Source organism: Erythrolamprus reginae, unplaced genomic scaffold (assembly GCF_031021105.1).
Source record: "Erythrolamprus reginae isolate rEryReg1 unplaced genomic scaffold, rEryReg1.hap1 scaffold_154, whole genome shotgun sequence".
Taxonomy (NCBI): Eukaryota; Metazoa; Chordata; class Lepidosauria; order Squamata; family Dipsadidae; genus Erythrolamprus; species Erythrolamprus reginae.
In genome coordinates, this window is record NW_027248554.1 from 55,383 (window position 1) to 127,471 (window position 72,089).

The 72,089-nt window shown below is 44.4% G+C and overlaps 1 protein-coding gene across 1 annotated transcript; it reads right to left on the minus strand.

Annotated features, from left to right (window-relative positions):
• Positions 1-18,658: 18,658 nt before the first annotated feature.
• LOC139155953 (vomeronasal type-2 receptor 26-like) lies at positions 18,659-55,827 on the minus strand. The gene is made up of 6 exons (XM_070731336.1): positions 55,607-55,827; positions 54,844-55,132; positions 33,124-33,918; positions 22,111-22,323; positions 21,855-21,981; positions 18,659-19,569 (listed from the first exon to the last, which is right to left on the minus strand). Exons 1-6 carry the CDS (start codon positions 55,825-55,827, stop codon positions 18,659-18,661), a joined length of 2,556 nt encoding a protein of 851 aa, XP_070587437.1.
• Between the last annotated feature and the right edge of the window lie 16,262 nt (positions 55,828-72,089).

Below are 72,089 nucleotides of genomic sequence, written 5' to 3' on the forward strand. Positions count from 1 at the left end.
GAGGAGCAGAGGGGGCGGATCGGGCGGGGGGCAGTGACGAAAGGCCGAGGGGGCCGGAGGCACCGTGGGGAGGCAGGGGCAGCCCCGGCTCCCTTCCCTGCTGCTGCCGGCGCCTTCCTGCCCCCCCCGCGGGCTGGCAGGGGGATGGGGACTGCGTGCCCATGGAAAAGGATGCGCGGGGCGGTATTTTGGGGTGCGCGCGCGCTCATGTGCGCAGCCTACAAGGAACGGTGCAGGAGAGAATAATATCTTAAAAGGATGAGCTCTTTTAGAGCTGAGCCAGTGAAGCAGAGAAGTTCAGTCTCCCCTTCGTGGATTCTCTGAATGCGAAGATGGAGCAGCCGTCAGTCAGAGAAGCTTTAACTGGGATTGCTGCAGAGAGGAGGGGTTGGGCTAGATGGTCTCAGGGCCTCCTCCAAATTCATAAAGGTCAAATTCCACCATGATAATCACAAATCTATACAGCATTTTCAAATTAACAGTGTTTAATATCGAAATGCCCTGGTATCTAGTCTTTGGAACAGGGACGGGTTCCTACCGGTCCAGGCCAGGCCAGGCACAACGGTAGGAGCCTGCTGGTGACATCACTGGCCTCGTACTGGCCCCGAGGTACAAAATTTTTTTGAATGTCTTTTTGATTTTGGGATTTCTTTATTTTGCACAGAAGCCAGGTTTTCAGCACTGCACATGTTTTTCCTTCTGTTTTTCGGCCCACTCATGATGGTCACTGGCCTGGTACCAGTCCCTGGGGGCTGGCATTTTTTCCTCAATTTTTTTAAAAAAAATTTTTGTGGGATTTCTTTAAGTTTTTTCTTTTTCTGAGCATGGGCAGAAGGAGGGAAAGAAAGAAAGAGCGGGGAGAAATAGAGAAAGAAAGAAAGAAAGAAAGAAAGAAAGGGGAGGGAGAGAGTGGAGGGCGGAAGGACTGAGGAGAAAGTTTGGGTGGGTGGCAGTGAGGGAGGGAAAGAAAGAAAGAGGGGGAAGAGAAAGAGAAAGGAAGGAAGGAATGGAGGGAAAGAGAGAGGGAGGGAGGGGAAAGGAGGCAGGGAGGGAAGGAGGAAGGAAGAAGTTGAGTGTGTGGGTGGAAGGAATGGAGAGAAAGAAAGAGAGGGGGAGAAAAAGAAAGAAAGAGAGAGAGAGAAAGAAAGAAAGAAGGAAAGAAAGAAAGGGGGAGGGAGGGAATGGAGGAAGGACTGAGGAGGAAGTTTGGGTGGGTGGGAGTGAGGGAGGGAAAGTAAGAAAGGGGGAGAGAAAGAGAAAAAAGAAAGAAAGGAGGGAGAAAGAAAGAAAGAAAGAGAAGCAATGAAAGAAAGAAAGAGAAGTGAGGGAGGGTTGGACAAAAGAAGGAAGGAAGGAAGGAAGAAAGGAGGGAAGAAGTTGGATGGGAGGGAGGGAAAGTAAGAGAGAGGGAAACAGAAAAGAGGGAGGGAGGGAGGAAGAGGAAAGTTGGGTGGGTAGACGGGAGGGAGGGAAAGAAGAAAGAAAGAAAGAAAGAAAGAAGAGAGAGAGGAAGGAAGGAAGGAAGGATGGAGGAAGTTGGATGGGTGTGTGGGAGGGAGGAAAAGTAAGAAAGAGGGAAAGAGAAAGAGAGAAAGAAAGGAGGGAAGGAGGAAGTAAGGAATAAAGGAAGCTTGGATGGAGGAAGTTGGATAGGTGAGTGGGAGGGAAGGAGGGAAAGTAAGAAAGAGGAAAAGAGAAAGAGAGGGAAAGGAAGGTGGGAGGGAGGAAGGAAGGAAGGAAGGATGGATGGATGGAGGAAGTTGGATGGGTGGGTGGCATGGAGGAAAATTAAGAAAGAGGGAAAGAGAAATAGAGAGAAAGGAAGGAGGGAGGGAGGAATGAAGAAAGGAAGGAAGGAGTGAAGACGAAGGTTGGTTGTGTGGATAGGTAGGAGGTAGTGAGATAAAGAAGGAAAGGAAGGAGGAAGAAAAGAAGGAAGGAAACAAGGTAGAAATAGATGAGAAAGAAAGAAAAAGAGAGAAAGAGAAGAATCCTATTATTTTTAATTGTTCCATGACATGACCACCAAGCATCGCCTGCTGAATCCCATGACCATGAAGCCACCCCCACCTGGTCATATGGCTAGTAAGCCACACCCACCCAATAACATGACCATTAAGCCACAGCCACAAAATAAGCCATACTCACAGACACACTGCTTTGGAACCATTATTCCCTGAGTAATTAAATTGGGCAGATCTGTTGAGGTGGTTCCCCTCCTTCTCCTCGGGATTCCTCCTCCAAAGCATCGAAGATTCATGGATCCCTATCTGGACCCCCTACCTGCCACGGCTGCAGCCTTGTGGACCCCGACCCTGACCTCTCTTCTCCCTCCTTCCTTCTCCTCTTCGATCTGGAGAAATAGGCAGCATTCAAGACATGGGCCAGAGTCTTCATTAAGGTGTAATATGTATAGGGATTTGGGAGCCGTATTCTGTTCCTTTTCCTCTGGGTCTGCAGTGGGGCTTTCTGGGTGCATCTTCTGCGGCCTTTGACAGAAAAGACATTCTTTGAAAGAGAACAGAGAAAATAAAGATCTTGAAAGTTTTCTTCCACAAAGAACAGGGGTTCATAGGCTTCATCTTTTCGCCTTTCTTTGCCCAGATAACCAAACTGCAAAATACTGTGGATGTATTTGAGAAGTCTGCGCTTGTCTATTGTATACGCTGCAAAAGTTGTGAGGATCCAGACTTTCCCTTCAATTAGTCCCGGCAAGCGCAGAAATGTTAAATGGAAAGGAAGAATTCTGCCCCAAAGGGAATCAAGTTCTATGAAGTGAACAAAGACATTGACTTGTCTCCACTTAGAGAGGGCATCCCTGAGACAGGCTGTATATCCTGTTGTTGAGAATTGTTTTGATAGAACCACACAAATTCCATTCCTGACAAGCACAGGAGGGAAAGTCCTCATGAAATTCTCTCCCTTCTCTGTGTCGGAAGCAAAGAGGCCAATCAGGGTCCATCTGAAATGGAGGAGCAGTTGGACAATAGCTGGGTATTGGATCCCTTCTTTCTGGAGCATCTGGTGGAAAAAGGGGAATTTGCTTTTATCACTCAGAGCCTCTGAAGCAACTCCATATTTGATCTGAAAAAGCAATGAAAATGCAATGTCATATTTGGGGTCAGATCAAATCCAAAATATTAGATTTTAATAAATCCAGCCTGCCTCTCATGAATATATTGGAACAATTTGTAGTTAGACATTGTTTGAAATATTAAAGACAGAATATTAGCAAGATTGTACAATAAAAATGAAAAATAATAAATTTTAAAAACTATAAACATTGTGAATAATATTACTGTACCACATTTACAATTTACGACAATTAGATTAACATATTGGAATGCTGATTGAGGTATTATATTCCAATAAAGGGCCTGTCATAATTTTTGAGGATTGGTGCATCTCTTTCTGTTTCTGTATCCTAGATTTTTTCTTCTCCAATTATACAAGAAACAGGGAGACCTCAGTTCCTAATATGATTTGTGAGTTGTATAATCCAAGATTTCTCTTTAATTGAACTTCTGTCTGTTTTTGGCGTCCGTCAGTTTCCATAGATTAAATGTTATACTGATATCCACATATTCTGAATTTAGACAAAGCAGAAATTGTATAAATTCCTAATACAACTTTGAGGGCAGCAGTTGGAGTCCTTTAACCCATCCCAAAATACTCCTCAGAGGCCGTGATTGGGTTGGTTCTGCTAGTGATTTATCTCTGAAGCCGCAAACATCAGATGGATGTAAGAACATGGGGGAAACCTAGGCCTCTTATGCTTTGAAAGTTGGGGCTGAGGAAGCAGGAGGGCTATGAGATTTTTCATTTAAGCACCACTCTCACTCAGGCCCTTTCTCTGACTGAACTCCTTTGATGAAGAAGGTCCCAGCTTTAGTCTCAGAGAAAACAACCCCAGTTTCCGGTCACAATTCAAAGCGTTGGTTATGACCTTTAAAGCCCTACATGGCATTGGACTAGAATACCTCCGGAACCGCCTTCTACCGCACGAATCCCAGCGTCCGATAAGGTCCCACAGAGTTGGCCTTCTCCGGGTCCCGTTGATCAAACAATGTCGTTTGGCGGGCCCCAGGGGAAGAGCCTTCTCTGTGGCAGCCCTGGCCCTCTGGAATCAACTTCCCCGGAAATTAGAATGGCCCCCACCCTCCTTGTCTTTCGCAAGTTACTCAAGACCCACCTATATCACCAGGCATGTGGGAACTGAGACATCTCCCCTAGGCTTTTTATATTTTATGTTTGGTATGCATGTGTTGTATGGTTTTTAACTGCTGGGGTTTTTAATATATTTTTTATTTCATTATTAGAGTCAACTCTGGGGTGAGATACCTCACCCCATGCCCTTGGATGATCTCACCCAGCAGTTTCATGTAGATATTAAATAGCAGGGGGGAGAGGACCGACCCCTGAGGCACCCCACAAGGGAGAGACCTAGAGGTCGACCTCTGACCCCCCACTAACTCAGACCGACCGGAGAGGTAGGAGGAGAACCACTGAAGAACAGTGCCTCCCACTCCCAGCCCCTCCAGCTGGTATCGAAAGCCGCTGAGAGGTCAAGAAGCACCAGGATAGAGGACAAGCCCCTGTCCCGGGCCCACCAGAGATCATCCATCAACGCGACCAAAGCAGTTTCCATGCTGTAGCCGGGCCTGAATCCAGACTGCTGAGGGCCTAGATAATTGGCTTCTTCCAAGGACCGCTAGAGTTGGAGCGCCACCACCTCCGCAACAACCTTCCCCATAAAGGAAAGATTGGAGACTGGACAGTAGTTATTAAGCACAGCTGGGACCAGGGAAGGCTTCTTGAGGAGGGGGCGCACAAGTGCCTCCTTATAAGGAGCTGGGAAGGGCCCCCTCCCCAAGGAGGCGCTGACAATCTCCTGGACCCAGCTCTGTGTCACCTCTCGGCTGGCCGAGACCAACCAAGAGGGACACAGATCCAGCAAGCAGGTGGCGGAACTCACAGCTCCAATGGCCTTGTCCACTTCATTAGGTGTCACCAAGTCAAACTCCTCCCAGACGGATGGACAAAGACGTTTAGCCCCAGTCACCTCAACTGACTCTTGTCAGCCAATACTGCTATACAATTGGAGTCGAGGTCGCCCTGGATCCGAGCGACTTTATCAACAAAAAACGAGTTAAATTCCTTGGCACTGCCCTGCAAGGGCTCCCCAACTCCCCCCTTATTTAGAAGGGAGTGGGGCACCCTAAACAGAGCAGCCGGGTGGGATTCCGCTGATGCAATCAAGGTGGCATGGTACGCGCATCCTGCTGCCTTGAGCGCCACTTTGTAGGTCTTAGTAAAAGCTCTTACAAGTGTTCGATTGGATTCTTACTCTTTCTCCATTGCTTCTCTAGACGTCTCTTCTGGCGTTTCAACTCCCGGAGCTCCTCGTTGAAACATGGAGCTCTACAGGGTCTAGTGCCACAGAGACATTGCAGTGGCACAATGCGGCCAAAAGCCTCTGCTGCAGCCTTGTTCCAGGCCTCAGCAAGAGACTCCGCCGAGCTGTGCATGAGTGAATCTGGTAAAACCCCAAGCGCCCTCTGAAAGTCCTCTGGGTCCATTAGGCATCTGGGGCAGAACCTCCTAATCGGTTCCGCCTCCCTGCGGGGGACGATTGGAGCCAGGAAATCAAGCCGCAGTAGGAAATGGTTTGACCATGACAAAGGCAATGTTTCTAAGCCCCTTAGTCTCAGACCATTACTCAGTTGCTCTGAGAGGAATACCATGTCAGGTGTGTGTCCCCCCTTGTGAGTCAGACCCTGCACTACTTGGGTCAGGTCCATGGTTGTCATGGTGGCCATGAACTCCTGTGCTAGTCCAGAGGAACTGCCGAGTGACGGCAAATTGAAGTCCCCCAGGACAATAAGTCCAGGGAACTCCACCGTCAACCCGGCCACCTCCTCGAGCAGCACAGTCAGGGCTGTTGACACACATCTGGGAGGCAGGTACATGAGTAATAAGCCCACCTGAACCCCTAAGTCCAACTTCACAAGGAGGGACTCACAACCCGCAATCTCAGGAGCAACGACTCTACGCAGGCGAAGGTTCTCCTTGGCTACAATAGCCACTCCTCCCCCCCCTTCCCTGGGGTCGAGGCTGATGCCATACCTGAAACTCAGCTGGGCATATTTCTGAGAGAGGAACTCCTCCCTCTGGGCCCAGCCAGGATTCAGTCACACATGTCAGATCGGCCTCCTCATCCAGGATCAAATCCCGGATGAGGAGAGCTTTGTTTACGACCGATCTCTGTTCATTCAGTCAAATGTTGCACTAACATCTAGAAAGCCTGCAAACCTTGTTTTTCCTCACTGATATAGATTAGATATTTCACAACTAATTTGAGCCAATAAATGATTATTAACTTATGCATTATTTCTATAAAATCTACATAGCTTTTAACTCTACTTAAAATGTTCTGGTTCTTCTGCAAGGAATGCATTTTTCTCAAGTTTAACTAAGAGGATCATGGCATAAATTTTAGACACAATATCTGTTAGTCCATTTGGTCTATAATTGCTAGAGTCCTTTTTATTCCATATTTTAGTTACATAAAATGCAACTATTGCCAACTTCAATCCTAGTGAATAGGGCAGGTCTTGTCTTCTAAAATGAAGATGGCACCTGGGGCCCCAACAACTAGAGATATTTTTGGATCAATTAACTAGTTGGTACAATGTCTTCTCCAGGGAAGCTATTGCTTGCATTTCAGGCCTTTTATGATTAATCTCCACATGAACATAATGGGGTAGTACATTGACATTTTTGCTAATATGGAGGAAATCAGTTCCTGAATTCCATGCAGAAAACATGATTGCATCTATTGCTCATCTACTATCACCCACCACTTACTTTTACCAGATGGAGAAAAGCACAAACAAACCTGTGGGACTTTGTAGGTGCCTCCTAATGTTGCCATCTGCATAGAGATTTCCCTGTCAGCTGCATCAAGAAGAGCCAGAAGGTTGTCCTTCCTTCCACAGCCGCAGTTGGGGACATTGGCTTCTCCAGTGGAGAGAATGTCCAGCAAGGCATCTGAAGTGCGGAAAGTGTTCATATAGTCATCATGGATATTGTAGCCCAGTGTGAGGTTGTGCATGAATTGGGAATTCTTGTTGATCAGTTGAACGTTGAAAATGAATATTAAGACATATACAAAACTATAAATATCCCTATTGTAAGGAAAAAATGTTATTATAATGAACAGCAACAACAAATACTTATTTTAATATATACTATTCAAAAAAATAAAGGGAACACTCAAAGAACCCATCCTAGATCTGAATGAATGAAATATCCTCATTGAACACTTTGTTCTTTACAAAGTTGAATGTGCTGACAACAGCATGTGAAAAGCAACACAATCAGTGTTGCTTCCTAAGTGGACAGTTTGATTTCACAGAAGTGTGATTGACTTGGAGTTATATTCTGTTGTTTAAGTGTTCCCTTTATTTTTTTTTAGCACTGTATAATCCTCCACGTGACTATTGAACCAAAAGCAATGATCAGTTACAGAAATATGGAAATCGGTTGAGGTACGGCAACTACAACTGATTCCCCAATTACTTCAAATAAAATTCATTATTCAAATGATAAATTAAGGATTGAACAGAGAGAGGAAAATAATCTGCTTTTTCAGCTTTTTCTCAGACCCCTTTTTGAGTCTCTTTCACAAAATCAGACAAAAACGAGAAGCCGTGGAAATCAAAATCATTCAGGAAATTAGACATATTCACAATATAGGAATAAATGAGGAAAAAACATAAAATAAGGAGAGTGTTAGAATGGTGGGAGTGAAACTCCATCACCCTGAATGACTTACGGATCATGGAAAACAAACTGAAGAGAAGGAGCCACATTGAAAATCAACTTTGTATGCAACGTTTCATCTCCACTGTGGACTATGCCAATGAGATGGTCTCCTGGGCTGTAAAAGCTCTGTGGTTGTTTTCCATCCTGGTGCTCCAAACTCAGTGGGCATTTCCTTCTCATCTTCCCAGAGACTGAATGGGACAAAAGCAGCATCAGAAGCTGAAGCAGGAGGTCCATAATTCATAGGATGACTCAGTCAATCTCCTTCCTATTCCTAAAGAAGAATTAGAAGAATTCAGAGGATTCTCAGAAGGTGGAATATGATCCTGCTGCTTTCCCGATTGAAAAACAGCTTCATATGGAAAGGAGAGAGACGTACATGCAATAGCAGAGGCTCTGCCTGTGCCAAAACTCCATATTTCTCTGCCCAAAGTCTCCCCTGGAGGATTCAGCCAAAGAGCAGAGCTAAAACTTTGATCATAATTCTCCCTCTCAGGAGAGATCCCTGGATAATTCAACCTTGGGGGATTTTCTGGAGAGAAATGAAAGGGAAATAATCCCAATATGGCTCATAATGGCAGAGGCAGAGATGGAATTAAATCAGTCATTTGAATTGAGAGGTTTGGGAGCTCCATGCTTGAAACTGACTCTGGAGAGAATACATCTGAAATCTGTTGGCATAAAGACAAAATCCCAGGGGGCAGATAATGCCAGAACATCTCACAGATTTGAAATAGCTGCCTGCTGAGTTAAAGTCAACATGTATTTAACTTTATTTTCAAAGTTAAAGCTCAAGGGCCCCACACAAAAGGGCTGATGCAACTTTAGTGTAAAACTAGTTACTAGAACTTTGTAGAGTTTAGAAAAAACAATATTTCTTTCTCTCTTTCCCACAAACATACAGACAAACACAGACAGAGAAAAGTTGGGGGGGGGACACCAGATGAAAATAGGTGTAGAAATCCTGGCTGCCTCTCCCCCCATGTGAGGAAGGGAGGGGAGAAAGGGAGCTCAAGAGCATTTTGGTGGAGATGAAAAGCTGATCTTATGTTGCAGGGCTCCTTCTTTCCAGGCATGGGGCAGACAGGGGAAAGCCAAGCCCAGACCCATAGAGAAGGCCCAGGAGGACCAGGAAGGAGGAGGGAATCCAGGGCATTCCTGGGAAAAGTCTAACCTGGTTTATGGGTCCCAGGGTTGAGTGTTGGGGGAACGCAGAAATTGGGGTTTCTCCCGCTTCCTTTGGGCTCTGTGTCTTTCCAGGAGAGGCTCCTGTCAGGGAGAAGCCATGCAGGGCTGGGTCTTCTGAGGGGGATCCGAGGTTGCCCTCGAGGAAAAGGCAACCAGCCTCACCCTGGAGGGGACCCTCCATGACCCTGAGAAGGATGGGGTTCCTCGTGGCCCCTCCAGAGCCCCCGGCTGAGGAGACCCTCTTCACTGCAGCCTTTTCTGGGGAAGGGGCTTAAACCCCTGGACCTCCCTCTGCAATTCTGGGAGCTTTTGCCTCTTTCTCATCACCCCCAAAGCTCTGGATTTTGCCCTTTATTTGATACTGCCCCCCTTTAACATGGCTCCTTCAGCCTCTTCTCCATCAGGCTGGAGGATTTGAGTGCAAAATCTGATTTTATTAGGAAACCCTACTCAGATGCAGCCCAGAATGAGAAAAGGATCCGAGAAAATGAAGGAATAGTTAAAAATATATTTTAAGAAACCAGAAAATTTAGACTTTGCCAGAAGAAAAATAAAAAGCAAACGCCACCCCACATATATGTTTTTTTTCCTGTCGAAAATATCACCCTGGTATTTCCAAGTATGGAAGGAACTTAATGTTTCCTTTTCCCTCTCAGTCCAACCCAGGGCCATTTCTAAGGCAGTTAATTATTATTATTTTCTTAGCCAACAAACTATATTCTGTATATGTAACATATTTTTGCTGAATTTGAAAATGAAGGGAGACTAGTATAGATCTATTTCAGCCTTGTTGTGCCCTCATCAGCTAGCCATACCCTCACTGGGATTTGAACTTGCAGAAAAATTCAACCTGGAAATGAGGAAGAACTTTCTGACGGTGAGGGCGACCAACCAGTGGAACAGCCTGCCAGCGGAGGTTGTGAACGTCCCAACACTCAACACATTCAAGAGGAGATTGGGTTGCCATATGGCTGGGGTGGTGTAGGGCCTCCTGCTTGAGTAGGGGGTTGGACTAGATGATCTGCAAGGCCCCTTTCAACTCAAAAAAATGTTTGCAATCCTTCTACTTTCCTTCTTTTCTTTTTATTTCATTCACTCCTATATTGAGGGAGAATTTCCTAAGTGGTCTGGATTAACAAAGCTTCTCCCTTTTTCTCTTATTTTGTGGAAGTCACTGAAATCCAAAGATGGGATGGAATAAAAACCGTAATAACTCCAGATTATTTTCCTCTCCATCCAACCTTGAGTTCATCGCTTGAATGCTAACTTTTCTAAAGTACTGGTTGAAATGGTTGTAGTGGTCCCTGCACAGCCCAGTTCATATGTTTTATAACTGTTGATTGATCCACAATTCCAGATCCTTATGGAAACAAATGAGGCTTTGAAAAAGAATTGGTAAATGTTTCTCATTAAAAAAAATCTTCTTCCTTTTATGATAGTTCTATTTTAATGATAGAATTATTTTGAAACCTCTTTAGCAGCCACTCACACACACCAACCAACCCCCCTCCCAAGTTAGCTTCAGCTGTCCTGCATGTAGGAAGAGACTGTGGACTGGCCTTTTAAGTCAAACGTGGGCTCTGCTGCAGGCAGTGAGACAGACAGCTAAAGCTTGCAAAGAACCTGCAGTATCCTCCATTTTGTTGCCCATGTCCCTTTTTGGAGAGGATTCTTTTACCCTCCATAAAGAGGGAAGCAATTAAAATAATGGGGAAATGGAGCTGGAAGATACTTCAATGATGATTCCTCCAACTGCCCAATGTGGGGTTTACTAGAGCATGTTTCCCAATCTTAGCAACCTGAAGATGAGTGGACTTCAACTCCCAGAAATCCACAGTCAGCATTCAGGGACCTTCCTCCCCTGGGCCTTTCCATGCTTTAGCTGTCTTTCTCATTGCCTGCAGTCTGTGCTCTGGCCTTTAAATCCTAACTGGCCTCCTCAGGCAGTAGGTTGGACAGCTAAAGATGGCAAAGACCCATGTGGGGGTTTCTTTAGGCCCCTTCCCACAAGGCCTTTTGAACACGAATCATTTCTGATCTTTTATGCATTTTTCCTTTCATCTCCCCTGGAGAGGAAAACCCGAATTCTCTGAATTTCTTGTACCAGATTCCATATCCAAGAGACAACATTCTAATTTCATCCCCAGAGAAGGAAGGGGCAGAATCTGGGGCTCCGCAGATTCTCCAGGTTACTGACGGTTCCCCCTTCAGAGGGAGCTGCTCTGGCTGAAGTGAATTGGGGGCTCATCCATGGATAATCCATGCCCCCCATGGGAAGGCAGCTGATTGGTAGATATTGTTCAAATATCTGGTCCAGGCCAATGAGAGCCTTTGCTTGTGACATCAGAGGCTCCTGCTGAGCTCATTGGCTGGAGCTCTCCATGGCAACCTCAGTGTCCAAGACTCCTTGGGGAGTCTGGACCACCTCATGGAGGCTGTGCTCAAAATCCCTGGAAACTGGTTGGATTGGATGGATGGCACTGGGGGCATCACAGGGTCTCCCTCACGTGGGCTTCTCAGGAGGGAGAGACCTCTTTAAGGTAGAGGAGAGGAGAGAAGAGGGTTCAACCATACACGACAGAGGTGCTGATATACCTGCTGTGTCCGCAGCCTCCATCCCTGAGACCAAAATCCTCATCCAACATGTTGAAGGTTAGAGATAGTCCACAGAGAGGGGCGGCATACAAATCCAATAAATGAATGAATGAATGAATGAATGAATGAATGAATGAATAAAAAATAAATAAATAAATAAATTAAAATATTGTCTCTAGAAAGGGGCTGGGGCTGGCTGGCTGGCAGTGAAGGGCACTAGGAAAAACCTGCAAGGTTTGGGGGCCAAAAAAATTGGTTTCAGGCTCTCCCAATTGGATAGATATACAGTAGTGACCCCAAACATAGAGATTGACCTGCTTAATGATTTGGGGAAATTCACCTAAACTGCGATTCCATTGGCCAGGTATGTTAGTTATTTCCCAAACACACTTGGCCTGGCAACTGGAGCATTCATTTATTTTCAATGTTTAATATTGGGATTTTTCACACCACCTTTATTATTTCTCTCAATAGCCCCAGGCAGTGAATGTATCTAAGATTCTTTTATTCCCACAAGAACAACCTTGTGAAGGCTGAGAGAGGGACTGGCTCGAAGTCACCCACCTGGCTTTCGTGGCTGAGATGGGACTTGTAAGTACTTGGGGGGGGGGGGGGTCCATCTTAATTTCAATTGATTGCCACCTTTTCCTGTTATCAGAAGCATCGAAGAAATGCAAAGGTGGCCACAATGAATGAGAGATGATGCCGACTCCTTTGGAGGTTTTTGAGTGATGATATGCCTTGAGTTGGACTCAGAATCAAATGGGAAGTCAGGATAGTTTGAAGTGAGATCAGTATGTGCAAAAGAAAAATGATCTCATGATAAAATGTCTGCTTATAATGGGCAATGTGTGTTTATATGTTTGTTAGTCAAATTTTGTTTGTTTTATTTTAATTCAAATATTTAATAAAGATTATTTAAAAGAAAAAGAAAAGAAAAATAATAATATTTCCTGGGTTTCAGTTGTACAGATAGCTGCTCTTTGGCCTCAACCCACTCCAGCCAGGACTGGTGGTACGGCAGTTGCAATTCAGAACACGACTCAAAGTTCCTATTCCATGGGAGCAGACTTTCAGTTGCCTGGTGATGATTTGAAATATTGTGTGTAGGCAGATGCTGATTGCCACCTGAATTTGCTTTCTTGACCAGAGATACAGGAACAACTGCTGTTTTCCAGCTCTGCCAAATTGCTAATAGCTCATAATCTTTCCCTAGTAAATCCCCCTTGGGGGCCTGTTTGTTTGTTAGGGATTGTTAGTGATGGATTTTGTCTGCACCTTACACAAATATTTGAATGGAGGTGAAGTACTTAGAGTTGGCGTAGTTCTAATGTAAAGGCACAATTTACTGCAAAATCGGTGAGTCTTCTTATCTCAAGTAGGTTATACCTTGTTCTTCTCTTCAAGTAAGTCTTCCATTTTAGTTAACTGAAACTTAGTTAATAATAGCTAGTAAACAATAGTGTTGTTTAACCCTTGCTTAACATTGCTTAACATTTTATAATAAGGGTTTTTAGTTGTTTTATTATTGGATTGTCACATACTGTTTTTATCATTGTTGTTAGCCGCCCCGAGTCTACGGAGAGGGGCGGCATACAAATTCAATAAATAATAATAATAATAATAATTATTATTATTATTATTATTAATTATTGCTAAATCTATGCCTGACTTCTCAAATTATCTCAGTACTGGTGTTTTCCACCTGATGCATAGATATTAGGGTTTTCAGGATATGTAAAACTTACCTGCTGTTAAATTATCCAAATTGTGGACTGTACTAATTGTACTATGACACACACAAATCCTTGTCAAAAAGTAGATCCAAATTGTTACCATAGCATCAACTTGTGGAAAGTGATGGATTTGGACTGGGGCTGGTTGAGTGGAGACTGGGTGAGTGGTACAGTGGCTTAGAGGTGGAACTCTCGCCTCCACAATCAGGAGGCTGTGAGTTCGATCCTGGGCAGAGGCAGATATTTCTCCTTCTGAGCATGATGAGAATATATCTGCTGAATATAACTCCACATTGGCGGCAGGAAAGGCATCCGGCCAGTAGACCCTCATCTCACCCCTCTGCTGCTTATTAAACCATTGCCTGGATTCTAAGACTTCCTCCCTAGCCTGGGAGGCCCTAAAGAAGATCTCCCTGCTAAAAATGTCCCATTCATGCAAATAATTATTAGCCTGTTGAGAAGAGATTTACCTATCTGAAATCTTACCTATGCTCTGAATTGTTGGTTGAGAGTTTTTCCACTGCTTCACAATAATCAAATCTATTCCCTGAGTGCCTTTTTCTTATGTATTGTTAAAAAAGTTTTTTCTTTCTTTTTTTAATTCTTCCTGCAGAACTCATCCTTGAGTTGTAGTGACTCTTGGTGGCCCGTTTCTTGGGATTTGGTAAAATTTGATGAAACCTGAATGCTGCTTCATGCAGATACAGTAAGTTGTGTGTGTGTGTTCGGTGTTCTGTAATTAATTGTGTGTGTGTATGTGTGTGTGTATGTGTGCAAGTGATTGGGCAGGTGGGTAAGAAAATTAATAAATTAAGACTTGCAACAATTTCAGTAGCAGGTTCTAAAACCCTTTACTTCCACTTCTGCACAGAAGCATCCCAAGCTTTTTAAAAAGTCCCTATACGGAGTTTAAATATGTTTTTATTCTTTAATTTAATCTATGTCCCTTGTAAGGTTAAATTCCAAAAGCGAAAGGAAGGAATTAAATGAAGAATCTGCTGGTTGTTATACCTCCTGCACCTGTTTAAAAGGAGTCAGAGATTTCATATTAACCTCAGTCATAGCATTGTAAAGGGTTGAATGTATGGGTTCAGCTGTACATTCGTTTAGAGTCCAATTTATATATGGTAGGTTTAGGTCACCAAGAAATATAAAAGGATGTGGGTAGGAGGCTGCCCAAGTTAGTAATGAGGTTAGCTTGTTTGCATGTGAGATGCCATAATCAGGGGCTCTATAACATAGAAGGAAGCGAACTGTGGTATCTAAGGTCAATTCAAAGATGATAGTTTCAGGAGGCTGAAGATCATGTTTAACTTGCTCTTTTTTTGGGTTCAGAGATTTCTTATAGAAGGTTTATTTATTCATTCATTCATTCATTCATTCATTCATTTATTTATTTATTGGATTTGTATTTCCTTCCTTCCTTCCTTCCTTCCTTCCTTCCTTCCTTCCTTCCTTCCTTCCTTCCTTCGGGTTCGGGTTCAGGTAGGGTGAAGGTTAGTGTTAGTCTAAGTGCTATTGCTGTAACTGATCATTTTTGTAATCTCCATGCAAATAGGAGAAGGATCGTAGATGAAGTGCGGTGAAGAGGTCAGTTACTTATTTTTGAAGGTCATTTAGACAAGATCATAAAGACAAAAGAGAGAGCAGATGAAAGATCTGGACCTGCTGCTTTCCATGGCTCCGAAGCAGGAAGACTCAGGTATTATCTTGGACCTCCTGGAGAAAATCTGGGAGTTTCCAGATCATGACTTGGAAAACACAGTCTGAGGGATTGAAGAGATAATTCCTGCCCCTCCCTCAGCCACCTTTAGCCTGATCTTAACCTCTTCATTATCTGGGGGTTGCAAATTCCCAGGCCTTACCTGCCAACCTGATCTGGAGCTGAGTATAAGGGGATTTTAAAATTTGCAATCCCAGGTCACCTGGACATGGAAGCTTCTTTGAGGAGAAACTTGCCCTGAAATATTTTTTTCAATTTAATGTTTATGTACATGCTCCTGTAATGAATATTATTTGCAAGGAGATGTTGCATAATTCATAGATGCCATGAGCTACTTATTTCGAATCACTTTACCAGCAACAACCACCAGGATTCCTCCTTGACCTTGGCAATTTTAGGGAGGTTCATGATACATATTTTTTTTTGCTTTTATTGGGGGAGAGAACATCTAAGTTTACAACAATGAAATCAATGTTACTGATAGCACAGTGATGGTGATCCTATGGCACAGGTAGCATGCGGAACCATATCTGAGGGTACACAAGCTGTTGCCCTAGCTCAGCTCCAGCATGCATGTACACACAGGGCAGATGATTTCCGGCTCACACAGAGGCTCTGGGAGGGCATTTTTGGCTTCCAGAAGGCCTCTGGGAGGATGTGGGAGGGTGTTTTTGCCCTCTCCAGGCTCCGGAAACCCTGTGAAGCCTGACGATGGTGAAAAACGGGCCTATCGGGCCCACCGGAAGTGGGGAAATAGGCTGTTTTTGGCCTCCAGGGGGCCTCTGAGGGGCAGGGGAGGCAATTTTCACCCTCCCCAGGTATTGAATTATGGGTGTGGACACTAGCGCAGGCGTGATTGTGTGTGTGCACATGCTTTCAGCACCCGAGGGAACAATGGTTCGCCATCACGGCTATAGCATCTCCAAACTGCAGTCTAACTCATTGCAATTAATCTGATGTTTTTCTTGAGGCCGGCTTTCCCTGCTACTGGGGTGCTCCGCGTCCCACTCTGTGTCTCCAGAGGGCATGCACACCTGCCTGATTTGAGATTTTGCTTCTGCGCATGCATAGGGAGCAAAACCTCACGAGTGGACGCTCGCTCATGTGAAGTAATTATTCCACTCTAAAGTACTTTGGTATGACCACAGAGTGGGCCTTCTCCGGGTCCCGTCAACAAAACAATGTCGTTTGGTGGGGCCCAGGGGAAGAGCCTTCTCTGTGGTGGCCCCGGCCCTCTGGAACCAACTCCCTCCAAAGATTAGAATTGCCCCCACCCTCCTCGCCTTTCGTAAGCTCCTTAAAACCCACCTCTGCCGTCAGGCATGGGGGAACTGAGATATTCTTTCCCCCTAGGCCTTTACAATTCATGCATGGTATGTTTGTGTATATGCATGGTATGTTTGGTTTCACAATAAGGGTTTTTAGTTGTTTTAGTATTGGATTCACATGCTGTTTTTATTACTGCGTCTACGGAGAGGGGCGGCATACAAATCCAATAAATACATAAATAAATAAAATAAATACTGTGTTCAGTTCTGGGGGCCCCAATTTAAAAAGGACATTGATAAACTAGAGCAAGTTCAGAGGAGAGTTACAAGGATGGTGAGTGGTCTGGAAACCATGTCCTATGAGGAGCGGTTAAAGGATCTGGGGATGTTTAGTCTCCAAAGGAGAAGAGCCGGGGTGGCGCAGCAGGTAGAGTGCTGTACTGCAGGCCACTGAAGCTGACTGTAGATCTGCAGGTCAGCGGTTCAAATCTCATCACCGGCTCAAGGTTGACTCAGCCTTCCATCCTTCCGAGGTGGGTAAAATGAGGACCCGGATTGTGGGGGCAACAGGCTGGCTCTGTTCAAAAGTGCTATTGCTAACATGTTGTAAAGCCGCCCTGAGTCTAAGGAGAAGGGCGGCATAAAAATCCAATAAATAAAAATAAATAAATAAGACTGAGAGGAGACTTGTTAACTGCCTACAAATATATGAAGTGCCGTCACAGAGCAGAGGGATCAGCATTGTTCTCATTAGCACGTGGAAGGACTAGAAACAATTGAATGAAACTGCAAGGGAGGAGATTTAGATATCAGAAAAACTTTCTAACAGTAAGGGTGATAAACCAGTGGAACAGTTTGCCACAGGAGGTGGTGGCATTGCCTTCACTTGAGGTCTTCAAACAGAGACTGGACAGTCATCTTTCTTGGATGGTTTAATGAATCCTACATTGAGCAGGGCTTGGACCCGAGGACTCTAGAGGTCCCTTCCAACTCTATGATTATAAAATATGATGTTCCGAGTAGCCCAGTTTTTTGCAGTTCTGCTGGTGTTATTGCAGGAAGATGCAATTTCTTGATGTCTTTTGTGAAATTTCAAGTGGTATCAATTTCCACGATGACAATAGGTATCATTGTTACATGTTTCATCCATAGCTGTGTAGTTTTGATGTCCGGGTCGCGATATTTTGTAATTTTTTTCCAGTTTTTTTTCTTCAACTCTGGCATCTCCTGCTACAGCGATATCAATAATCTGTATGCTTTGCTCCTTGACAACCATGATATCTGGTGTATTGTGTTCCAAAGGACAATACGTCTGTATTCGAAAGTCCCACAAGATCTTCACCATCTCATTTTCAGTAACATTTTCCACTTTGTGCTCACATGGATTTTTAGATATAGGTATCTCGTACAGGTTGTTAAATTACTTGAATCCCACCACTGGTTCCCGCCCCTATTCATCCCCTTCTTGGACTTGGATGAATATTATGCAGCATTGAACTTTTGTGACCTGCCTTTAGACAGGATCCCTTCAATCTCCTTCTCAAGGTCCTTTTTCTGGACATCTTCTCCAACCCTTCACACAAAAGACAAGCTTGGAAGAGGAACAGAGAAAATGGTTTAGGCAGAAATTGTAGAGTGGAAAATTAAAGAACCTGAGAACTGCTATTTTATTTCTCTGCTTGAAAGAAAAAAAAGTGGAAATTCCATAAGAAACTTTATTTTTTTAAATTTACTTTATTTTTTTATTTTGGTGCAAAGTATAGAAACAAACAATAATAATCTCAAACTGAAATTCCAAACAGCTGTTCTGCAGAGGATTCATCAGGAAATCAAGAAAGAATTACATATAAATTTAAAACAAAACTTTTTAAAGAAGAAAGAATTATATAAGAGGAATCAAGATTTTCCTTCCAAGCTGAGAACTGATCAAACATGGCATTTCACATCATTCTGCCATTCTCACGGAGAGGATCAGGCAACCAGGGTGGTACTTGGTCCCAACAGCTTTCTCCTGAACTCTTTTCCTACTCGTTCTCTCTCACAAACACTTTTAGCTGCTGTCAAGAGGAACAAGTGCCCATATTATTTTGTATAAGCTTTCACATTCAGTAACTGTTGCTGAACAGCTGAATTCCTCTGAATTTTACAAAGATCTCTTTAGCACGATTTACTGAAAGGGGACGGAGATTCAAGAATACCGCCATCATTCAACAATTTCCCATTTTGAAACATGTACATATCATTTTCTTCGATACTATCTAAATGAAAATCAAATAAAAGTCATGTTAACAATTCTTCCAATATCACAATGGTGTTATATATCATGTTTTTACATTTGTTCTGGCTGTGAGATGCTCCTTTGTGTTCAGGTCTGGCCTCAGAAGGATAATGTAGCACTTGGGGATGAAAATGCAGACCAACAGACCAGCACTGGAGACCAGGATGGAAAAGACCTGAACAACCACCATGTATTTCCCTTTGGTGCTCAGGTAGGTGGGCACAAAAGTCACCCAGACACTGCAGAAGACCAGCATGCTGAAGGTGATCAGCTTGGCTTCATTGAAGGCCCCAGGAAGATTCCTGGCCAGGAAAGCCACCGTGAAGCAGATGGCAGCCAGGAAGCCCATGTAGCTGAGGGTGATGTAGAACATGACAACAGCCCCTTCATTGCATTGCAGGATGATCTCTCCATGCTGGGAGTGGAGGTCAGAGTCAGGGAAGGGGGGAGAAACTCCCAGCCAGATGGAGCAGATGACAATTTGGACAGCAGAAGAAGAAAGGATGATGGAGTTGGCCAAGCTCTTCCCCAACCATCTCTTCACTCGGTTTCCTGGTTTCGTGGCCAGAAAAGCTAGCACCACCATGATGGTTTTGGCCAAGAGAGAAGAAATGGCAACTGAGAAGATGAGGCTGAAAACTGTTTGTCGGAGAAGGCAGGTGGCTTTCCTTGGTTGACCAATGAAGAGAGAAGAAGAAAAGAAGCAAAGCAGCAGGGAGACCAGGAGGATGTAGGAGAGGTCTCGGTTGTTGGCTTTGACAATGGGAGTTTGTAGGTATTTAATGAAGATGGTTAAAACAAGACCTGTGCTTAGGAAGAAAAGTAGGGCAAAAGAGATCAGGATGATGCCCAGATCTTCTTCATAAGACAGAAAGGTTATAACTTTGGGGATACATTGGATTCTGTCCTCATTAGGATATTGATCATCCAGACACTTGGTGCATTTTTTAGTATCTGAAAAATAAAAAGTAATATTTCTTTAATATTTTGGTTTTTTTAAATTACAAGAAATAACATTTTTGGACAACACCTAATTCCAGGAACATTTTCCACGACGTATATCTAAACAATTCCATTAAAGAGAGGTGAGAAGGATATTTTTAAAAATGTAGCTAGGTATGTAAAGATGAGGGGAATCATAGGATGTTAATTATTTTCTGTGTAATGTGTAAAATCTTAGAAACATAGAAACATAGAAGTCTGACGGCAGAAAAAGACCTCATGGTCCATCTAGTCTGCCCTTATACTATTTTCTGTATTTTATCTTAGGATGGATATATGTTTATCCCAGGCATGTTTAAATTCAGTTACTGTGGATTTATCTACCACGTCTGCCGGAAGTTTGTTCCAAGGATCTACTACTCTTTCAGTAAAATAATATTTTCTCATGTTGCTTTTGATCTTTCCCCCAACTAACCTCAGATTGTGTCCCCTTGTTCTTGTGTTCACTTTCCTATTAAAAATACTTCCCTCCTGGACCTTATTTAACCCTTTAATATATTTAAATGTTTCGATCATGTCCCCCCTTTTCCTTCTGTCCTCCAGACTATACAGATTGAGTTCATTAAGTCTTTCCTGATACGTTTTATGCTTAAGACCTTCCACCATTCTTGTAGCCCGTCTTTGGACCTGTTCAATTTTGTCAATATCTTTTTGTAGGTGAGGTCTCCAGAACTGAACACAGTACAGTATTCCAAATGCGGTCTCACCAGCATTCTATATAGCGGGATCATAATCTCCCTCTTCCTGCTTGTTATACCTCTAGCTATGCAGCCAAGCATCCTACTTGCTTTCCCTACTGCCTGACTGCACTGTTCACCCATTTTGAGACTGTCAGAAATCACTACCCCTAAATCCTTTTCTTCTGAAGTATTTGCTAACACAGAACTGCCAATACAATACTCAGATTGAGGATTCCTTTTCCCCAAGTGCATTATTTTACATTTGGAAACATTAAACTGCAGTTTCCATTGCTTTGACCATTTATCTATTAAAGCTAAATAATTTACCATATTACAGACGCCTCCAGGAATATCAACCCTATTGCACACTTTCAACTCTATTGCACACTTAATCTGGATCTTCATAGGAACCTACATTAATAGAGGTTAATAATGAATCATAACATCTTTTTAGGCAAATATTTTGAGTCCTGCTCCATGGCAGTTAAAGGGACTTGGAAGATGCCTGCAGTATCCTGTAACATCTAGAAGCAATATGGAATTAAGGAGAAACTTCCTAACAGTGAGAGTAATTAACCAGTGGAACAGCTGGCCTCCAGCGGATTTGTGTTCTTCAAGATTGGTGGTTTTTAAGAAGAGACTGGGCAATCACTTGTCTGAAATGGTATAGGTCTGTGATGGTAAACTATGGCATGGGTGGCAGAGGTGGCATGCAGAGCCCTCACTGTGGGCACATGTGCCATTGCCAGCTGATGTTCTGATTTCCAGTGAAAGCACTGAAGCACTGGGAAAAAGCCTGAAAACAGCCTGAAAAATGGCCCAGGAAACAGCCAAAAGAAAGTCAGTTTTCAGGCCATTTTTGGACCAAAATGACCTGAAAAACAGCCTGGAAATGGCCTGGAAAATGGCCAAAACAGGCATGTGCACACTGCCCATCTGGTCTTTGAGTTTCTGACGCTCCAGCATGTGTATCTGCATATTCTGGTTTGGGCACTCGGTGCCAAAAAGGTTCACCATCACTGGTATAGGTTCTCCTATTTGAGCAGGGGAGTTGACTAGAAGACCTCCAAGGTCTCTCCCAGCTCTATTGTGATTGATAAATTCATTGATATGACTGGCAGCATATTTGTGAAATGAGTTCTCCCCCAAAACTATCCACAACACCACATTATGGACCTTCTCAGTGATCCTCAAGGGGAGGCCAATATATAGTGAATTGCCAGGTCTTTCAGAAGGTGGATCTGAAACAATTCATCAAGTTTCAAAGATCTCAGATGTTCCTGGAAAGGTAAACATAACAGCACTTATCCAAATTAAAATATATAAGTGATATTTCCTGTGTTGTTAGTAAAGCTTGCCCAGTCTGCCATCCCTCCTCCCATCTCTTCACAACCCTCCTTCAAAGTATTTGTGATTTACTTCCTTTTAGATAAGAAATTGTGCAGGTAAAAAAAAAAACAGGTTTGCTCCAATCTGCCTTTTAATTTGCACTTTTATTTAAATGTTCTGGGTGGATCCAGCTCCACAAAGCCTCCCATTTTCCTCAGTGTCACCCACCTTCCTGAGTGGAGAAGGTCCCCTCCGGACAAGGAACGCAGTCGTAGCAGCAAAATGGTTCTCCTTCTCGAGCCGTCTTGACAAATCCAGGATGACAACTTTCCACACATTTGGACTCAGGCAGGGACTAAGCAGAAAAAATTCATTCAGTTTTTGGCATGGAAGGCCAACCACCCTGGAGACTCTAGGCTTTCCCCACTTGAAATGGGACCTCAGGCTTTGGAAAACAGAGAAAAGACAGCAACATTTATCCCACCTTATTAAGCAACTTTAGCCCTGAAAGAGCATCTTGGGTGATAGAAAGTCTCTGTCTTTCAAAATACGCCAGAGTCTCTTCATTGGCATCCTTTTTGGGGAGAACCAAGAACCTGTTAATGCGTAGATCTGCTTTTCTCTCTCCATTTTGGTCCAAGTACAGTTCTACGTCTGAAATATTCCAATATTGATTCTTCTCCAGAAAGGGATGAAACTAGAATGGGAACATCCAGGAATTTAAAATACAGAAAACATTGTTTCTTATCCCGCATCCAGTCTTTCTTCTACAATTGTCTAATCTCCAAATATGGTTAAATAATACTGCCACAATCTTCAAAAATGAATGAAAAAGTTTGAAAAAAAATAGTTAATCATATACTGATAAAATATACAGAAAATGTAATAAACACAATTGGTCAATTATAAAGAACATTCCAGAGTGTTGTCAGGTGGTGGGTGCGCGCACACACACACACACACACACAGAGAGACACACACACACACACACATATCTGAAGGTTTTGGCATATTCATGTTTCTTCCCATGTAGGATTCAGATATTTCTGGCGACGTTTCGACGAGGTCCCACTTGCCATCTTCAGGCTGGTGCTTCTGTCCTTGTTCTAGGGTGAACACAGCGAGACCTGAGCTGCCTTCCCTCTATAAATACTGGTGGGTGGATGTGGTGTGCTGGCTCAGCAGCTGTAAGCTGTTTTGAAACTTCCTGGTGAGTCAGTGGGGTAACACCTGGGGTCGTTGATGTAATTGATGTATGCTGATTGTTGTACATATTCCTGGTCAGTTGGAGGATGATGAAGAAATTGAGGACTTTGATACAGATAGTGTTTATGAATTACTGGTGGGCCCGGGATTACAGGTAGTAGAACAGGTGGGAGGCCAGCCACAGGATGTGGCTATGAGTCCAGAATCTAGCAAGGAGAAACCAGACGTTCGCTGGGTCAATCCTAAATTCAGAAGGGTCCAAAAACGTAAGGAACGGGTGTTTGGAAGAAGATATTAAGGGGAGGAATGGGTTAAATACTGTAGTGATGTATTTCTCCGGAGACTCGGGGCAGCTAACAACAGTAGTAAAACAATGTACAATAATAATCCAATAAATACTAAAAATGATTAAAAAACCCATTAATATAAAAAAACCAAACATACATACAGACATACCACACATGAAATTGTAAAGGCCCAGGGGGAAAGAGCATCTCAATTCCCCCATGCCTGGCAGCAGAGGTGGCTTTTAAGGAGCTTACGAAAGGCAAGGAGGGTGGGGGCAATTCTAATCTCTGGGGCGAGTTGGTTCCAGAGGGCCGGGGCTGCCACAGAGAAGGCTCTTCCCCTGGGTCCCACCAAGCGGCATTGTTTAGTTGACGGGACCCGGAGAAGACCCACTCTGTGGGGCCTAACCGGTTGCTGGGATTCGTGCAGCAGAAGGCAGTCCCTGAGATAATCTGGTCCGGTGCCATGAAGGGCTTTATAGGTCATAACCAACACTTTGAATTGTGACCGGAAACTGATCGGCAACCAATGCAGACCACGGAGTGTTGGTGTAACATGGGCATATTTGGGAAAGCCCATGATTGCTCTCGCAGCTGCATTCTGCACGATCTGAAGTTTCCAAACACTTTTCAAAGGTAGTTGATGTTTGTGGATTGGGGGTAATACCCTGTGTAGTTGGAGCTTGCAGGCTACTTAGCTGTTTTGTAATGTGTGTCTGGGGTGTAACAATTTTTGTTTGGCTGCGAGTTTGTGGTCTGGTCATGTGTTTATGATGTTTGTTGATTTGTTTTGTGTGCAAAGGGGGCTGCAATAGTTGGGAGCACTGCTGTAGTTTGGCTTCTGGGTGGTGGTTGTATTTGGTCTGCAGGTTGGGTGTGGGTTTGGGTCTGGTGGAGGTGATTAGTGGTAGTGTCCTGTATTGTTCTGAGTCTGGTTTCAGTTTGTATGGCTGGGATACGTTTGTTAATGAGGGCTGGTTTCCAGATGCCTGGTATGCGGGAGGTATCATCATGCTTGTTCATATTGTGGGGATATTTTTCTATCTCAATGGCTTCCATGATTATTCTTTTGTTGTAGTGTTCTGTTTTGGAAATTAATTTAGTTGTGTCAAAATCAATTTCATGTCCTGTAGTTTTGAAATGTTGGAAAAGGGAAGAAGTTTTTTCTTCTTTTCTTAATGCATTCTTATGTTCTGCAACACGTGCATTTACTTTCGTGTTAGTTTGCCCAATATTATTTATTATTATTATTATTTTTTGGATTTGTATGCCGCCCCTCTCTGCAGACTCGGGGCGGCTAACAACAACTATAAAAACAGAATGTACAATCCAATTAATAAAGCAACTAAAAACCCTTATTATAAAAACCAAACATACACACAAACATACCATGCATAACTTGTAATGGCCTAGGGGGAAGGAATATCTTAACTCCTGTATGCCTGGCGATAAAGGTGGGGCTTGAGTAATTTGCGAAAGACAAGGAGGGTGGGGGCCATTCTAATCTCTGGGGGGAGTTGATTCCAGAGGGCAGGGCCACCACAGAGAAGGCTCTTCCCTTGGGGCCTGCCAAATGACATTTTTTGGTTGATGGGACCCAGAGAAGGCCAACTATGTGGGACCTTATCGGCCGCTGGGATTCGTGCGGTAGAAGGCGGTTCTGGATGTATTCTGGCCCAATGCCGTGTAGGGCTTTAAAGGTCATTACCAACACTTTGAATTGTGACCGGAAACCGATCGGCAGCCAGTGCAGGCCACGGAGTGTTGCAGAAACGTGGGCGAATCTAGGGAGCCCCACGATTGCTCTCGCGGCCGCATTCTGCACGATCTGAAGTTTCCGAACACTTTTCAAAGGTAGCCCCATGTAGAGAGCATTGCAGTAATCAAACCTCAAGGTGATGAGGGCATGAGTGACTGTGAGCAATAACTCCCGGTCCAAATAGGGCCGCAACTGGTGCACCAGGCGAACCTGGGCAAACGCCCTCCTCGCCACAGCCGAAAGATGATGTTCTAATGTCAGCTGTGGATTGAGGAGGATGCCCAAGTTGCGAACCCTCTTTGAGGGGGTCAGTAGTTCCCCCCCCCCCAGGGTAATGGACAGACAGATGGAATTGTCTGGGGGAGGCAAGACCCACAGCCACTCCGTCTTTTAGGGGTTGAGTTTGAGTTTGTTGACACCCATCCAGGCCCCAACAGCCTCCAGGCACCGGCACATCACTTCCACTGCTTCATTGACTGGACATGGGGTGGAGATGTAGAGCTGGGTATCATCGGCGTATTGATGATACCTCACCCCATGCCCTTGAATGATCTCACCCAGCGGTTTCATGTAGATATTAAATAGCAGGGGGGAGAGGACCGACCCCTGAGGCACCCCACAAGGGAGAGACTGATAGGTCGACCTCTGACCCCCCCACTAACACCAACTGCGATGGACAGGAGAGGTAGGAGGAGAACCACTGTTCTTCAACCCCTCCAGCTGGCGCAGAAGGATACCATGGTCGATGGTATTGAAAGCCGCTGAGAGGTCAAGAAGCACCAGGACAGAGGACAAGCCTCTGTCCCAGGCCCGCCAGAGATCATCCATCAATGTGACCAAAGCAGTTTCCGTGCTGTAGCCGGGTCTGAATCCAGACTGCTGAGGACCTAGATAATCGGCTTCTTCCAAGGACCGCTGGAGTTGTAGCGCCACCATCTTCTCAACAACCTTCCCCATAAAGGAAAGGTTGGAGACTGGACGGTAGTTATTAAACACGGCTGGGTCCAGGGAAAGCTTCTTGAGGAGGGGGTGCACAAGTGCCTCCTTATAAAGGGCGAGAAAGGACCCCCTCCCCAAGGAGGCATTGACAATCTCCTGGGTTCAGCTCTGCGTCACTTTCGGCTGGCCGAAACCAACCAAGAGGGACACGGATCCAGTAGATAGGTGGCAGAACTCACCGCTTCAATGGCCTTGTCCACTTCATCAGGTGTCACCAAGTCAAACTCCGCCCAGACTGATGGACAAAGACGGTTAGCCCCAATCACCTCGACTGACTCATTGTCAGCCGATACTGCTATGCAATTGGAGTCGAGATCAGCCCAGATCCGAGCGACTTTATCAGCGAAAAACGAGTTAAATTCCTCGGCACTACAGTGTAAGGGCTCCCCAACTCCCCCCTGATTTACAAGGGAGCGGGTCACCCTAAACAGAGCGTCCGGGCAGGATTCTGCTGATGCAATCAAGGCGGCATGGTACACGCATCTTGCCGCCTTGAGCGCCACTTTGTAGGTCTTAATAAAAGCTCTTACAAGTGTTGGGTCAGATTCAGACTCACTCTTTCTCCATTGCTTCTCTTGATGTCTCTTCTGGCATTTCAACTCCCGGAGCTCCTCGTTGAACCATGAAGCTCTACTGGGTCTAGTGCCATAGAGAGGTCGCAAAGGCGCAATTCGGTTGAAAACCTCCGCTGCAGCCTTGTTCCAAGCGCCCTCTGAAAGTCCTCAGGGTCCATCAGGCGTCTGGGGCGGAACCTCCTAATCGGTTCCGCCTTCCTGCGGGGAGGATTGTAGCCAGAAAATCGAGCCAGAGTAGAAAATGGTCTGACCATGACAAAGGCAATGCTTCTAAGCCCCTTAGTCTCAGACCATTATTCAATTGCTCCGAGAGGAATATCATATCGGATGTGTGTCCACCCTCGTGAGTCGGACCCTGAACTATGTGAGTCACGTCCATGGCTGTCATGGTGGCCATGAACTCCTGTGCCAATCCAGAGGAACCGCTGAGTGACGGCAGATTGAAGTCCCCCAGGACAATAAGTCTGGGGAACTCCACCTCCAACCCGGCCATCTCCTTGAGCAGCACAGGCAGGGCTGTTGACACACAGCTAGGAGGCAGGTATGTGAGTAACAAGCCCACATGAACCCCTGAATCCAACTTCACAAGGAGTGACTCACAACCCGCAACCTCAGGGGCAACAAGTCTACGCAGGCGAAGGTTCTCCCTGGCTACAATAGCCACTCCCCCCCTTCCCTGGGGTTGAGGCTGATGCCATATCTGAAACCCGCTTGGGCATAATTCCGAGAGAGGAACTCTTACCTCGGGGCCCAGCCAGGTTTCAGTCACACATGCCACATCGGCCTCCTCATCCAGGATGAGATATAGGATTTGATCCTGGGGCTTCTGCCTTGTAAGGCAGAGAATTAACCTCTAGGCCACAGGATCTGATCCCTTCTGCTTTGTACCAGGGAGGGGCTATGCTGTATGCCGCCCCGGATCTACGGAGAGGGGCGGCATACAAATCCAATTAAAATAAAATAATAATAATAATAATAATAATAATAATAATAATAAATGTTTTTTCTGTCGGATCAAATCCCAGTAAAGGTATAGCTAACTGATGAGGCCAGAACATGGCTGAAATAGCGCTATCCTAGTCTCCCTTAATTTTAAAAATTCAGCAAAAACGTGTGATACATATAGAATATATTTTGTCAGCTATGAATAAATTAACTGCCTTGAAATGGAGGGAGAGCGGGGAGAAAGAAAGAAAGAAAAAGAAACAAATGAGAGGAAGAAAGCAGGGAGGGAGGTAAAGAAAGAAAAGGAAGGAAGGAAGATTGGGTGGGTGGGATGTGGAAAAAAGATAGGGGAGAAAGAAAGAAAGAAAAATAAGCAAAAGAGAGGAAGGAAGGAGGGAGGGAGGAAGGAGGGAAAGAAAGAAAGAATGAATGAAAGACAGACAGAGAGAAAGAAAAAGAGAGAGAAAGAGAAAGAGAAAGAAAGAGATGGGGAGAAAGGAAGAAAAAGAAAGAAAGTGATGGAGGAAGGGAGGAGATGGAAGGAAGGAAGGGTGGGAGGGAGGGAGGGAGGGAGGGAAAGAAAAAAAGAAACAAAGAAAGAAAGAAAAAAGGGGGGAGATAAAGAATGAAAAAGTAAGAAAGAAAGAGATGGAGGGAGAGGGGAAGAAAGGAAGGAAGGAGGGAGGGAGGAAGTTAGCAAGGAAAGAAGGGAGGTTGGGTCGGTAGGAGGGAAGGAGGGAAAGAAGGAAGGAAGGAAGGAAAGATGGGGAGATAAAATAAAAAGAAAGAAAAGAGAACGAAGGAAGGAAGGAAGGAAAGGAGGAAGGAGGGAGGGAGGGGAGGGAGGAAGGAACTTAGGGAGGAAAGAAGGAAGGTTGGGTCAGTAGGAGGGAAGGAGGGAAAGAAGGAAGGAAGGAGCAGGAAGGTTGGGTGAATGGGTGGGTAGGATGAAGGAAAGGAGGGAGAAAGGAAGAAAGGAAGGAGGGAGGAAAAAGAAGGAAGGGATAGGTGAGAAAGAGAAAGAAAAGAAGAGGGGAGAGAGAAACAGAAAAACTGCCATTATTTTTAATTTATCAATTGTTAATATTTTATATTATTTTACACATAGATTGATTTTACTGCCTTTCTCTTGCCCAGGGCTACCATATATTTTTCAGAGATTTACGTGCATTCAATGTTTATCGTCAGAAAATAAATATGGTTGTGTTTTTCCTGTACATCAGGTTGCATAAGTCCAGCTTAATATGCTATTCCATTCCATAATCAGCCACATCAGCCATAACACTAATTACTGTTTTGAACAATATGTAGGTTGTATTCCACGAATGGCAATTTTATCTGTGAAATTATGACTGAAATATTTCTGCACATCTATTGGTTCTCACTATCAGGAAATGTTTCCTTAGTTTTAAGTGGCTTTTCTCTTTCTTCAGTTTCCATCCATTGCTTCTTGTTTTAATTTCTGGAGCTTTGGAAAATACATTTCCCCCCCCTTCTTTCTGGCAGCCCCTTAAGAGCCTGTTGCCTCTCACACTCTTGGGCAAAGCATGGGGGCCATTTCCTCCTTTCGGGGGTCCATGAAAGGACATCTTGAGTATGAAAAGTTGGAAAAAAGGTGAACGACATTTTTGCAGAACTGTAGATTCATTGAGGCTGAGTGTGAGAAGGAATGGCTGGGAGGGAGGGGCCAGGCGAGGCACTCCTTGACGTGAGTGACATTGAGTTGGCCACATCCACCCAGTCACATGACCACCAAGCTTCACCTGCTGAATCACATGACCATGAAGCCACTCCCCCCCAGTCACCATTGCCAAGCCACCCCCAACCAGTCATATGCCTGGTAAGCCACTCACATCCAGTCACATGATCATCAAGCCACATCCACAAAATAAACCTTTTAACCAGGTTGAGATATTCTCCTGGGACCCTGAACACTGTTACAATCCAGAACTTCCAATTAAGAACTAATTAAGAATTTAACACTATCTTATTGCTGACTAATTTCTGATATTTTTATATATATATATATATATATATATATTATATTTATAGTTTTTTAAATTGATAAATTTAGATATTTTTTCTTATTGTATTTTAATAATCAAGTTAATCTATTTTAATTATTACTAATTTAATCTTAATATTATTGAGGGGTTTCTTAATGAATGGATGACTGGGGTGTATGTAATATTGTGCATGGGATGAATGATTGCTGTGAGTGTGATGGTTGGGGTGGGTGGGGTTATGGTATGCATGAGATGAATGAAAATAGCATGAATGACAGATTTGGCCCACTTGACGCTCGGGAGACAGGAGAGGAAGGGGCACCGCTCTCTGGGGTGGCAGAGGGTCGGAATATTCCAGTGTTGCTGGGGAGAGGCAGATATGGCGGGGGCCACAGAGTTAGCCATTCCAGGGGAACGAGGGATCGTTGCTTAATAACGATCCCTTGTTCTGGCTCTGTGAGCCCAATCTTGGGTACTGGTGATGAGTGTAACTCTGGCCCTGGGCTCAGTTTGCTGCTGCTCAATGCCAGGTCGGTGGTAAATAAAGCTCTCCTCATCCGGGATTTGATCCTGGATGAGGAGGCCGACCTGGCATGTATTACTGAAACCTGGCTGGGCCCAGAGGGAGGTGTTCCTCTCTCTGAAATATGCCCAGCCAGGTTTCAGATATGGCATCAACCTCGACCCCAGGGAAGGGGGGGAGGAATGGCTATTATAGCCAGGGACAGCCTTTGCCTACGTAGACTCATTGCTCCGGAAATTGCGGGTTGCGAGTCTCTCTTGATGAAGTTGGACTTAGGGGTTCAGGTGGGCTTATTTCTCAAGTACCTGCCTCCCAGCTGCGTGTCAAAAGCCCTGCCTGTGCTACTCGAGGAGGTAGCCGGGTTGGCGGTGGAGTTCCCCGGACTTATTGTCCTGAGGGACTTCAACCTGCCGTCACTCGGCGAAACCTCTGGGTTGGCACAGGAGTTCATGGCCACCATGACAGCCATGGACCTGACTCAAGTAGTACAGGGTCCGACTCACGAGGGAGGGCACGCATCTGACATGGTATTCCTTTCCGGGCAATTGAGTAATGGTCTGAGACTAAGGGGCTTAGAAGCATTGCCTTTGTCATGGTCAGACCATTTCCTACTACGGCTTGACTTCCTGGCTCCAATCCTTCCCCGCAGGGAGGCGGAACCAATTAAGATGTTCCGGCCCAGACGCCTGATGGACCCAGAGGGCTTTCAGACGGCGCTTGGGGTTATTCCAGAGGCACTCGTCCACAGTTCGGCGGAGTCTCTTGCGGAGGCCTGGAACAAGGCTGCAGCGGAGGCTCTTGACCGGATTGCGCCTTTGCGACCTCTCCGTGGCGCTAGACCCCGTAGAGCTCCATGGTTCAACGAGGAGCTCCGGGAGTTGAAACGCCAAAAGAGACATCTAGAGAAGCGATGGAGGAAGAGTAGGTCTGAATCTGATCGAACACTTGTAAGAGCTTTTATTAAGACTTACAAAGTGGCACTCAAGGTGGCAAGATGCGCGTACCATGCCGCCTTGATTGCATCAGCAGAATCCCGCCCGGCCGCTCTGTTTCGGGTGACCCGCTCCCTTTTTAACCAGGGGGGAGTTGGGGAGCCCCTACAGAGCAGTGCCGAGGATTTTAACACGTTTTTTGCTGATAAAGTCGCTCAGATCCGGGCTGATCTCGACTCCAATTGGAAAACAGAGTCGACTGACAACGAGTCAGTCGAGGTGACTGGGGCACGTACTTGTCCACCTGTCTGGGAAGAGTTTGATCTGGTGACACATGATGAAGTGGACAAGGCCATTGGAGCTGTGAGCTCCGCCACCTGTTTACTGGATCCGTGTCCCTCCTGGTTGGTTTCGGCCAGCAGGGAGGTGACACGGAGCTGGGTCCAGGAGATTACCAACGCTTCCTCGGGGAGGGGAGTTTTTCCAACACTCTATAAAGAAGCGCTCGTGCGCCCCCTCCTCAAGAAGCCTTCCCTGGACCCAGCCGTACTTAATAACTATCGTCCAGTCTCCAACCTTCCCTTTATGGGGAAGGTTGTTGAGAAGGTGGTGGCACTCCAGCTCCAATGGTCCTTGGAAGAAGCTGATTATCTAGGTCCCCAGCAGTCGGGTTTCAGGCCCAGTTACAGCACGGAAACTGCTTTGGCCGCGTTGATGGATGATCTCTGGCGGGCCCGGGACAGGGGTTTATCCTCTGTCCTGGTGCTCCTTGACCTCTCAGCGGCTTTCGATACTATCGACCATGGTATCCTTCTGCACCGGCTGGAGGGGTTGGGGGTGGGAGGCACTGTTCTTCAGTGGTTCTCCTCCTACCTCTCTGGCCGGTCGCAGTCGGTGTTAGTGGGGGGTCAGAGGTCGGCTCCGAGGTCTCTCCCTTGTGGGGTGCCTCAGGGGTCGGTCCTCTCCCCACTGCTATTTAATATCTACATGAAACCGCTGGGTGAGATCATCCAAGGACATGGGGTGAGGTATCATCAGTACGCTGATGATACCCAGCTTTACATCTCCACCCCATGCCCAGTCAACGAAGCAGTGGAAGTGATGTGCCGGTGCCTGGAGGCTGTTGGGGCCTGGATGGGTGTCAACAGACTCAAACTCAACCCGGATAAGACGGAGTGGCTGTGGGTTTTGCCTCCCAAGGACAATTTTATCTGTCCGTCCATTACCCTGGGGGGGGAATTATTGACCCCCTCGGAGAGGGTCCGCAACTTGGGCATCCTCCTCGATCCACAGCTCACATTAGAGAACCATCTTTCAGCTGTGGCGAGGGGGGCGTTTGCCCAGGTTCGCCTGGTGCACCAGTTGCGGCCCTATCTGGACCGGGACTCATTGCTCACAGTCACTCATGCCCTCATCACCTCGAGGTTGGACTACTGTAATGCTCTCTACATGGGGCTACCTTTGAAAAGTGTTCGGAAACTTCAGATCATGCAGAATGCAGCTGCGAGAGCAGTCATGGGCTTACCTAGGTATGCCCATGTTTCACCATCACTCCGCAGTCTGCATTGGCTGCCGATCAATTTCCGGTCACAATTCAAAGTGTTGGTTATGGCCTTTAAAGCCCTTCATGGCACTGGACCAGAATATCTCCGAGACCGCCTCCTGCTGCACGAATCCCAGAAACCAATTAGGTCCCACAGAGTGGGCCTTCTCCGGGTCCCGTCAACTAAACAATGTCGGTTGGCGGGCCCCAGGGGAAGAGCCTTCTCTGTGGCGGCACCGGCTCTCTGGAACCAACTCCCCCCAGAGATTAGAACTGCCCCTACTCTCCCTGCCTTCTGTAAACTCCTTAAAACACACCTCTGCCATCAGGCATGGGGGAATTGAAACACCTCCCCTGGGCATGTTTAATTTATGCATGGTATGTTTGTGTGTGCGTCTGTTAGTTTATGGGGTTCTTTTAAATCTTGTATAAATTTTAAAGTTTTCTGATTATTTATGATTTGTTCTATTTTGTTGTGAGCCGCCCCGAGTCTTCGGAGAGGGGCGGCATACAAATCTAAATAATAAATAAAATAATAAAATAAAATAAATAAACCACGACCAACAAGTGGTATTAAAAAAATTAGGAACCCCTCCCTGGCTTTGGAACCATTATTCCCTGAGTAATTAAATTGGGCAGATCTGTTGAGGTGGTTCCCCTCCTCATCTGGATTCCTTCTCCAAAGGATCTAAGATTCATGGATCCATATCAGGACCCCCTACCTGCCACGGTTGCAGCCTTGGAGACCCCAACCTCTTTTCTCCCTCCTTCCTTCTCCTCCTCAATCTGGGGGAATAGGCTGCATTCAAGACATGGGCCAGAGTCTTCGTGAGGCTGTAATAGTCATAGTCATTTCCGATCTCTATTCTGTTCCATTTCTCTTGGGTCTCCAGTGGGGCTTTCTGGGTGCATCTCCTGCGGCCTTTGACAGAAAAGACGTTCTTTGAAAGAGAACAGAGAAAATAATCATCTTGAAACTTTTCTTCCACAAAGAAATAGGGTTCAAAGGCTTCATCATTTGGCCTTTCTTTGAGCAAATAAGCAAACGTCAAAATGCTGTGCACGTATTTGAGAAGACTGTGCTTGTCTATCATATACACTGCAAAAGTTGTGAGGATCCAGACTTTCTCTTCAATGAGTCTCGGCAATCGCCTGAAAGTTAAATGGAAAGGAAGAATTCTGTCCCAAAGGGAATCATATTCCAAGAAGTGAACAAAGACATTGACTTGTCTCCACTTAGAGAGGGCATCCCTGAGGGAGGCTGCATGTTCAGTTGTTGAGAATTGTTGTGATAGAACCACACAAATTCCATTCCTGACAAGCACAGGAGAGAAAGTCCTCATGAAATTCTCTCCCTTCTCTGTGTCTGAAGCAAAGAGGCCAATCAAGGTCCATCTGAAATGGAGGAGAAGTTGGACAATGGCTGGGTACTGGAACCCTTCTTTGGGCTTCATCTGGTGGAAAAAGGGGAATTTGCTTTTATCACTCAGAGCCTCTGAAGCAGATTGATAAATGATCTGAAAAAGCAATGAAGAATTCTGTTTTATATTTGGGATCAGATCAAATCCAAAATATTAGATTTTAATAAATCCAACCTGCTTCTTATGCTTCTTTACCTATGTAGAATTACATAGGTAAAATTAATGGAAGATACATATAATAAATAAGGGGTTTATGATATGTACTGTATGGTTTTATGACTTTGCATTATGAATTTAAAATATACTAAAGTTAATAATAGTAAATGCTAAGTGCCTGAAAATTAATTGAGCTTGGAAATATTGAATGAAATTATAGAAAAGTATAATTCATGGAAATATATTAATTGATGCATTGGTGTTCAGATAGATTTTCATAGTGTTATTAGATTACTATAATACTATGATAAATATTTAAGAAATGAAGATTGTAAAGTATGGATTTATTAATAGTTGTCTTTTTGGTTTTGCTGGTTGTTTTAGTTTTAATAGTAATAGATTTTGGTTTTGTTTTATTATTAATTTCTTTTAATAAAAAAGAAGGGAATTTTTTTTCCTATTAGGAAAATTAGGAAAAAATCTGTAGAGAGTGTTGCAGTAGTCGAACCTCAAGGTGATAAGGGCATGAGCGACTGTGCGCAGTGACTCCCAGTCCAGATAGGGCTGCAACTGGTGCACCAGGCAAACCTGGGCAAACGCCCTCTTCAGCACAGCTGAAAGATGGTGTTCTAAATCAGCTGTGGGTCGAGGAGGATGCCCAAGTTGCAGACACTCTCTGAGGGGGTCAATAATTCCCCCCCCAGGGTAATGGATGGACAGATGGGATTGTCCTTGAGAGGCAAAACCCACAGCCACTCCATCTTGTCGGGGTTACGTTTGAGCCTGTTGGCACCCATCCAGACCCTTACAGCCAGGTCTCAGTTACACACGCCAGGTCTGCCTCCTCCCCCAGGAGTAAATCCTGGATGAGGGGAGCTATATTTATAGCAGACCTGGCATTAAGCAGCAACAGCCTAAGCCTAGGGTCCAGATTTTGCTTGTCACCAGTACTCCAGGTCTTGTCCATGGGGCCGGAACAAAGTACCGCTTTCAAGCAGCAGTCCCTTCTTCCCTGAGAACGGCCTACCCTATGTCTCCCACCATATCTGCTTCTCCCCAGCAAGACCGGAATATTTCGACCCTCTACCACCCCAGAGATGGGCTCCCCCACTCCTCCTGCCCTCAGGCCACCAGGTAAACTGGCCCTTCCATTCACCCTATACATTTCACTCATTCCATATGGTTCAAACATTCACACTTCCAATCATATCTATTAATCTAAGTTAAAAATGGTCTCATTAATTATTAAATTTAAATGAGTTAATTTACTTAAAAATACAGTAATAAAAATATATATTTAATATTACACTAACATCCATCCTATTCACCAATCTCATTCACACACCTTTCTTTCTAGTTAAAGTTAAAAATTCCTATAAAATTAATTAATACAATTACTATTCCCCAAAGATATTGACTTAAAAACACTTATATATATATTGCCCCTCTCCCTTCTTCTACCAAAGACTTCCTCTCTCCTTTAATAAGGAGGAATAATAAAGTGCTAGAATAGAAAGTGCATAATAGTCCAATGCTGGTGCAGTTCAAGTAATGATATTTGAAAAATAAAGTGCCAAGAGTGTGAAGACTAGAGAGTCTGATATAGCAGGCTGTTTCTATTAAAACCCCCCAAGGCAGTAAGTCTGGGGAATTCCACCGCAAGCCTGGCTACCTCTTTGAGCAGCGCAAGCAGGGCAATTGGCATGCAGCTGGGAGGAAGTTATGTGAGCCACAAGCCCACCTGAACCCCTAGATCCAGCTTCACAAAGAGGGACTCACAACCCGCAATCTCAGGAGCAGTGAGTCTGCCTAGACTGAAGGTTTTCTGGGCTATAACAGCCACTCCTCCCCCCCTTTCCTGGGGCCGTGGCTGATGCCATACCTGGAACCCAGCTGGGCACATTTCAGAGAGAGGAACTCCTCCCTCTGGGCCCAGCTAGCTCTCAGTCACACATACCAGGTACGTCCTGAATGAGGAGAGCTTTATATGAGCCAGGGTGGCGCAGCAGGTAGAGTGCTGTACTGCAGGCCACTGAAGCTGACTGTAGATCTGAAGGTCAGCAGTTCAAATCTCATCACTGGCTGAAGGTTGACTCAGCCTTCCATCCTTCTGAGGTGGGTAAAATGAGGACACGGATTGTGGGGGTAATAGTCTAGCTCTGTTAAAAAGTGCTATTGCTAACATGTTGTAAGCCGCCCTGAGTCTAAGGAGAAGGGCGGCATAAAAATCGAATGAATAAATAAATAAATAAATTTACAATTGACCTGGCATTGAGTAGCAACAGCCTGAGCTCATGGGGCCGGAACAAGGGATCGCTTTCAGACAGTGAGCTCCCGTTCCCTGGTAGTGGCCTATCTTCCTATCACTAATATATCTGAAGAAGGTTTTATCCCCCTTCTTTACTGATTTGGCAATTTCTTCCTCTTTTGAGGCTTTAACAGCATATATTATCTGTTTCGCCTCCTTCTGCCTCAGATATACTTCCAGACTCCTTATTTTTTATTTATTTATTTTATTTTGTCCAGTACACAATAATACACAATGAAGGTTATAGAGGATATAGTAGAGAAGAAATACGAGATATAGGAGTGACTATAGGACAGGGGATGGAAGGCACTCTAGTGCGCTTATATACGCCCCTTACTGATCTCTTAGGAATCTGGAGAGGTCAACCGTGGATAGTCTAAGGGTAAAATGTTGGGGGTTAGGGGATGATACTACAGAGTCTGGTAATGAGTTCCACGCTTCGACAACCCGATTACTAAAGTCATATTTTTACAGTCAAGTTTGGAGCCGTTAATATTAAGCTTGAATCTGTTGTGTGCTCTTGTGTTGTTGTGGTTGAAGCTGAAGTAGTCTTTGACAGGCAGGACATTGCAGCATATGATCTTGTGGGCAATACTTAGATCATGTTTAAGGTGTCGTAGTTTTAAGCTTTCAAGACCCAGGATTGTAAGTCTAATTTTGTAGGGTATTCTGTTTTGAGTGGAGGAATGAAGGGCTCTTCTTGTGAAGTATCTTTTGAACATTTTCAAGGGTGTTAATGTCTGAGATGCGATATGGGTTCCAAACAGATGAGCTGTATTCGAGGATGGGTCTGGTGAAAGTTTTGTAAGCTCTAGTAAGTAATGTGAGATTTCCAGAGCAGAAGCTATATAGGGTTAGATTAACAACTCTTGAGGCCTTCTTAGTGATGTTGTTGCAGTGGACTTTGGCACTTAGGTCTTTTGTAATTAGTACTCCGAGGTCCTTGACCGAGTGGGAATTATCTGAGATAATTTGTTTATTAAGTTTGTATTTAAAGTTCTGATTCTTTTTGCCGATATGTAGGACAGAGCATTTGCTGGTTGAGATTTGGAGTTGCCATGTGTTGGACCAGTCAGAAACCGAGTCTAAGTCTTTTTGTAGAGTGGTTGTGTTATCAGTGGTGTTGAAGAGTTTTATATCATCTGCAAAAAGAACACAGTTGCTTGTGATGAGATCACAAAGGTCTCATCACAATGTAGAGAATGAAGAGCGTAGGTCCCAGTATGCTACCCTGTGTTGTGGTTAGCTCTGGCCCAGCTCCTGCCACAAGTACTGTGGGGGTGGATGTGGGTGAAACATCCAAATGTCACAGGCCTGTTTTGCTGCCGACAGCTTCGGGCAGTGAATTATCCTCTGAAGAAGGAAGTGACTGTGAGAGGGGACCTTCAGAGTGGGGCCTGGCAGGCAGCTCAGGAAGAAATCAGTCATCATCTTCCTTATCTTCGATAGACTCTGATGAGGAAGCTGTGATAGACCCACATATGCGTAGAGCTATGCATAGAAGAGAACAGCTTCGGAGGTATTACAGGAGATAATAGAGTCCACCTGTGGTTGGATGGGGTTCAAGTAATTACGGCTGCTGTTAAATGGGCAGCGTGCCTGCCTCGCAGTGTGGAAGATTATCTGATCGTGCTTGTGGAGTTTGCATTGCCATTCTGGATTTTCCCAGGACCTTGTGTTTCCATTTCAGGACTCTAACCATAAATCACAGGGAGTTTAGAATGTCTGAAGAGGAGTAGCTGTGACAAATTCACAGCTACTGGTTAATGGACTTGAGTTTGTTGTTTTTAGTATTTCACTGCATTCAAGTTTGTTTGTTTTTACAAGTGAGCCCTTTGAATTCAAAAGAGGGTTTTTCTTCTGTTTCTCTTTGGATTTTTCTTTCTTGCCTTTTCTGGCGTGTGTGTCTGTTTTTGCTACTTTTACATTTAACTGAAGGCTCGTACTAGGAGCCGGCAGAACACCTTGGGGGACACCGCTTTTAACAGGGATGGGTGTGGATATAGAGCTTCCTATTTTGACCACTTGTTGCCTGTTAGACAGGAATGCAGTAATCCAGCTGTGGAGGGATCCTGAGATGCCATAGGATTTGAGTTTTTGAAGTAGTTTGTCATGGACCACTGAATCGAAGGCTTTGGAGAAGTCAATATAAATTGCATCTATAGATTTTCCTTGATCAAGATGAGTTGTCCATATGTTTTTGCAGTGAAGGAGCTGTAGATTGCAGGATAGTTTTTTTCTGAATCCAAATTGTTTGTTAGAGAGCAGATTATTAGTTTCTAGGTCGAGAGTAATTGATTGGTTTATTATTGATTCCATAACTTTACATGGGACACAGCATAGTGATATTGGTCTGTAGCTATTTATTTATTTTATTTATTTATTTATTCGATTTTTATGCTGCCCTTCTCCTTAGACTCAGGGCGGCTTACAACATGTTAGCAATAGCACTTTTTTAACAGAGCTAGGCCATTGCCCCCACAATCCGGGTCCTATATTTTACCCACCTTGGAAGGATAGAAGGCTGAGTCAACCTTGAGCCGGTGATGAGATTTGAACCACTGACCTTCAGATCTACAAGTCAGCTTCAGTGGCATGCAGTACAGCACTCTACCTGCTGCGCCACCCCGGCTCATGTTATCAAAAAGAGAGGGGTCTCCTTTTTTGAAGACGGGGATGACCATTGCTTTCAATGATATCTTAGGAAGTGTGCTGGTACTGAAGGATTTTTCAAAAATTATGCTTAGTGATCCAGCTATAGCAGAAGAGAGCTTTTTTAGGAAGTATGCACATAGATCATCTGGTCCAACTGATAGGGAAGGTTTAAGGTCATGTAATGCTTTTTCAACTCGGTCTTCAGTGAAGTCTATTTGGGTTAGGTCGTTGAGGGAGTTGGAGGTGTGAGTGATGAGCCATTGCTGTTGACAAAGACAGAGCCAAAGAATGAATTGAGAAGGTTAGCTTTGGATGAATCATCGTGGTATTCTTTGTTGTTGGGTCCTTTGAGAGGTGGGATAGGTCTAGAGTCCTTGAGTTTGTTGTTGACAAAGTTGTAGAAGGCACGATTGGATTTAGTGCGTAGAAGGTTTTCCTCTTGTGTGCTGTGGTAGTTGAGACATTCTGCTCTTATTTGTTTGCATATGCTTTTATAATGGCTTTTGAAGTTTACTACTTGTCTTTTTTGTTTTTACGCCAGAGAGATTTTTTTTTAAATTGTAATTTTCTTATTGAGATGGGGAGGTTATTTTTCTTGATTGAGGTAGATGCAAATGATACGTAAAGTCTGGTGATTATTTTCATCTCAAGCAAGAATGTGTTGTAGAGGTCATCCATAGAGTTGCAGTTAGAGAATAAAGTTTGCCAGTTTAATGTTCAAAAATGGGCATCAATGAGTTCGTAGTTCGCTTCTTTTTAGTTGAATTTCGGAGTTGCGTTATTTGGGTGGATCTTAGTGTGGCTTAGGTTGAGACTGAAGTTTATCATGCTGTGGACACTGTTGGAAAAAGGTTCTTTTATTTGTAAGCCATATATTGTACTGTTGCTGTTGCAGAAGATGAGATCCAGACAGTTATCTAATCTAGTATTGTCACTTACTAGTTGGTCAAGTCCCAGACTGGTGACTGTGTTATATATAGTAGAGTGGATAGGTTCCATGCTACATTCATTTAATGTCCAGTTGATGTGTCGTAGGTTAAGGTCACCAAGGAAGATGATGTGGTATGGGCAGTGGGTAGCCCATGTTAGTAGTGCTGATAATTTGTTTGCATGTGCGATGTCATAGTCAGGAGCTCTGTAGCAGAGTAAGAAGCAAATTGTGGTATTTAGGGATAGATCACAGACAATAGTTTCAGGGAGGAATAGATCCTGTGCAACTTTAATGTTTTTAATGTTTAGAGATTTTTTGTAAAATATAGCTACCCCGCCTCCTCTGCGGGATTCACGGTCATAACGAGAGACAAGATAGTTCCTTGTTGTAATAATGGAGTCTGGGTAGAATGCATTAAGCCATGTTTCACAGACAAAGATAATATCAAAGACTCAGGAGTCAAGAAGGAGGATGAATTCTGACATCTTATTGACTATACTTCTAGCATTTAATAATTTGCATTTGAGTTTGGTTTTGTGTTGGGAATAGTTTTGGGGTTAGCTAGAGGTAGTAAGGGGCACACTTTCCTAGTCTTTGTTTGTGGTGTTAGGGATGACATTTTGGTTTCGTTGTTGTGGTTCCGGTTGGTAGGGAGGGAGAGATAGAGGGAGAAAGGAAGAGGGAGAGATAGAAAGAGAGTGAGTGAGAGAGAAAGAAAGCAAGAGAGTGAGAGAGTGAGAGAGAGAGAAAGAAGGCAAGAGAGAGGGGGGACAGAGGGAAAGAAAGAAAGAGAGAGAATGAGAGAAAGAAAGAGGGAGAAATAGAGAGGGAGAGAGAAAGGAAGAGGGAGAGATAGAAAGAGAGTGAGAGAAAGAAAAAAGCAAGAGAGAGAGTGAGAGAGAGAGAGAGAAAGAAGGCAAGAGAGAGGGGGACAGAGGGAAAGAAAGAAAGAGAATGAGAGAAAGAAAGAGGGAGAGAGAAAGGAAGAGGGGGAGATAGAAAGAGAGTGAGAGAAAGAAAGAAAGAAAGAGAGAGAGAGAGAAAGAGAGAGGGACAGAGAGAAAGAAAGAAAGAGATAAAGAAAGAAAGAAAGAAAGAAAGAAAGAGGGAGAGATAGAAAGAGAGTGTGTGTGAGAGAGAAAGAAAGCAAGAGAGAGTGAAAGAAAGAGAGAGAGGAAGGGACAGAGAGAAGCAAAGAAAGAGAGAGAGAGAGAGAGAGAAAGAAAGAGGGAAAGATAGAAAAGGATAGAGTCCAGCCCTCCAACAGTCTGAGGGACAGTGAACTGGCCCCCTGTGTAAAAAGTTTGGGGACCCTGCCTTACATCATTACTAAAACATAACAGTTTCTCCTTTCTTTTACCTTTAGTTATTTGCCTTACATACAGTTCAGTGGCTTTTAAGATGGCTTTTTTCAATGCAGTCCTCTGGGCGTTTGCTCCTGCCATTCTCCGTACTGAAGGAGTGGGTCCAGCAGTCACGTGGGTTGCTCCTGTCCAATCCGATGGGACTGAGCCTAGTATTAAAAAAGCCTGCTGGATCCGCCCCTTCCCCAGAATTCGCTCAGTCCCCGCATCCAGCGGGTCGCGTGAACCCTCGTTCCTCTCAAAACACGTTCCCTTCGATCTTTTCTCTACAAAAACAGTAAGATTATTCTATTTCTAAAGCTTGCGGGTAAGTGGAATTTACTCAGCCGTACCGGGCTTCGAGTTTGGGGGAGAAGTGGGCGGCGCAGCCATTTGCGGCTTTTTTCCCCTCCGTGCTGTCGCTGCGGCCGGCCTGGAATTTTACTTTATTCCTCTCGGCCTGGAGGTCCTGCCGGGCAAGCCATTGTTTATATAAGAATTAAAGGGCTAATTACCTCCTGCGGTGTGGGACTCTTTTGTCTCCCGGACTTAGTTCACTCCGATTGCAAAAAAACCCGGAGCGGTTTTTTTGACGCGAAGGCCCTCGCGCCCAGTAACTTCGCACTTTCGGTTTGCCCTTATTGGTCATCCATCAGTGCTTCCAGTCCACCGCTTGACCCTGGAGTAGCTGTGAGTTTCCTCAGGTCCATTCTCCACGGAAGTGGCCTCCAACCAGTGTGCCTTGGTTTACTTAAGTTAAGTTTCGTGAGGCCTGCCACGCTGCATTTAGGGACACGAACTCTTGGTACCGTCCGGATTGCCCCTAAGTCGCAGCCGCTCCTGGGCCTAGGAGCAGGGTCACCTCTCCTCTTGGGAAAGTTCATTAAATTCTTCTCCCCCCTATTTTCTTTGGCTCAAGCCTTGTCTTCTGTAATTTGTTCAGACTATGGCTTCTTTTCCCAAGAGAGGCACTACCAAAGGTCCCAGAGAGGTTAGGCCTACTGGTGATGAATCTACTAATATCCCCCAGGCCTCTTCTTCCTCTTCTTCAGGAGCCCATTCCTTGGCCAAGTCCACCAGGGCTGAGAAGAGTAGGGACCTAGCCCTGCAAAAATTACATGATAAATCAGCCAAACGTTTAAAGGTGCAGGCCCAAGTACATATGAATCCAACCCCCCCAGAGGCCTCTAACCTGCCTCTCTCTGGGGTTCCTGTGCTATCTCTGGATGAGCCAAACCTAAATCCACCCCAACCTAACCTATGGGACTTAGGTCCAGAGGAGCCAGATATTACTGAAGATTCCTCCCAGCCAGAACCTTCTCAGGCCTTCAGGGATCCTTCTAACTTTCCGGCTGATATTTCTTCCTTGCCTCCGGAGTTTCAGTCTATCTTGTCTGTTTTGACTAAAACCATTGATGCTAAACTCTCGGCTATCAATGTTCCTTCTCTGTCTCATCCCCCTCCACGCTCCTCCCGTCCCGTGAGCTCTTCTCCTTCCTACAGAGCCCCAGTCATTGAGGACTCAGATTCTTCTCAGGAAGAGAATGAGGACGTGGATGCAGAAGAGGATGATGACCGCTTTCAGCGTCTGTCGGAAGATTAGGAATCTCAAATTAAGATTCCAGCCCCAGCTGCCAGCAAGAGTATCCATGGGGCTAGCCGGGCAAGAAAAGCAGGCTACTCCTTCCACAGACCCTCCGGAGGAAAATCTTCCTTATTTCATGGAAGAACAGGAAGACAATGAGGTAATTCCTATACCCAAATTGTTCAAGGACGCCTTGCTCAAACAGTGGGACCATCCAACCTCTGGCTTTACTCCCACTTCCAAGGACAGGAAGCTTTACAAGCTCTCTCCCTCTTATGAGGAGCTCCTAACCTGTCCCAGGCCAGATGAACCGGTGAAGACTCTCCACTCTGTCGCTGCCATGCCTGGCGAAGCGGAGGAGGTCCTCCGTCCAGAAGACAAGCGTCTTGAGCAAATGCTCAAAAGAGGTTTCTTCGCAGATTCATGGGCCATTAAAAGTGCTGCAGTAGCATCCTTCTTCTCCAGAGCTACGCTCTTGTGGCTTCGTCAGCTCAAACAACATCTACCTCCAGATGATCTACGAGGCCAACAAGATTTCAACAAAATCTTCGCAGCTGCCCAATATGTAGCGGATGCTACTCTACAATCTTCCAGATTGGCAGCCAGGTGAATAGCGGCCTCCACAACGGCCAGAAGACTCCTATGGCTCCGTCCTTGGCAGGCGGGTGTAAGGCAGAAGTGGCAGTTAGCCATGGGTCCTCTGAAACGCAATCTCCTCTTCGGAGACCTTCTGGACCCTCTTCTCACAGAGACCACGGACAAGAGAAAGGTCTTAGGACCTACCACCAAGAAGGCCTCTAAACCGCAGTCCTTTCGGTGCACAAGTCGTCAACAGGATCAAGGTTTTGCCTTTCAAAGGAATCCAGGTCAGTATTCCCCCCGGTTTCGATCCCAATCTAGAAACACCAGGGGCAGGGGTTCCCGCTACAGAGAGGAGCCTCCTCTACCAGGGCTTCCAAAAAACCCAGATGGTGAGTTTCCCTCCTTTCCCATAGGCGGTCGCCTGGCTTGGTTCTCCACCTCCTGGCACTGTTCTTGTAAGGACCCCTGGGTCATTGATACTGTGGAAAGGGGCCTCCGCTTAGAGTTTATTTCTCCTCCCCCTAAGCGTTTTATTCTTGTCCCTCTCCCAGCTCCTCTCCATCTTGTATCCGAATGGAGGAAGCTATCTCCCACTTGTTGGCTATTAAAGCTATCCAACCGGTCCCTTCTCTCCAGAGAGGCTTGGGCTTCTACTCCATCCTCTTCATGGTCCCTAAGACCTCTGGAGGCTGGAAAGCCATCTTAGACCTTAAGAATTTGAACCAATTCATTAAATATAGGAAATTTTAAATGCATCCCTTATCTTCCATCTTAGCCGCCCTGCATCCTGGGGATTTTATGGTTTCCCTGGACCTTACGGAAGCTTCCTCCATATCCCCATTGCCAAAGGCCATAGAAAATTTCTACATTTCGCCTACCAGGGCAGGCATTTTCAGTATAGGGCTATGCCATTTGGGCTCTCCTCGGCTCCCAGAGTCTTTACCAAGCTCTTGGAATCCCTGGCGGCACATATCCGGGCTACGCCCATTCATATTTTATGTTATTTAGATGACATTTTAATTCATGGAAATTCTAAAGATGGAGTGGCTGCAGATCTCTCTTCCACCATGTCGGTCCTACAGAACCATGGTTTCTCCATAAATTTCAAAAAGAGCCACCTTAAGCCATCTACTTCCATTCTACATCTGGGAACTATCATTAATTCTGAATTATCCCAGGTTTCCCTCTCTTCTGAGAGAAAACACAGCATGTTGGATCTTATTTCTCATATTCTATCCCAACAATCTGCCTCCATTGTCACCCTATCTTCCCTACTGGGAAAGATGGTGTCGTGTATTGGCATTGTCCCCTGGGCTCGTCTTCACGCCAGGGACCTACAGTGGCTTCTGTTACGATTCCAGAGATCGGGGCACAGCAACTCGACTCGTCGCATCGCCATTCCACCGGCAGTTCGCAGATCCCTCAACTGGTGGACTTCTCCAGCCCTAGACAAGGGATCTCCCTTCAGGTGCCCAGACCAGTTTGTTGTCACCACAGATGCCAGCCTATCGGGCTGGGGAGCCCATGCCCAGGGTCTAATAGCCCAAGGCACGTGGTCACCGGAGGAAGCCTCCAGGCCCATCAATTGGCTAGAATTAAGAGCTGTGTCCCTAGCCCTAAAACAGTTCAAACCTCACATCTCCAACCAGCATGTTCTGATCCTTACCGACAACATAGCCACAAAAAGCCATATTTGCAGACAGGGAGGCACAAGATCCAAGGCCCTCATGAGGGAGGCCCTAAAGTTAGGCCTCTGGGCGGAGAAACATCTCCAGGACCTCTGTCAGTTCCATCAGGACAAGGTGGTTCTGCGACTGGACCCCACCTTTCTACCCAAGGTCAGTTCCATGTTCCACAGATCCCAGGATATTGTCTTACCTTCTTTCTGTCTCCAACGGGAGCATCCCCTGGCAATTAGATGGCACACTCTGGATCTCACTAGAGCGCTAAAAATTTAATATTCAACGCACAGGACCCATTCGGAGGTCTGAGGCACTCTTCGTGGCCTATCATCCCAGATCCATGGGATCCAAAGTGTCCTCATCAGTAATAGGCCGTTGGATCAGAGGGACCATCTCTAAGGCCTATGAGACAGCCTCCCTCTCCATTCCAAAGAATATTACAGCGCACTCTACCAGAAGTGCTGCCACATCTGCCGCTTGGGCGACTCAAGCCCCGTTGGAAGAAGTCTGCAAAGCAGCCACTTGGGCCTCGCCAAATTCCTTCATAAGGCACTACAAAATCGATTCTTACGCCTCAGCGGACGCTGCCTTCGGCAGAAGGGTACTCCAATCCGTTATCTCTCACGATAGCAATCTAATCCCACCCTAGGGACCTATCTATTGGGTATGTCCCACGTGACTGCTGGACCCACTCCTTCAGTACGGAGAATAGGCGTTGATTGCTTACCTGAATGCCTCTTCTCGTACGGTGAGTGGGTACAGCAGTCACTTCCCTCCCTTTTATGTGGTCTTCTATGACTTCTATTACTACCTTTCTTCTAACACATGAGAGTTGAACATTATTGAGCTTCACATCTGAGTCTAGTCTACAGATTCGCGAATTCTGGGGAAGGGGCGGATCCAGCAGGCTTTTTTAATACTAGGCTCAGTCCCATCGGATTGGACAGGAGCAACCCACGTGACTGCTGTACCCACTCACCGTACGAGAAGAGGCGTTCAGGTAAGCAATCAACGCCTATTTTATCCCTCCCCTTTAATTCATTGTTTAAATATTCCCCCATTTCATTGAAATTTGTTTTTCTGAAATCCAATACTTTGGTTGCAGTATAGAGTTGCTCACAATCAGTTTTTACATCAAACCACAAACATAGGTGGTTACTGCAACCTAAATTTTCTCCCACTACCTCTGAAACCCGGTTCCCATTCGTAAAAACTAAACCTAGAATATTCTAGTCGGTGTCTTAACCAGCTGTGCCAGAGCTGCACCTGTAAGGGCCTGTACTATATTCTTACTTTTCCATTTAAGGGCACTAGGGATATTCCAGTCAACGTCAGGCATGTTGAAATCACCCATATCTCCCTTTACTGCAATTTGGGTAATTTCACCCACCATCCTCAGATTGCCTTGGAGGCCCATAGATCACCCCGATTCTAATGACAAAGTTTGCATGCAAACCCAGTCTCCAGCTCTTTACATGTATTTTTAATTAGTGTTGCTTTTAGACTTTCCTTAACATAAATGGCCACTCCACCTCCCCTTCTCTCTACTCTATCCTGCCTATATAATGTATATCCTGGTATGGATATTTCCCATTCATTTGAGTCAACCAACATGTCTCAGTTATGGCAACCAGATCCAAATTATCTCTAGGTATTATGGCCATTAACTCACAGAGCTTGTTGCTCAAGTTTCAAGCATTCGTGCACATTACACAAAGAACATTATTATCATTATTTGTTTGCCCCTTATACTCAACAACTAAATCTATTTCATTTATAGCTGCTAATAAGACTCTTACTCGGTAGCTATTTTGTAATCTTTATTTCTCAATAGTATTCTAGCTATACGCGGCTACAGTGACAGCTCGTATGCGAGTTAGAGAAGAGCATGTAATACAGTAGCTCTCCCTATTTATACATTTCAGCCCGGCAACAGGAGCTTCTGACAGCGATACAATTTTGGCGCCAAGCCGCGGGAGCCAATTGGAACAAGGTAAACAACTTCTATAGAATACAATGCATTCTGCTTAACAATTGCACCTTTTTCACATCTGCTTGACAACAGAACTTTCCAGACATAACACCCCTCCCTTTTCTGGATTAGTTTCAGGTTACTCAGAGAGGCAAGTAATAAAATCTTCCAATCGGGCAGGTTTTCGAGCTGCCCTCTCGGACCTGCGCGGTTCATTCAGCACCTGGACATCCACGGAGGATGAGGGTTCCTCCGGATCCGAGCTAGGAGTTACCCGCAGCGCTTGGGATGATCTTCCTTGTGATGGACCTGGCAGAACTTGGGCAGTTCCTTCAGCGCTGGAGCGGTCTTGGTGGTACGGTAATTCCGTCAATGTCCCCTTGTCTGGACTGCGTTTGGCCACGGCTGGGTCGGTTATAACTCCCTGTGGGGAATGAAGGTTCAGAGGCTCTGTTATATTGATTGGCCACCCCTTGTCAGAGGCTGGCTGTTTCCAGCCTCCTTCTTATGTGGTCAATATGTCTTTTCCACAGGCGGCCATCTCCCAGCTTGACATAGTATGTTTTAGGGCCAGTTTTCTCTGTAACTATCCCTTTTTCCCACTGGTTTCCTTTGTCAAAGTTCTTCACATAGACCGTTTGCCCCACACTGACCGACCTTTCAGGGGATTAAGAGCAAGTGGGTTTGACATTAATATATGAAGGATGTAGCCTGTTCAAAGGTGACCTTAAACTCCTACCCATTAAGAGTTCAGCCGGGCTTTTATTGGTGGCCATGCTAGGAGTAACATGTTGGGACAGCAGGAAAGTGTCCAAGCGTTCCTGGATGTTACCAGGCTCAGACCTTTTAATAGCCTCTTTGTCCACACGAACAAATCTCTCCGCCATCCCATTAACCCATGCTGCATGAGGAGAGACCAATGCATGCCTAATGCCCAACTGCCAGGAACAATTCCAGCTGCCTGGATGTGAACTGGGGCCCATTGTCAGAAACCAGCACATCTGGGCACCCATGTGTGGCGAACAACCTTCGTAAAACCTGTATAATGGCACATGATGTAGTAGAACTCAACAGAATAATATCTAGCCATTTGGAGTAGGCATCCACGATGACCAGGAACATGTGTGTCCCTACAGGCCCTGCCAAATCTACATGTATTCTAGACCAAGGTCCTTGAGGGGTTTCCCATGCCACAGGGGTTGTCTTAGGAGGACTGGGCCTTGATTCCTGACAGGGGCACAGGTTGCCACCCACTGTTCTATTTCATTATCCAACCCTGGCCACCACAGGTGACCCCTAGCCAGGGCCTTCATTCGGACAATCCCCGGGTGCCCTTGGTGTAACATTTGCATGACCTTAGGCCGTAGGGTCTTGGGAATGACCACTCTATCCCCTCACGGGATGCAATCTTTCACCACTGAAAGCTCCATTCTCCTACTTTTGTACTCCAGAACCAAGTGGTCTTCCCCCCTGGATGGCCATCCCTTTAGTATACATTGAACCACCTTTCATAAGGTCACATCTTTCTTGGTTTCTTCAGCAACCTCTACTGCAGTAATGATGGCAGGGTCTGCCAAATCAATTAGAAGGACATCACTCATAGGGGCAGGGTCTTCCACCTCCTGGGCCAGTGGGCAATGACTTAGGCCATCCGCATAATTACTCAGGGGTCCCCCTTTTTATGTGAGCGAATAGTTATATCCGGCCAGGAAGATAGCCCACATGGTCATCCTAGGGGATACAAAGGGTGGCATTGGCTTTCCTGCTGCCAACAGACCCAATAGGGGCTTATGGTCTGTTACAAGTTCAAAAGGCCTTCCAAATAGGTAGTGGTGGAACTTTTTAACCCCTGCTACCAGGGCTAGGGCTTCCTTGTCAATCTGTGCATAGTTTCTCTCTGTGAGGGAGAGAGTTCTTGAAAAATAAGCAACTGGGGCTTCCTGGCCATTGGGCAAAATATGGGCCAGGACCCCTCCTACCCCATAAGGGGAGGCATCACAGGTCAGCCTTATTGGCAACGTGGTATTATATTGCACCACCACACTTTGTGAAGTAAGCAGGTTTTTTATTGCCTCTTGCTCAATCTCACCCCATCTCCATGGCGCTCCCTTGTGGAGAAGGCGATGTAGCAGCTCAGCTGCGGAGGCCTTCTGTTTCAGAAAAACAGAATAAAAGTTTAACAGGCCCAGAAAAGCTTGCAGCTCAGACTTAGATTTGGGGGCATGGGCTTCTTTTATGGCCTTAACTTTCTCTAATGTAGGGTGTATGCCTTCCCTGTCAATCCTGAACCCCAGGAAGTCAACTGAGGGAGTGCCCCATATGCATTTATTAGGCCTTAATTTCAACCCCTTGGCCCGTAACCTGGACAACACCTCCCTTATCCTATTGTGTAATTGTGTTGGTGTGTACCCGGATATCAATATATCATCAAAGTAAGGGACCACTCCCCTAATTCCCAATAAGAGGCGTTCCATCAGGCATTGGAAAATTCCTGGGGCCACGCTGACCCCAAACTGTAGCCTTGTACACTTAAAAGCCCCCCTATGGGTCACGATGGTTTGTGCAAGGGCAGTGACTTCATCCACTGGCAGCTGCTGATATGCTTGCGCGAGGTCCAATTTTGGAAATATAGTTCCAGACCCCAGGGTATGTAGCAACTGCTGTACCACCAGAATGGGGTATGAGTTGTGTTGCAACGCCTTGTTCAATGTGGATTTGTAATCTGCACAAACCCTAAGGGACCCATCAGGCTTGAGCGGTGTCACAATTGGGGTTTCCCAGGGGGCATGATCCACTGGCACCAAAATACCCTGTGCCTGCAGCTTGTCTAGCTGCTCATCCAATTTATTTAGTATGGGCAAAGGCATTCTGCGAGGCTTCAAACATAATGGAGGAATGGCAGGGTCTAATGAAAATGAAATGGGTGGCCCCTTATATTTGCCCAACCCAGAATCAAAGACTTCTGGAAACTCTTTCACAAAGTCAGGCTTCCCTTGATGTGCCACCTCATGCAACCCAGTAACAGCCAACCCCAGGAGGGAATGATTAGCCCCCTTAATTACCAACATAGGTAAAGAACAGTTGATGTCTTTAAAAGTGACAGGAACCAATGTACTGCCCAAAACTTGAATAGGGTGCCCTTGAAAGTCCTTAATAGCAATGTCAATAGGTTTAAGATGACTCAAAGAAAGGGCAGGTAAATAAAGTTTCAGCTTATGCCAGGGCATCAGGGTAAACTTAGACCCAGTGTCCAGTTCCATCTGGCATGGTCGTCCATTTAAGAGCAGTGGAACGACTAACTTATTAGGGGCAAACAGGCAGGAGCCAGTGTCTTTTGTTGACCGGTTACCTCGGTTTCCTTCACGCGAAGGATTGTTTGATGGACGGCGGTTCCCTCTGTATTGTGGCCGGAATGGCCGGTAGTCGCGTTGTGGTTGTTATTGCGGTTGGTATGGGCGCTGGGATCCCTGGGACAACGGCACATCATCTAGCACAGTGATTTTCAACCTTTTTTGAGCCGCGGCACATTTTTTACATTTACGAAACCCTGGGCCACATTGAGCGTGGGGGGGGGGCGCTAAAAAAAAGTTGGACAAAAAAATTCTCTTTCTCTCCCTCCCTTTCGCTCTATTTTTCTCTCCCTCTTTCTCTCCCTTCCTTCCTCTTTCTTTCTCTCTCCATCCCTCTTTCTTTCTCTTCCTTCCTTCCTCTCTTTTTTGCTCTCTTTCTCCCACCCTACCTCCCTCTATATCTTTCTCTCTCCTTCCCTCCCTCTCTTTCTCTCTCTCTCTTGCTTTCTTTCTCTTGTTCTCTTTCTCTCTCTTGCTTTCTTTCTCTCTCGTTTGTTCTCTTTCTCCCTCTCTCTCGCTCTTTCTCTCTCTTTCTTTCTCTCTCTTGCTTTCTTTCTCTCTCTCTTGCTTTCTTTCTCTCCGAGCTTCGCGGCACACCTGACCATGTCTCGCGGCACACTAGTGTGCCGCGGCACACTGGTTGAAAAACACTGATCTAGCAGGATCGCGCGGCAGACTTCAGCGATGTGGCCTCTCTTGTCGCAGCGGCGGCAGAAAGTGTCTCTGAAGGGGCATCGGGAATGGGCATGTTGACCACTGCATCTGGCACAAGCTGGAAATGACGGTCGAGGATTCCGCGGCAGTGGGGTCCTCAGCTGGCAGCAAGGGTCTTCGTAGAGCTCGGTCTCCGGAGAGTTGTACTCATGCTGGCAGGAGGTGGCTGGCGCAGAGTCGGTTACTTAAAAAACCGTTGATAACTTATCGTTGGTCTTTAGGTCTGCTGCTGCTGCCTCAGCCACCTCCGCTGTCTGAGCGGCTTTAATAACATCCTACAGAGATGATTCATCTGCCGCCAGGAGTTTGTTTCTAATGGAAACGTTCCGCATACCAAAAATTATAGCATCTGTCAAACGAGCCTCCGGATTATCAAATTGGCACTTTGACAGAATGGTTCGTAGACAGGTAGCAAATTGATTAATCGATTCCCCCTCGGCTTGAGCCATTCGGGAGAACTGATGTCGGAAGACCCTAGCCGGCTTAGTAGGCTTAAAATGGGAAGCCAATTTTGTAGTCAGGACTTCCCACGTAACTGAATTTGCCAGCTCCGGGTCCGTCAAAGTCTCTGCCAGATCAAAAATTTACGATCTGCAATAATTTAAAAAGAGTGCCCGTTTGCGGCCGCTGTCCGCATCCTTCATGCCAGCGGCTTCTAAAAAAATCTCGAATTTAGCCATGTAGGCTGTCCATGTTGTTCGCTCCGGATCAAAAAACTCAGGAGGCTGAATGATCGATGGGGTCGCCATAGTATAATTTCGGCTTCCTGACCCTCGTCGCCAGTAATAAGACTCTTACTCGGTAGCTATTTTGTAATCTTTATTTCTCAATAGTATTCTAGCTATATGCGGCTACAGTGACAGCTCGTACGCGAGTTAGAGAAGAGCATGTAATACAGTAGCTCTCCCTATTTATACATTTCAGCCCGGCAACAGGAGCTTCTGACAGCGATACAATTTTGGCACCAAGCCGCGGGAGCCAATTGGAACAAGGTAAACAACTTCTATAGAATACAATGCATTCTGCTTAACAACTGCACCTTTTTCACATCTGCTTGACAACAGAACTTTCCAGACATAACAGCTGCCTTTTCATAACCTTCAACAAACTGATTTATCCTCATTGGTCGGGGACAGAAATCATCCACGTCAGTTACATCTCTGTCCCCTTTACCTAGTTTAAATGCCTGTCCAAAAAAGTTCTGAACTCCACACCAAGCACCCGGGTACCCTGTATGATGGATGCAAACCATCCCTCTTAAACAACTCCCTATTAGACCACCTACTAACATCATGACTAACATAGCCAAAACCTTCAGCTTTACACCACTGCCTTAACCACACATTAAACTCTGCGATACAAGTTGTTTTATCCTTCTGATCACAAACTGGTAACACCTCTGAGAAAGTAACTGAATCAGTTATTCTGCCCAGCTCCATGTTAAGACATTGGAAATCTCTTTTTACTAGATTAACATTTCTCTGGTAAAAATAGATTTCCAATGTCTTAGCGTGGAGCTGGGCAGAATATTTATTCATAATACTGCTTCACACGCATGGTTATCTAATGATATAGAGGAAAGGTCATTTGAGTATAAAAGACAACTTGATATCGCAATATGTCTGCACTTTGGTTCCCTTCTTTACACATAATAAACCATCTTTACATTTTCCTCTCAGTCACCCCCAGTCCTTTCATTAGACTAGACATACCCAATTCCTACAACTGTTCTTCCTATGTTTTAGTCTCCAGACCCTTAATCATCTTAGTCTCTACATCTTTTTTATAATATGGTGATCAAAATTGGATGCAGTATTCCAAATGTGGTCTTGCCAAGGCATTATAAAGAGGTACTAATACTTCACATGATCTTGATTTTATCCATCTGTTAATGCAAATGTTTTTGAGGTTTTTGGCTGGTGCCACACATTGCTGGTCCATTTTTAAGTGATTGTCTGCTAAGACACCAAGATCCCTCTCACAGTTACTACAATTGAGGCAGGTTTCACCTAATCTGTAATTGTACATTTGGTTTTTCTAGCCTAAGTGTAAAACCTTGCATTTCTCTACATTAAATTTCATTTTGTTAGATAGGCCCAGGGTTCAAGTCTATCTAGATCCATCTGGATCTTCATCCTATCTTCTTGGGTTTGGGTATTCCTGTCATTTTAGTGTCTTCTCTGCCCTCATCCAAAACATTCATGAAGATGTTGAAGAGTCTTGGGCCTAAAAAGGAACCTTGGGGTCCCCCGCTGCTGGTTTCCCTCCATGCAGATGTAGTTCCTTGAGGACCACAGGCTGAGTCCATCTGGGCATAATGCTCTCTATCTCACATATTTTTAGCTAACCAAGAAGTAGTGGTTTACTTTGGAAAGATTTTGTGAAATCCAAGTACTGTATACTATGTGTGCTACATTTCACTGTTACACTAATTTAGTAATTTTTTTTTCAAAAAATGATCTTTTTTTAAATCCTGCATTATTCCTAGTAAGTCATTCACATTTATACTGAATAACAAGGTTACATATATACATCTTATTTTTTCCTTCTTGGTAATAGATCCTTCTTCTCATAGCTCTATTGGGCCAAAACCTCCCTCTCAAACAAGGGTTTGAATCAGGGCTAACAGGCTGAGCTCCATTTTGAGGACAATCCATTTTCTCCATCATATTTCTCTGTTTATTGAATCAAATTCTGCAGTAACATCTAGAAAGCCAGCAGATCTTGTTTTATCTCACTGATATAGATTAGATATTTCAAACCAATTTGAGCCAATATATGATTATTAACCTTTTTATTAATTATTTTTTTAATTTTCATACTTTTTACCCTTAACCCTCTCCCTCCATTCCCACAGTTCTTTCTTACTCATAGGCCCAGCCAGGCAGAGTTCTAGACAATTTCTTCTTTATATCTTCATTGGCCTTATCCCTTTCCACCCATGCAAAATAAAGTTTCTATTTTTTTCGTATCCTTTCTGCTTTTACATCCCATGAACAGTTCAGTGAGATAATATGAGTTATTTCCATTTGTACCTGTTCAAATATATAATCGTGCCATCATTTTAGTGTCCATTTACTTTTATCCTTCCATCCATATATTATAGTTGCATGAGCAGCTTTTATCATACTCCTTAATACTTCTTGTTCTTCTGTCTTGATTCCTTGAGTTTCTTTAATACCTCCTTCTATTATGTCCAATCCTACCCGCAATTCATTCCATTTATATTTTTTAGTATTAAAGTCCAGAACTTTTGAATCTCCTCACATTCCCAGCAAAGATGTATGTACCATCCCACTGCACAACCACAATGCCAGCATTTGGGGCTTAGTCCTCCAACCATATAAGTTTAACTAAAGAACATGGCATAGATTTTAGCCACAATATCTGCTAGTTCATTTGGTTCTATAATTACTATAATTTTATTCCACATTTTAGATATATAAAATACTACTACTGTATTGCCAACTTCAATCCAAGTGGACAGGGTCTTCTAAAATGAAGATGCCAAGAGAGGCCCAACCAACTAGGGATCTTTTTTGATCAGTTAAATAGTTGGTAGAATGTCTTCTCCAGGGAATGTATTGCTTGCATTTCAGGCCTTTTATGATTAATCTCAACATGAACATAATGGGGTAAAACATTGACATTTGAATTCTATGGAGAAGACATGATTGCATCTGTTGCTCAGCCACCATTAGCCACCACTTACTTTTATCAGATGGAGAAAAACATACACACACCTGTGGGACTTTGTAGGTGGCTCCTAATGTTGACATCTGGATGGAGATTTCCCTGTCAGCTCCATCCAAAAGAGCCAGAAGGTTGCCCTTCCTTCCACAGCCATAATTGGGGACATTGGCTTCTCCAGTGGAGAGCATGTCCAGCAAGACATCTGAAGTGCGGAAAGTGCTCCTATAGTTGTCATGGATATTGTAGCCAAGTGTGAGATTGTGCAGGAGCTGGGAATTCTTGTTCATCAGTGGAATGTTGAAAATTAATAGCAAGCCAAAGTAATTATGACCAACAACCCTATTGTAAAAAAAAGTGTGATTATAATTGATAGCAAGAACAAATATTTCTTTTAATATATAATCCACCACAAGCCTACTGAGCCTTAAGCCAGCATTGAACCAAAAGCAATGATCAGTTACACAAATATGGAAATATGGCAACTACAACTGATTATACCACTACTTCAAATAAAATTCATTATTCAAGTGATAAATTAAGGATGGAACAGAGGAAAATAATCTGCAGCCCTTTCAGCTTTTTCTCATGCCCTTTTTTGCTTTTAGTCCCTTTCACAAAATCAGACAAAAGAGAGACAGCATATAAATCAAATCAAATCAATCAAACAATCAAACAAACAAACAAACAAACAAAATCAATATCATTCAGGAAATTAAACATATTCCCCAATATAGGAATAAATAGGGGAAAAACACTAAAGAAGGAGAGTGTTAGAATGGAGGGAGTGCAATTCCATCACCCCGAATGACTTACAGATCACGGAAAACAATCTGAAGAGAAGGAGCCACGTTGAAGAGCACCTTTGTATGCAATGTTTCACCTCCAGTGGTGACTATACCAATGAGATGGTCTCCTGGGCTGTAAAGGTTCTGTGGTTGTTTTCCATCCTGGTGCTCCAAACTCAGCGGGCATTTCCTTCTCAGCTTCCCAGAGACTGGATGGGACAAAAGCAGCACCAGAAGCAGGAGGTCCATAATCCATGGGGTTTCTCAATCAATCTTCTTCCTGTTCCTAAAGAAGACTTAGAAGAATTTAGAGGATTCTCACAAGGTGGAATATGATGTAGTTGCTTTCCTGATTGAAACACAGCTTCACCTGGAAAGGAGAGAGATGTAGATGGAAGAGCACAGACTCTGCCTGTTCCCAAACTCCATTTTTCTCTGCACAAAGTCTCCTCTGGAGGATTCAGCCAAAGAGCAGAGCTCATTATTCTTCCTCTCAGCAGAGATCCCTGGATAATTCAACTTTGGGGAATTCTCTGGAGAAAAATGAAAGGGAAATAATCCCCATATATCACCTAATGGCAGGGGCAGAGATGGAATTAAATTGCTCATCTAAAATTGAGAGGTTTGGGAGCTCCATGCTTGAAACTGACCCCGGAGGGAACACACGGCAACTGTGGCTGAAGAAACAAATAAATCTGAGATTTGTTGGCATGAAGACAAAATCCCAGGGGCCAGTTAATACCAGAGCATCTCACAGATCTGAAATAGCTGCCTGCTGAGTTAAAGCCAACATGTATTTAACTTTATTTTGAAAGTTAAAGCTCAAAGGCCCCACACAAAAGGGCTGATGCAACTGTAGTGAAAAACTAGTTAACAGAACTTTGCAGAGTTTAAAAAAACACTTCTTTCTCTCACATACACATACAGACAAACACAGACAGAGAAAAGTTAGAGGGAAAAAACACACCAGAGAGAGTGACAGAGAAAAAAATGGCTACCTTTAGCTGTCCTTTTCACTGCTTGTAGGGGAGACTGTGGTCTGGCCTTTTAAGTTAAACATGGGCAATGCAGGGAAAGAGATGGACGGTTAAAGCTTGCAAAGACCCTGCATCCTCCATTTTGTTGTCCTTGCCCCTTTTTGGAGAGGATTCTTTTGTCCTCCATAAAGTGGGAAGTAGTCAGAATAATGGACAAATGGAGCTGGAAGACATTTAAAAGGTGATCCCTCCAACTGCCCAATGCGGGGATTACTAGAACTTGTTTCCCACCCTTAGCAACCAGAAGATGAATGGACTTCAACTCCCAGAATTCCACAGTCAGCACTCAGGGAGCTTCCTCCCCGGGCCTTTTCATGCTTTAGCTGGTCTTTTCATTGCCTGCAGGGGGCAGGCTGTGCTCTGGCCTTTAAATCCTAGCTACCATCATCAGGCAGTGAGTTGGACAACTAAAGCTGCCAAAGACCCATGTGGGGTTTTTTTTAGGCTTTTTGAACATGAATCCTTTCTGATATTTTATGCCTGTTTCCCTTTTATCTCCCTTGGAGAGGAAAACCCAGACCCCCTAGATCTCTAATACCAGATTCCAGATCTAAGGGACAACATTCCAATTTCACCTCCAGAGTAGGGAGGGGCAGAATCTGGGGCTTTCCAGCCTCTCCAGGTGACCAATGGTTCCCTCTTCAGAGGGGACTGCTCTGGCTGAAGTGAATTGGGGGCTCATTCGTGGATAAGCCATGCCCCTCCATGGGAAGGCAGCTGATTGGTGGATATTGTTCAAATCTCTGGTCCAGGCCAATGAGAGACATTGCTTGTGACATCAGAGACTCCTGCTGAGCTCATTGGCTGGAGCTCTCCATGGCAACCTCAGTATCCTTGGGGAGTCTAGACCACCTCATGGAGGCTGTGCTCAAAATCCCTGGAAACTGGCTGGATTGGATGGATGGCACTGGGGGCATCGCAGGGTCTCCCTCGCATGGGCTCCTCAGGAGGGAGAGACCTTTCCTTGAAGGCAGAATTAAGGGAAGGCTGGGCGAGGAGAGAAGAGGGTTCAGCCAAACACAACAGAGGTGCTGATATACCTGCTGTGTCCACAGCCTCCATCCCTGAGACCAAACTCCTCATCCAAGATGTCAAAGGTTCTTGTCTCCAGAAAGGGGCTGGGGCTGGCTGGCTGGCGGTGAAGGGGGCTAGGAAAAAACTGCAACGTTTAAGGGGCTAAAAAATTGGCTTCAGGCTCTTTCAGTTGGATGAATATTGTGACCCCAAACATAGAGATTGACCTGCTTAATGATTTGGGGAAATTCACCTAAACTGCAATTCCATTGGCCAGATATAGTAGTTATTTCACACTTGGCCTGGCGACTGGAGTATTCATTTATTTTCAAGGTTTAATATTTGGATTTTTCACACCACCTTTATTATTTCTCTCAATAGCTCCAGGCAGTGAATGTATGTAAGATTCCCTCATCCCCAAAAGAACAACCTTGTGAAGGCTAAGAGAGGGACTGGCTCGAGGTCCCACCTGGCTTTCATGGCTGAGATGGGACTCGTAAGTACTTGGGGGGGGGGGGTCCATCTTAATTTCAATTGGTTGCCACCTTTTATCAGAAGCATCAAAGAAATGCAAAGGTGGCCTCAGTGAATGAGAGATGATGCCGACTCCTTTGGAGGTTTTTGAGTGATGATATGCCTTGAGTTGGACTCAGAATCAAATGGGAAGTCAGGATAGTTTGAAGTGAAATCAGTATGTGCAAAAGGAAAATGATCTCATGATAAAATGTGTGCTTATAATAGGCAATGCGTGTTTATATGTTTCTTAGTCAAATTTTGTTTTATTTTAATTCAAATATTTAATAAAAATTATTTAAAAGAAAAATAAAATAAAAAAATTATATTTCCTGGGCTTCAGTTGTACAGATAGCTGCTCTATGGCCTCAATCCACTGTAGCCAGAGCTGGTGGCATGGCAGTTGCAATTTAGAACACGACTCAAAGTTCCGATTCCATGGGAGCAGACTTTCAGTTGCCTTGCCATGATTTGAAACATCGCATGTAGGTAGATGCTGATTGCCACCTGAATTTGCTTTCTTGGCCAGAGATTCAGGAACAACTGCTGTTTTCCAGCTCTGCCAAATTGCTAATAGCTCATAAGCTTTCCCTAATAAATCCCCCTTGGGGGCCTGTTTGTTTGTTAGGGATTTCTGGTGCTGGATTTTGTCTGCATCTTACACAAATATTTGAATGAAGGTAAAGTACTTAGAGTTGGTGTAGTTCTAATTTAAAGGCATAATTTACTGCAAAATCGGTGAGTCTTCTTATTTCAAGTAGGCTATACCTGGTTCTTCTCCTCAAGTAAGTCTTCCATTTTAGTTAACTGAAACTTAGTTAACAATAGCTAGTAAACAATAGTGTCGGTTAACTGTTGCTTAACATTGTTAAATCTATGCCTGACTTCTCAAATTATCTCAGTACTGGTGTTTTCCACCTGATGCGTATATATTAGGGCTTTCGGGATATGTAATGCTTACCTGCTGCTAAATGAAGAATTATCTATCCAAATTGTGTACTGTACTAATTGTGCACTATGACACATACAAATCCTTGTCAAAAAGTAGATCCAAATTGTTACCATGGCATCAACTTGTGGAAAGGGATGGATTTGGACTGGGGATGGTTGAGTTGAGACTGGGGGAGTGGTACAGTGGCTTAGAGATGGAGCTCTCACCTTCACAATCAGGAGGCTGTGAGTTTGATCCTAGGTAGAGGCAGATATTTCTCCCTCTGAGCACGAGGAGAATATGTCTGCTGAATATAACTCCACATTGGAGACAGGAAAGGCATCCGGCCAGTAAACCCTCATCTCAGCCCTCTGTTGCTTAAAACGTTGTCTGGATTCAAAGACTTCCTCCCTAGCTTGGGAGGCCCTAAAGAAGATCTCCCTGCTAAAAATGTCCCATTCATGCATGATTAGCCTGTTGAGAAGAGATTTACCTCTTTGAAATCTTACCTATGCTCTGAATTGGAGATTGAGGGTTTTTCACTGCCTCACAATAATCAAATCTATTCCCTGAGTGCCTTTTCCTTATATATTGTTAAAAAAAGTTTTTTCTTTCTTTCTTTTATTCTTCCTGCAGAAATAATCCTTGAGTCGCAGTGACTCTTGGTGGCCCGTTTCTTGGGATTTGGCAGAATCTGATGAAGCCTGCATGCTGCTTCATGCAGACACAGTAAGTTGTGTGTGTGTGTTCTTGTTTATTCTTTAATTAATTGTGTGTGTGTATGTGTGTCTATGTGTGTGCAAGTGATTTTGGGTGGGTAAGAAAATTAATAAATTAAGACTTGCAACAATTTCAGTAGTGGGTTCTAAAACCCTTTATAACCACTTCTGCACAGAAGCATCCCAGGCTTTTAAAAAAGTCCCTATACAGAGTTTAAATCTGTGTTTATTCTTTAATTTAATCTACGTTTCTTGTAATGTTGAATTCCAAAAGCAAAAGGAAGGAATTAAATGAAGAATCTGCCCGTTGTTATACCTCCTGCACCTGCTTAAAAGGAGTCAGAGATTTCATATTAACCTCAGTCATAACATTACAAAGAGTTGAATGTATGGGTTCAGCTGTACATTCATTTAGGGTCCAATTTATATGTGGTAGGTTTAGGTCACCAAGAAATATAAGAGGATGTGGGTAGTAGGCTGCCCAAGTTAGTAATGAGGTTAGCTTGTTTGCATGTGAGATGCCATAATCAGGGGCTCTGTAACATAGAAGGAGGCGAACTGTGGTATCTAAGGTCAATTCACAGATGATAGTTTCAGGAAGTTAAAAGTTCATGTTTAATTTGCACTTTTTTTAGGTTCAGAGATTTCTTATAGAAGATTGCAACTCCACCTCCTTTACAGGTTTCTCGATCAGATCTGTAGATGTGATAGTCTCTGATTGAAATAATGCAGTCAGCAAAGGATGTGTTTAGCTATGTTTCACAGAAAAATATGATGTCGAGATTAGCAGTTTTCAGCAGAAGTAGTTCAGTTATTTTGTTGACTATGCTTCTTGAATTAATGAGTTTGCATTTAAGATTATTAGTGGAGGATATAGAAGAAATAAGGAGGTGTCTGCATACCTAGTTTGGTTCGTTGAGAGTTGGTTTAGGTTTGAGGAGGATTGAATGTTAGGATAGTTTTGGGTGATGTTGGTTTGGAGGATATGGTTTAAGGTTGGTTGATCTTGGTTGGTGGTGGATTGGAGGTTTGGATGATTTGGGTTGATGATTGTTACAGGGTTGGTTGGTGGGATACAGGTCTTTGTTTTGATGCAACCAGCACAGTAATTGATGTAAAGGTCGGTTTGTCCTTAGTCTTGGCGTTTTTTTAAGATCAACTCTGAGTTTACCGGATCTGATACGTTGTAATATTGAGTCGGGCCTTGAGCGTAGTTTTTTTGGATTGGAGTCATTTCTGTTAATAGAGTTTATAGTGTTGATGAATATTTGTTTGCTGAGTTCAGTTTTGCAGACAACTCTACAAAATGTAGGTGCTATTGAGCCATCTCTGAATTTAAATTCAGGGCCATCTCTATATATTTCAATTATTTCCTCTGCTGGTAATTTTTGTGCAATAATATTACGTATCTTATCTATATCTGGTTCGTTTGTGACATCAAGACCAAATAGAATGGCATTATTGCTCTTCTGCTCCCCTTCCAGGGTGTCTTTGATAAGTAAGGATATATTGTTTGGGTTGTTTGTGTATTGATGAGGGAGTGGTTGTTGAAGTTGGGTGTATGGTGGAGGTGGTGATTGTTGAGGTGGTTGTTGATGAGTTGGAATAAGATTATGATTGTTTGAGTTTCCATTTGGTTGAATTGAAATTTTATTGTCCAGAGATGTAAAGTACGCTTGTAAGTGGGCTTCAATTCTTAATTCCATAGAATCAATGTGTTCGTTTTGAGATGATAAGGTTATTGGTCTCTGATAGGTAAGCAGCAGGAGACGGTTTATATATATGTGGAGAGTGAGAGGGGGGGTGTACACTCACATACACACACACACACAAACTTACAAAGAACTGATAAAGAAGTAAAGGGAGACTAGTATAGATCTATTTCAAACTATTTAGCCTTCGTCAGTTAGCCATAGCCTTCTAGGATTCAAACCTGGGCTGCTTGCCTTGTTAGGCAGTGCTTAACATGGCTAGCTGATGAGAGCTAAATAGCCTGAAATGGATCTTTATTTCAAATAGTCTCCCTTTATTTCTTTATCAATTCTTTGTAAGTTTAAAAATATGCTTTGTAGCCTGGATGTCCCCTGGAGTGGGGCAGAAAGGCAAAAAGGAAGCAGTAGGCTCCCTCCCATATTTAGGTATATCAGGTGGCTCAACAGAAACAACATATACATACATGCATACATACATACATTTATCACACACACATACATACAAACACACACATGCAAACACTTTAGGAGACCTTGAGTTCTGGTCTCATCTCTTTTTTTGGAGGGGGTCTTAGTCATCCCAGGTAAGTCCTAGGAAGATGCTGGCCAGGTGAAATCACTTCTGAAATCAAGGAAACTGCAGGGACTCAACATTGACCTGAAAGAAACATCCCCTCCCTAAGGGGTGACATTCAAATTTCCCCCTACTGGTTCTGTGGGCGTGGCTTGGTGTGGGGTCATGTGACTGAGTGGGTGTGGCCAAAAATTGAGGAATTTGGAGGCAATATGCTGGACTCTGTAAACTGCTTAGAGAGGGCCGTAAAGCACTTTGAAATTTTACATAAGTGCTCTTCCTCCCTCCCTCCCTTCCTTTCTTCCGTCCTCCCTTCCCTTCCTTCTCTTCCTCTCTTGTCCTTCCTTCCTTACCTTGCCTTCCTTCTCTTCCTCTTGTCCTTCCTTCCTTCCTTTTCTTCCTCTCTTGTCCTTTCCTTCCTTCCTTCCTTCCTCCCTTCTGTCCTTCATTTCTCCCTTCCCTTCCCTTCCTTCTCTTCCTCTCTTATCCTTCCTTCCTCCCTTCCCTTCCTTCTCTTCCTCTCTTGTCCTTTCCTTCTGTCCTTCCTTTCTTCCTCCTTTCCCTTCCTTCTCTTCCTCTCTTGTCCTTTCCTTCCTTCCTTCCTTCCTTCTGTCCTTCCTTTCTTCCTCCCTTCCCTTCCTTCTCTTCCTCTCTTGTCCTTCCTTCCTTCTTTCCTTCCCTTCCTTCTCTTCATCTCTTATCTTTCCTTCCTTCCTTCTCTTCCTCCCTCCCTCCCCTTCCTCTCCCTTCCTTCCTTCCTTCCTTCCTTCCTTCCTTCTTTTGGGTTCAGGTATGGGTAAGGGTAAAGGTTAGTGTTAGACTTAGTCTAACTGCTATTGCTGTAACTGATCATTTTTGTAATCCCCATGCAAATAGGAGAAGGATTGTAGACAAAAGTGTGGTCATGAAGTCAGTTCCTTTTTTTGGAAGGTTATTTGGACCAGGGCAAGATCGTAACAATAATAAGCAGAGCAGACCAAAGGGATTGACCTCATGCTTTCCATTGCTCCAATGCATGAAGATTCAGGTATTATCTTGGACCTCCTGAAGAAAATCTGGGAGTTTCCAGATCATGATTTGGAAAACACAGTCTGAGGGATTGAAGAGAGAATTCCTGCCCCTCCCTCAACCATCTTTAGCCTGATTTTAACCTCTTCATTATCTGGGGGTTGCAAATTCCCAGGCCTCACCTGCCAACCTGATCTGGAGCTGAGTATAGGGGAATTTTAAAATTTGTAATCCAAGGTCTCCTGGACATGGAAGCTTCTTTGAGGAGAAACTTGCTCTGAAATATTTTTTTCAATTTAATGTTTATGTACATGCTCCTGTAATGAATATTATTTGCAAAGGGATATTGCATAATTCATAGATGCCATGAGCTACTTATTTCGAATCGCTTTACCAGCAGCAACAACCAGGATTGCTCCTTGACTTTGGCAATTTTAGGCAGGTTCATGATACATATTTTTTTTTGCTTTTATTGGGGGAGAGGACATCTAAGTTTACAACAATGAAATCAATGCTACCAATATATAGTATAGCACAGTGATGGTGAGCCTATGGCACGGGTGGCACGCAGAGCAATATCTGAGGGCATGCAAGCCGTTGCCCTAACTCATCTCCAGCATGCATGTGTGCATGGGCCAGCTGATTTCTGGCTCACACAGAGGCTCCGGGAGGGCATTTTTGGCTTCCAGAAGGACTCTGGGAGGATGTGGGAGGGCGTTTTTGCCCTCTCCAGGCTCCGGGAACCCTGTGAGGCTTGATGATGGTGAAAAACAGGCCTATCGGGCCCACCGGAAGTGGGGAAATAGGCTGTTTTTGGCCTCCAGGGGGCCTCTGAGGGTAGGGGAGGCAATTTTCACCCTCCCCAGGCATTGAATTATGCGTGTGGACACTACCGCAGGCGTGATTGTGTGTGTGCACATGCTTTCAGCACCCGAGGGAACAATGGTTCGCCATCACGGCTATAGCATCTCCAAACTGTAGTCTAACTCTACAATTAATCTGATGTTTTTCTTGAGGCTGGCTTCCCTTGCTGCTGGGGTGCTCCACGTCCCGCTCTGTGTCTCCGGAGGGCACGCACACCTGCTTGATTCAAGATTTTGCTTCTGCGCATGCATAGGGAGCAAAATCTTGCCAGGGGACATACGCACTCACAAAATTTATTTATTTATTTATCAGATTTGTATGCCGCCCCTCTCCGTAGCCTCGGGGCGGCTAACAACAATAATAATACAATGTAAACAAATCTAATATTTAAGTTAATTTTAAAAACCCCAATTTAAGAAACCAATCATACATACTGACATGCCATGCATAAATTTTATAAGCCTAGAGGGAAGGGAAAGTCTCAATTCCCCCATGTCTGACGACAGAGGTGGGTTTTAAGGAGCTTACAAAAGGCAAGGAGGGTGGGAGCAACTCTGATATCTGGGGGGAGTTGGTTCCAAAGGGTCGGGGCCACCACAGAGAAGGCTCTTTCCCTGGGTCCCGCCAAATGACATTGTTTAGTTGACGGGACCCCGGAGAAGGCCAACTCTGTGAGACCTAACTGGGATTCGTGCGGCAGAAGGTGGTCCCGGAGATATTCTGGTCCGGTGCCATGAAGGGCTTTATAGGTCATAACCATCAGTGATTTGCCGACATCACAAGATAGAATCTCGCTCACGTGAAGTAATTATTCCTCTCTACAGCACTTTGGTACGACCACACTTCAAATACTGTGTTCAATTCTGGGGGCCCCAATTTTTAAAAGGACATTGATAAACTAAAGCAAGTTCAAAAAAGAGTTACAAGGATGGTGAGTGGTCTGGAAACCAGGTCCTCTGAGGAACGGTTAAAGGACCTAGGGATGTTTAGTCTGTAAAGGAGAAGACTGAGAGGAGACTTGATAGCTGTCTACAAATATCTGAAGGGCCGTCACAGAGCAGAGGGATCAGCATTGTTCTCATTAGCACATGGAAGGACTAGAAACAATGGAATGAAACTGCAAGGGAGTAGATTTAGATTAGATATAAGAAAAAACTTTCTAACATTAAGGGTGATAAACCAGTGGGACAGTTTGCCACAGGAGGTGGTGGCCTCGCCTTCACTGGAGGTCTTCAAACAGAGACTGGACAGTCATCTTTCTGGAATGGTTTAATGAATCCTGCATTGAGCAGAGGGTTGGACCCGATGACCCTAGAGGTCCCTTCCAACTCTATGATTATATGATTCAGATATATTCTAAAATATGATGTTCCAAGTAGCCCAGGTTTTTGCAGTTCTGCTGGTGTTATTGCAGGAAGCTACAATTTCCTGATGTCTTTTGTGAAATTCTAAGTGGTACCAATTTCCACAATGACAATAGGTATCTTGTTATATGTTTCATCCATAGCTGTGTAGTTTCAATGGCCAGGTCGCGATATTTTGTAATTTTTTCCAGTTCTTTTTCTTCGACTCTGGCATCTCCTGCTACAGCGCTATCAATAAACTGCACGCTTCGCTCATTGATAACTGTGATATCTAGCGTATTGTGTTCCAAATGACAATACTGTACATTGAAAGTCCCATAAGATCTTCACCGTCTCATTTTCAGTAACGTTTTCCACTTTGTGCTCACATGGCTTTTTAGATATAGGTATGTCGTATTTTTTACATAATGACCAGTGAAGTAATGTAGCAACTCAACCATGTCTAGCTTTGCAACCAGTTTGCATGATATTGCTGCACTCACATATTAAGTGTGAAACAGTTTCAACTTTTTCTTTAGACAGGTTCCCTTCAATCTCCTCCTGGGAAGAGTCTCCAGGTCCTTTTTCTCTGGACATCTTCTCCAGCCCTTCACACACAAGACAAGCTTGGAAGAGGAGCAGAATAAATGCTTTAGGCAGAAATTGTAGAGTGGAAAATTAAAGGGCCTGAAAACTGGTATTTTATTTTTCTGCTTAAAAGAAAGAAACAAAGTGGAAATTTCATTAGGAACTTTATTTTTTAAATGTACTTTATTTTTTTAATTTCAGTGCGAAGTACAGAAACAAAAAATAATAATCCTAAATGGAAATCCCAAAGAGCTGTTCTGCTGAACACTTTGTGCAAAGGAGGTTTTATCAGGAAATCAAGAAAGAATGATATAAAAATTTTAAAAAATTAAAAAAGAAAGAATACTATAAAAGGGGTGAAGAACCTTCCAACCTAAGAACTGACCAAACCTGGAATTTCACACAATTCTGGCATTTTCATGGAGAGGATCAGGCAACCAGACTGGTACTTGGTGCCAACAGCTTCATCCTGATCTCTTTTCCTACTCATTCTCTCTCACAAACACTTTTAGCTGTGGTCAATAGTAACAAGTGCCCACATTTTTTTCTATAAGCTTTCACATTCAGTAGCTGTTGCTGAACAGCTGAATTCCTCTGAATTTTACAGAGCAAGATTTATTGAAAGGGGACGGAGCTGCAAGAATTCGAATTGTTCAACAATTTCCCACTTTGAAACATATAGATATGTTTTTCTTTGACTCCTGCATACTATCTAAATGGAAATCAAATGAACATCACATTAATAATTTTTCCAATATCACAATGGTGTTATATATCATGTTTTTACATTTGTTCTGGCTGTGAGATGCTCCTTTGTGTTCAGGTCTGGCCTTAGAAGGATAATGTAGCACTTCGGGATGAAGATGCAGCCTAGCAGACCAGCACTGGAGGCCAGGATGGAAAAGATCTGAACAGCCACCATGTATTTCCCTTTGGTGCTCAGGTAGGTGGGCACAAAAGTCACCCAGACACTGCAGAAGACCAGCATGCTGAAGGTGATCAGCTTGGCTTCGTTGAAGGCCCCAGGCAGATTCCTGGCCAGGAAAGCCACTGTGAAGCAGATGGCAGCCAGGAAGCCCATGTAGCTGAGGGTGACGTAGAACATGACAACAGCCCCTTCGTTGCATTGCAGGATGATCTCTCCATGCTGGGAGTGGAGGTCAGATTCAGGGAAGGGGGCAGACACTGCCAACCAGATGGAGCAGATGACAATTTGGACAGCAGAAGAAGAAAGGATGATGGAGTTGGCCAAGCTCTTCCCCAACCATCTCTTCATTTGGTTTCCTGGTTTTGTGGCCAGAAAAGCCAGCACCACCGTGATGGTTTTGGCCAAGAGAGAAGAAACAGCAACTGAGAAGATGATGCTGAAAACTGTCTGTCGGAGAAGGCAGGTGGCTTTCCTTGGTTGACCAATGAAGAGAGAAGAAGACAAGAAGCAAAGCAGGAGGGAGACCAGGAGGATGTAGGAGAGGTCCCGGTTGTTGGCTTTGACAATGGGGGTTTCTCGGTATTTTATGAAGATGATTAAAACAAGGTCTGTGATTAAGAACAACAGTAGGGCAAAAGAGACCAGAATGATGCCCAGAAAGTCTTCATAAGACAGGAAGGTTATAACTTTGGGGATACATTGGACTCTGCGCTCATTAGGATATTTATCATCTGGACACTTGGTGCATTTTTTAGTATCTAAAAAATAAAAAGCAATATTTCTTTTATAGATTTTTTACATTACAATAAATATTTTTTTGGACAACACCTAATTCCAGGAACATTTTCCAATAAGTATTTCTGAACTATTTCATTATAAAGAGCTAAGAAGGGTATTTTTAAAAATGTAGCTAGGTATATGAAGTTGAGGGGACTCATACAATATTAATAATTTCTGTGTAGTGTGTAGAATCTTCATAGGAACCTACATTATTAGAGGTTAATAATGAATCATATAATCTTTTAGCCAAACATCCTGAGTCCTGCCCCATGGCAGTTAAAGGGACTTGGAGAATACCTAGAGTATCCTATAACATCTGGAAGCAATATGCAATTAAGGAAAAACTTCCTAACAGTGAGAACAATTAACCAGTGGAACAGCTGCCCTCCAGAGGTTTTGTGTTCTTCAATATTGGAGGTTTTTAAGAAAATATTGGACAGTCACTTGTCTGAAATGATATAGATCCATGATGGCAAACTATGGCACGGGTGTCAGAGGTGACACGCAGAGCCCTCACTCTGGGAATCTGTGCCATTGCCAGCTGATCTTCTGATTTCCAGTGCAGGCAGTGGAGCACTGAGAAACAGCCTAGAAACAGCCTGGAAAATGGTCCAGAAAACAGCCAAAAGAAGGACAGTTTTCATGCTGTTTTTCAGACCAAAAATGACATGGAAAAACAGCAAGAAGCAGCCAGAAAATGGCCCGAAAAATGGCCAAAAAAGGCGTGTTCATGCTGGCTAGCTAGTCTTTGAGTTTCCAATGCTCCAGCATGTGTATCTGCATGTTCTGGTTTGGGTGCTCGGTGCCAAAAAGGTTCACCATCACTGATATAGGTTCTCCTGTTTGAGCAGGGGGCTGGACTAGAAGACCTCCAAGGTTCCTTCCAGCTCTATTTTCATTGATCGATGGATCGATATGACGTGCAGAATATTTTTGTAAGGAGTTCCCCCCACAACACCACATGATGGACCTTCTCAGTGATCCTCAAAAGGAGGCCAATATACAGTGAATTGCAAGGTCTTTCAGAAGGTGGACCTGAAAGAATTCATCAAGTTTCAAAGATCTCAGATGGTCCTTGAAAGGTAAACTTAGCAGCACTTCTCCAAACTAAAAAGCAGAAGAGATATTTCCTCTGCTGTTAGTAAAGCTTGACCAGTCTTCCACCCCCTCCTCCCGTCTCTTCCCAGCCCTCCTTCAAAGTCTTTTTGATTTACTTCCTTTTAGATAAGAAATTGTGTAAGTTAAAAAAAACAGGTTTGCTCCAATCTGCCTTTTAACTTGGACTTTCATGAAAATGTTCTGGATGGATCCAGTTCCACAAAGCCTCCCATTTTCCTCAGTGTCACCCACCTTCCTGAGTGGAGAAGGTCCCCTCTGGACAAGGAGCGCAGTCGTAGCAGCAAACTGGCTCTCCTTCTCGAGCCCTCTTGACAAATCCAGGATGACAACTTTCCACACATTTGGACTCAGGCAGAGACTGAGCAGAAAAAAGAGAATGGAAATATGTTAGGACTCTCCATCTATAGAAAATGTAGGTAAAAGTGACAGGAGACAATTAGCCTCTGGTCTTCACCAAAGTTAATATGAAATTTCTGACTTCTTCTAAACAGATGCAGGAGGTATAACGGGCAGATTCTTCATTTAATTCCTCCCCTTTGTTTTTGGAATTCAACATTACAATAATGTACTTTTCTATTTAATAAAGTCTGATGGGGTGGAATTGCAGAAAAAAGATTTAAGTATGAGGATATATTCATATTAAAAGTGACAATAAAGTTTACTGTGAAAGGTTTAGGAAACTTTTATTTCATTTAGGTTTTTTTAATGTAGAATAAAACTGTAATGAGGAAAGAAACCTCTGACCAGGAAGATCTTGAAAGATTTTCATAAAACATGGCAAAGCTACTCCACTTAGGTCCTGTTTCTTGAAGAACTTCCATTAGATGAAACCAACTGGCATGGAAGGCCAACCACCCTGGAGACTCTAGGCTTTCCCCACTTGAAATGGGACCTCAGTCTTTGGAAAACAGAGAAAAGACAACAAAATTTCTCCTACCTTATTAAGCAACTTTAGCCATAAAAGAGCGTCTTGTTCAATAGAAAATCTCTGTCTTATAAAATATGCCAGAGTCTCTCTCGTGGGATCCACCTTGGGGAGAACCAAGTAGTAGGCAATGAACAGATCTGCTTTTATCTCTCCCTTTTGGTCCAAGTACAGTGCTAACTCTGAAATATTCCAATATTCATTCTTCTCCAGAAAGGGATGAAACTAGAATGGGAACATCCATGAATTTGAAATACAGAAAACATTGTTTCTTATCCCACACTCAGTCTTTCTTCTACAATTGTCTAATCTCCAAATATGGTTAAATAATACTTGCAGTATCTTCAAAAGTGAATGAAAAAGTTTGAGAAAAAATAGTCAATCATATACTGAGAAAATATAGAGAAAATATAATTGATACAATTGGTCAATTATAGGGAACATTCTAAAGCAGATGAGAAATAAAATGAATAGAGAGAAAAAAGAGATGATTCATAAACTCTTTGAAAACCACAGGTAGATTCCCTGAAAGCACGGGTCTATCAAGAAGAAATCTTCTCCCTGATCATCCTGATGGAAAACACCTCAAGATGTGCTAATTCTAGATGGTAATGTGAGATTAACCAAATGTTACAAATCTGAAAGAACAAATCTCCCACCAACTCTTATTTCAGCCTGAAAAGTTAGCGAAGATCCTTTCTTAGTTTCGTTCTCTCCCATTTTATTTATTTATTTATTTATTTAATTGGATTTGTATGCCGCCCCTCTCTGAGGACTTGCGGCGGCTCACAACATGTACAAAAACAGAACAATAATATGAATCCAATTAATAATACATTAAAAAATAACCATTAAATTCAATTAAAAGAAAACCTATCAAACCAATCATTCAACAATCATACTTAAAACATTCATTGGCCAGGGGGGGAGATCTAATGTCCCCAAGCCTGGCAGCAAAGATGAGTTTTTAAACTCTTTCGGAAGGCGAGGAGGGTGGGGGCAGTGCGAATCTCCAGGAGGAGCTAGTTCCAGAGGGTCAGGGCTACCACAGAGAAGGCTCTTCCCCTAGGTCCCGCCAACCAACATTGTTTGGTTGATGGGACCCTAAGGAGACCAACTCTGTGGGACCTCACAGGCAGAATGTGGTCTCGGAGATAGTCTGGTCCTATGCCATATAGGGCTTTATAGGTCATAACACTTTGAATTGTGCCCGGAAACAGATCGGTAGCCAATGTAGTCTGTGGAGTGTTGATGAGACATGGGCATATTTGGGAAAGCCCATAATAGCTCTTGCGGCCGCATTCTGCATGATCTGAAGTTTCCAAATACTTTTCAGAGGTAGCCCCATGTAGAGAGCGTTGCAGTAGTCGGACCTCAAGGTGATGAGGATATGAGCGACTGCGAACAGAGACTCCCTGTCCAAATAGTGCCGCAACTGTTGCACCAGGTGTACCTGGGCAAACGCCCTCCTTGCCACAGCTGAAAGATGGTGCTCTAATGTTAGCTGTGGATCGAGGAGGATGCCCAAGTTGCGGACCCTCTCCAAGTGGGTCAATAATTCCCCCCCCAGGGTAATGGACCGACAGATGGAATTGTCCTTGGGAGACAAAACCCACAGCCACTCCGTCTTGTCAGGGTTGAGTTTGAGCTGTTGACACCCATCCAGACCCCAACAGCCTCCAGGCACCAGCACATCACTTCCACTGCTTTGCTGAGTGGATATCGGGTGGAGATGTATAACTGGGTATCATCAGGGTACTGATGATAATTCACCCCACGTCCTTGGATGATCTCACCCAACGGTTTCATGTAGATATTGAATAGCAGGGAGAAGAGGACCGATCCCTGAAGTACCCCACAAGGGAGAGACCTAGAGGTTGACCTCTGACCCCACACTAACACTGACTGCGACTGACCAGAGAGGTAGGAGGAGAACCACTGTAGAACAGTGCATCCCACTCCCAGCACCTCCAGCCGGCCCAGGAGTATACCATGGTCAATGGTATCAAAAGCTGCTGAGAGGTCAAGAAGCACCAGGACAGAGGATAAAGCCCTGTCCCGGGCCCACCAGAGATCATCCATCAGCACGACCAAAGCAGTTTCTGTGCTGTAGCCAGGCCTGTATCCTGACTGTTGAAGGCCTAGATAATTGGCTTCTTCCAAGGACCGCTGGAGCTGGAATGACACCACCATCTTAACAACCTTCCCCAGGAAGGGAAGGTTGGAGACTCGACAATAGTTATTAAGAACGGCTGGGTCCAGGAAAGGCTCCTTGAGGAGGGGGCGCACGAATGCCTTTTTGTAGGGAGCTGGGAAGGACCTCCCCTCAAAGAAGCACTGACAATCTCCCAGACCCAGCTCTGTGTCACCTCCCTGCTGGCTGAAACCAGCCAAGAGGGACACGGGTCCCGTAAACAGGTGGCGGAACTCACAGCTCCAATGGCTTTGTCCACTTC

Coding starts and splice junctions, on each gene's coding strand:
- LOC139155953 (XM_070731336.1), bottom strand. CDS start 55,827: ATGGACCTCCTGCTTCTGGTGCTGCTTTTGTCCCATCCAGTCTCTGGG. Junction 55,133..55,606: donor CAGATTGTTTTCCGTGATCT/GTAAGTCATTCG, acceptor TTTTTACAATAG/GGTTGTTGGTCATAATTACT. Junction 22,324..33,123: donor CAAGGCTGCAACCGTGGCAG/GTAGGGGGTCCT, acceptor TTCCCATTCTAG/TTTCATCCCTTTCTGGAGAA.